The sequence below is a fragment of the Rhamphochromis sp. 'chilingali' genome (assembly GCF_963969265.1).
Source record: "Rhamphochromis sp. 'chilingali' genome assembly, chromosome: 10".
Lineage (NCBI taxonomy): Eukaryota > Metazoa > Chordata > Actinopteri > Cichliformes > Cichlidae > Rhamphochromis > Rhamphochromis sp. 'chilingali'.
In genome coordinates, this window is record NC_137937.1 from 29,574,987 (window position 1) to 29,647,075 (window position 72,089).

Sequence of the window (72,089 nt, forward strand, 5' to 3'; positions counted from 1 at the left end):
TCCTTAAGTACAGTACTTTAATGAATGGGCTATCACAATTAATTTTAACTGCTAATTTTAACCTGATGGGGAGAGGGCTTGGGAGGGTTGAATCTATAGGGTGGGTACATAGGTCACTAGTCTATCACGGGGCTAATTTGTATTTAATAACAAAAGAAATATGCAGTTTTTATTAAATGGAGAATGGAAAAGGCATCTTGAGTTTTGACATCTGAGGCAGTTGCTAGGGACTAACAGAGGGTTCAAGAGGCTTGCTTGATTAAAATGTCTACTGTGTGCCTCAGGACAAGATTAAAGTGTGCATTAAAAGTAACCAATTCTAAGTGGTCTCCATGAGGAAATGGCTAAATTTGAATGGTGGGATTTGATCTTCTTTCACAAATTAGAAACTGAAGTGGGGCACGCGGGGAAAAGATGGAAACAGAACAGAAAACCTGAGAAATGTAAAAAAAAAAAAAAAAAAAAAAAGGAATTATATTAGCATGGCCTGCATTGTGAACTAAATTAGCAAAAGGTTTTTGCCAAAGTACTGCATTTTACTTTCTTTAAAAAAAGAGAAGGAGACAGCTTTGCACTGGTGTTAACATCATCCTTGATTGCTATATTTTGTGGTAAATTCAAAGCATTTAGCAGCTGTTTACATGCATATCATATTTGTTGATATCCAGGGGTTTGTAACTAGAGGAATTCCCTGAGATTGTATTTAACATGGAAGGCTGTAAACAAAGCGATGAATGATATGAATTACAACACCCACTGCTACCTTATTTTATTTTAATGTGCCTGCTCTGTTATGAGCAGGTGTAAAAAGAAAAATGGTAAACTTTTCATTTTCAGTTTGTGAGTGAATTGTTTCAGATTGTAGTGCATTACTTCAAAACATTGTTTTTTGTTTTCATGATGAAATGAAAAACAAACAACTGTCCAGCCGCAGTCTGGAGGTGCAATGATGGAAGGAGCTTTTCACTGCTGACGTGAAGTGTTGGCAGTCATGACAGACAGCTTTTCACATTGATACATCATCTGTGAGCCAGTCAGCTGGAAGATATTTAGTCACATTTGTGATTGACTGCCTGCAGTGGATCAGGGATGGATTGTGCTGCAGGAAACTCGCCAGGAGAGACTCAAGATAGTCTCAAAAACAATTTTATCACATATCTTTAGCACAGAAACTAAAAACATAAGGAGATCTTTTTTTTACTGTTATATTTTAAGGCCACGCGGGAGCAAGTAAATAATCTAAAGCACAGAGAATAAGACTGAACCTTGATGGGCTCCACATTGTAATGTAAGATCAAACAATTTCTATAGTGGGTGAGACTGTGGTAGCATTAACAAATTGTCAACCTCAAACCTTAGGAAAATTCTGCATTCTCAAATGGAATCTGAGATAGATAGATAGATAGATAGATAGATAGATAGATAGATAGATAGATAGATAGATAGATAGATAGATAGATAGATAGATAGATAGATAGATAGATAGATAGATAGATATCTGAGGCAAGCTTTCTTGTAATTTCTTTAAGTAGTTTTCAGGAATAGTTCAGGCTACAGGTTACAAGTAATGTGTTGCTGTAATCCAATTACTTTTTTCAAGTAACGAGTAAAGTAAGGGATTACTATTGCAAAAACGGTAATTAGATCACCGTTACTTTCCCGTAGGAACGCTGCGTTACTGCGTTACTAAAACCGTGATTTTTTTTTGCAAGAATGTCTCATGACAGTGACGTAAGCGAGTGCAATGTTCGTGACAACAGCTGTGTGCAGATCAACAGTGGATAATATATCGAGTGCGGGAGAGAGTATGAGCGTGCAGCATTTAAAGCGTGGAAGTACTGACCTTACTTTAAGTTTGATTCCATAAAAAGTGACAAAAACATTAGTGTCCGTTGTGGGAAGAAAAATTCTTTTTACAGCGAAAAAAAACCCCTAAACTTCCAAGCAAGTACCGAGTGCGCTATGACATGATGGGAAATTCACGGATTCCTCCACTGACCGCTGCGGCACACCTGCACCAGGGTATACCTCTGCCTACCCCACTCCTGCTTTACAGGTGAAAATAGAGCAAAAGGACCGCTGAGTCTTTGATTTTATTGATTTTCTGCTGTGTTTTACTTGCATCTATTTGAAAGAGTGAGTGTAAACACACACACAAAAAAAATGTGCTGGAATGTGCAGAAAATAGGTTTAAAAATATTAAACAAATTTCTTCCAGTCAGAGAATGTTGCATATAATTAAATTTTTGCTTGATGCATAAAGTTAAAAGATTAAAACTGATAAAACAAGTTTTAAAAAGGGACCTTTCCATTTGATTACATTTTGTATGATGGATTATGTAGAAAAAGTAGAATTGGGCTGAAAGATCTATCGCTTTATCACCTATTCAGGTTGTAAATCATGTTTTTAATAAGTAACTAAGTAATTAATTACTTTTAAAAATAAATAATCAGTAAAGTAACGGGATTACTTTTTGGGGAAGTAATCAGTAATTAGTTACTGATTACTTTTTTCAAGTAACTTGACCAACACTGGCTATAATAATAATCATTTGAAAAAGTATCACTCTCCTGACCTCCACTATATATATATATATATATATATATATATATATATATATATATATATATATATATATATATATATATATATATATATATATATATATATATATATATATATATATAATGACAATTATTTGAAGCAAAAATTTAAAAATTATATTTTTTAAATGTCATGTTCTTGTGTAGTTTGACATACGTTAGCCTTTTCTCCCTCCCTCTCTTCCTTAAGAATGGCTTCTTGACTTTCATCTGATGTGGCTTCAGTAAAACCATGAATCAGCTGAAACACCAGGGGCATTGCTTAATTCCTGTTTCAGGGTTTTGCTGATTTTTTTTCCTATGGCTTTGAGATATTTCCTATCTGCTTTTTTTTAAATTTTTTTTTTTTTAGACCTGCCACTTTTCCAGTTTACTCAAATTTTTCAAGGACACACTGTACACCAAGATATGCCACGTTTTCAGCTAATAGCTGTTTGGAAATCATCTTGTTGTTTGATTGTTGGTCAGACTGTAGTTTTGGTATTTTCCATATATAGGTGATGTGCTTTTATAAGTGCCTAAAGATACAGTTTAACATTGGTTCTTTGCTCATTTATCTGTTATTTGTAGAAACAAATCACTTGTTCAGTCCTTGAATTGTGTGTCTTTTTTTTGTTTGAATGAAGCTTGAATAGGTCAGTCACCAATTTCAGAGGAACCGCTCATCTGAAAATGGTCAAGTTCAAGGACTTGAATTTAGGCAATTCAGTGAATTTGTCCAGTGAATTAGAACTAGTGAAAGGAATTTGTAAGAGGAGAAGTCACATTGTCACATTGTTTTTAAAACTGACATTTTATATATTGTTAATATAAAAAGTATCTGTTATAGCCATCTTAAATCGATGGCTTTGAGTTTCAGGTTATATTTTACAGTAATTCCCATTTAGACAGGGTCATTTTAAATCAAAGTTTCCATCGGCAAGGAGAACGATTGCATATTTTTGCTGCACCCATGGGGAAGAAAATAAAATATTCCATTTCATACTCTTTATAAGAATGTATGAGCTTTCTGGATTTTGTTGGGTGCTTTTCAATTTGTTAAATGAAATGAGAACTTGTGTGATTATCACTTCTTACCTGTGTGGATCACTGGGGCTTTCTTATGCACTGCTATCCAAAGACGTGGGAACGAGTCAGAGAAGTCGTGCTGGAGCTTAGGTCGACTAAGTTTTTTTTTCTTGTTTTTATGCTTCTAATGAGCTGTTTCATCTCAAGAGGCTTATCCAGCTATTGGAGTGAATAAACCTAGGGTAATATCTGTTTGGAATTCAAATGAGTTTAAGTTTCTCTCAGTGTTGTGTAATGTACCTCTGGTTAGGGGATCTAGGTCACAAAATCCAGTAGAATAGGAGAGAAGTAATTGTCCCTGCTTCTGTCACTCTACTTTATAGTAAGTGTCGCAACATTAAAACAGCCAGAGACATTGTGTGATAAGCCGTGCATGCCCCGCTTTGCAATGACATTCAGTGAATGTCACAGATTCATTTTAAAGATAACATGCCAAATCAAACACACGAGTTACCCATTGTGGTGACCCCTTGTGAATAAGGGAGCAGCCGAAAGAAGCTTATTATCATTATGATTGTTATTATTAGTACAAAGGAATAATTTCCTGGGTAATGGGTGAATTTTCAGATTCTAAGCTGAATGTTGATAATATTTAACCTGTTTAAACGCCTGCAAAATATCACAATGAGAGCTCTTTGCCTCTGTTGGGGTGTGTGTGTGTGTGTGTGTGTGGGGGGGGGGGGGGGGGGCATCCACATACTAACAAACGGAGAATGTAATTTTTGTTTAAAGGAGCATTGGTCCTTTGAGTACATCAGGATTCGTTTGGCAGTGGCAGAGGACATTAAGTCCTCTAATGCCAGTCAGGCCTGGCTTGGCTCGCATATTACTGTGAGGAGGTAGTAGCTACAGCAGATCCTGTTAGTTTCAATTTGCTTACTGCTGCTGAGCCAGCAGACTGAACTGAATGATAAGGGACCAGATTCAAACCTAATCCTTCTATCATGCTCCTTCCCTGTCTCTCCCCCTCAAACAAACCGCTACCGGTTGATCTGCCATCACCACTGGCTGTGGGAGGAAGCCAATAAATGTTCCCTTTGGGTGTGATGTAATGTACATTTTATAGTCTCTCATATTGACTGATTCTTATTTCCAACTAAAAGCAAGGGGGGGAAAATGAACTTAACACCTTGATTTTTCTGCTTCTGGTTTTCCCTTTGCACAGGATTTAGAAAAGGCAGTCTTCCTTTGGTGTATTTGAAATGATGTTGCAATGCAGAGATGGCAGACTACAAATAGCAAAATTTCAGACGTCTTTGCACCTGTCTGGCTTGTCATGTCATCATCATGGTCTGAAGAAATATTGCACACAAAGATTCAACTATAATTGAATCTAGGCATTGTGCGTGGTTTATTTACAGTAAAGGTTATGGTCATAATGTCACTGGTGATTTTTCATATACACGTATATCCAGAGATGGGCAGTAATGCGTTACTTGTAACGCGTTACTGTAATCCGATTACTTTTTTCAAGTAACAAGTAAAGTAAGGGATTACTATTGCAAAAACGGTAATTAGATTACCGTTACTTTCCCGTAGGAACGCTGCGTTACTGCGTTACTAAAATTTGATTTTTTTTTTTGCGAGAATGTCTCATGACAGTGACATAAGCGAGTGTGATGTTCGTGACAACAGCTGTGTGCAGATCAACAATGGATAATATATCGATTGTGGGAGAGAGTATGAGCGTGCAGCGTTTAAAGCGTGGAAGTACTGACCTTACTTTAAGTTTGATTCCATAAAAAGTGACAAAAACATTAGTGTCTGTTGTGCGTGGGAAGAAAACTTATTTTTACAGCGAAAAAAACCCCCTAAACTTCCAAGCAAGCACCGAGTGCGCAACGACGTAATGGGAAACTCACAGAGAAACTCGCGGATTCCTCCACTGACCGCTGCGGCACACCTGCACCAAGGTAAACCTCCGCCTACCCCACTCCTGCTTTACAGGTGAAAATAGAGCAAAAGGACCGCTGAGTCTTTGATTTTATTTATTTTCTGCTGTGTTTTACTTGCATCTATTTGAAAGAGTGAGTGTAAACACACACAAAAAAAAAATGTGCTGGAATGTGCAGAAAATAGGTTTAAAAATATTAAACAAATTTCTTCCAGTCAGAGAATGTTGCATATAATTAAATTTTTGCTTGATGCATAAAGTTAAAAGATTAAAACTAACAAAACAAGTTTTAAAAAGGGACCTTTCCATTTGATTACATTTTGTATGATGGATTATGTAGAAAAAGTAGAATTGGGCTGAAAGATCTATTGCTTTATCACCTATACAGGTTGTAAATCATGTTTTTAAAAAGTAACTAAGTAATTAATTACTTTAGAAAATAAGTAATCAGTAAAGTAACGGGATTACTTTTTTGGGGAAGTAATCAGTAATTAGTTACTGATTACTTTTTTAAAGTAACTTGACCAACACTGCGTATATCTGTTCAACTGCTTTTCAATCTAATCAGCCATCTAATCACATGGCACAAATTCAGTGCATTTAGGTATGTAGACAGGGTTGTTGGTGTCGGAGGCTGGATTTGCCACCGAGTTGTCTTTAGAGTTTACAGAGAATGATCCAAAAAACAGAAGTGCCACTCAGGTGAGAAAAGTTTGCAGCACCTTGTTGAAACTATGCCATAAACAATTTAGGTAGTTTTGGAGGCACTAAGCAAGTTGTACCTAATTACGTGTCTGGTGAGTATATTTCGATGCATTCACTTGCAATAAACAGACACAAATGATAGGCTGCACTTTAATATAGCAATACATTTCTTACCCTCATACCACATCACTGTTAAGTAAGGGAAACATTTTATAAGAGTGATTCACCTTGAATAAAAACAAGCGGAGCTCAGTGCCGAGACACTTTTGATAACATATTGTTATTCCTTCTCTTCTGAAAAAGTGTTCTTTACCTCTTGTTTAGTGCGCTTCATTTGACTGCTGTCAGAAACGTTTCATGTGCATCAGCATTTGAATTTCAACTGAAAGGAAACACCTCTGTCTGAACCAGAAACTCTGCAGGAAGCTCCACAGAGGAAGACAAATGAACCAGAAACAGACCTGCACATGAGGGTCCCAGTGGATGCATATGTTTGTGTTTTGCAGAGGAGTGTGTAAGAACAAGCTGATGTATATCAGAAGAGCCATTTCTACATATGTGTACATATTCTGTTCATACAATATCGAGAGCGATAACTTTTCCTAATTTTGAAAGAGGGGGAGACAATATGTGTATAATATTTTTGTTATGGTGAGAGAGGGCCGGCAAAAACATGTTTTTTAAGTGCTGGTCGGTTTTGATATTTTAGGCTATTTTCATCCCACTTTTCAGTCAAACAGTGGAATGAATATGTTAAAAAAATATTTTAAGCTGTTGACTTTACCACTTATTCAAATTAGTGCATATTTAGTGAGAGCCCTTATTTCCATAAACATAAAATTTAGGAAACTTTGTTAATATTAAACCATTGTCTTAGCTTAATTAATCAACTTTTATTTGTTTCTCGTTTCTGATTTTTAAAAAGTCCTGGAATTATACAATGCTTACATATTTTAGACAATTTTTAACATCTTCCAGATTTTCTGGTTTTATTCCTGTCTGTATTCTGACAGTTTTTATAGAGGGATTTTCTTATACCTCTCAAAGCCTAGTTTTTATAATATTATTGCCTTCCTAAAAACAAGGGCAAAAAAGATATCTTTCTGTCTGTGTTTGACAGTAAGACTGTGTTTTCTGATACATGAAGAGATAAAAAGAGATTTCCAAACTCTAAAAAGACATGCTGACTTTTTGTTCTGGAAAAGTTCTTGGATCCATAATGCCTCATAAGTGCAAATGGACTTATTTGTGGTCAAAAAAAAAAGATAAAATAAAAATTTCTGAAAACTTTTTTATTAAATGAATGAATCTATCAGCTAAACTGTTTAACCTGTAGTTCCTCCCATTAGAACAACAGATCATTGTTGCTAATGTAAATGTGAGATCAGCTGATGAATCACAACATCAAAACTACCTACATAATCTTTGTGCTTCTCTTGCGTAGGTCATCTCATGTTATCAATGAATGCAAATGTAAAGATGCTTTGCAGTCAGCTGTCAAACTGGAGTCTAACACCATCATCCCAACTTGTTATCTTAGATTTCTGAAGCAAGGCAGAGCAGAAGAACATCACTGCATTTCCATGAAAAGGAAAGGCAATTAATAACCTTTTATATTGCTTATTTGGTAATAGATTACCATGAATTAAACATTTTTAATTGACTTGAAAAATGTTTGCCAAAAATATCAGAAGATTTCTATTTTGCCAGTGACTGATTTTTGTTGGCAAATTATGTTTCTCTGAGCTCCAACTTTGTTTTGTTAATTGACTTTTGAATACAGATACCATGATTTGGAAGAATGATGTGAATTTCATTGTTTCTAACTTGCTAAATACCATATGCAGATTTTTATTAATGTCTATATAAGAAATACAATCACCCGAAGCACAAAATGTACCTTGATATTTCAGTTATGGCACACTACAGACTCTAAAGGATAACTAAATACATGAGTCAGTCCATTTGCACAAAGTTAATTGAGACAGAGGAAGTTAGGAAAAAATCTCCATAATAGGTAATATTTAGAAAGGTCAACATTTACATTATGGTAATACATGCATTATGTGCAACAGCAGCAGATTTCACACTCATCTATATTTGTTTTATGTATTTGAACTGTGGGGAATAACTGTATGTGTTTACTGTGGTGTGCTTTCAAAGGGGGGAAAACAGCTACTGTGCCTTGGGCAAACATAAATACTCAAGAAACTCATTCGACTTGGTATAATATTAGGGGTAGGATTTAGGTTAGGAGTTTATATTAGACAATAAATAAATAAAATAAAACATTTCTAGAAATGTAAAAACCCCTGTAAAAACAATCACGTGTGTATATATGGGATAATGGTGTTAGAAGCCTGAGATAAGGCCTGGGGGAATCAAACCATCCCATAAGGGATTCCGAGGCAGATGGTTGTCTGCCTGGTTGTGGTGGGCAGCGAATCCTCCTGCCCTTGTCTCTGACCTGGTGTCATCCTTTTCCACTATGAAGGGGAGCTGAAGGCCAGTGATTTGTCACACTGGAGTCTGCCCTTGAAGCAGGAACACAGTGGGCTTTTTGAACCAGGCTGTAAGGACACTTACTGAGCTGTAGTGTGAAACCTGGATGTTTCTTTCTTATGACCTTCATTAAGTGGTCTTAAGAGATATTACCTTGTGCAAGTTTGAAAACATCTTCCAACACCCTCAGCTATTCTTATAAGCTATCTCAATTTATTCTTTGAACTCCAGATTTTACCTCTTTATTGCATCACAGATACAAGGCTTTGTTTTGTGGATACTGCCTTAGGTAAGAATTAGTGAGATTGCTTTAACTGGCCTTCTCTAAAATTCATACATTCTTTTATGAAGAGGTATTTCCCATTACTGTCTAAGAGAAATACTTCACTTATGATATGCTACAGCAGCAAATGATGATGTCACAGATTATGTGTGGGGAAAAAAATAAATCAAGATCAAATAAAATATTTATGGAGCATTCAGAACAAATCCCATCATGTATTCACCTCTGCCATTTCCCTTTAATGTGAAGCAGAGTGAAAGGCACAGAAGCGCTAAGCCTCAGTCTCTAGAGAGGCCTGGAGACAAATGCTGGCAATATCAAAACCGCAGGGAGGGAGGTGACAATGTCGTCTGCTTAATTGTAAAGGAGTGCAAACTGCAGGCAGGCAAACAGTGTTAGAGGCTGACTGGAGGTGAATTCTGGCTTAAGGTTGTCCTTTGTGAGGTTTCTATACTGACATCTAATGGCTAGTGATATAAAATATTCAAATAACTGTGGATGTAGAACATAAATTTTATCATAACTGCAGAAGGAACTTCCTGAATAAATCCACTATCTGAAGGTTTTGGCATGGCCGTGTTTTTCCTTTAACTCCTTTACTTTACTCCGTTTCAATTTTTGCACTGCTTTATTTACAGACAATGAGTCTGAATACTAATTCATTTAAAAATAAAATACATATGTATGTATTTTGCATATTTCAATAGGCCTACTTGTAGTGCATGGGCACGTTTCCATTTTGCTTCGGAAACATACATCAACCACACTACTCTCTGAGTCTGAGTTGGAACTAGACCAGTGTTCAAAGCCCAAAACAGAGCCAAGAAATAGAACATGGTGCCTGACTTTTCAAGTGCTTGAAGGTTAATTATTCAAGACTCCCCTCTCCTCACAACAAGCCAAGAACAGCAGGATAGTGCGGTGAGCTGCAGCTTCTTCTTTATTCCCTTGGAGAGTGTCAGAAGTTTAAAACCACTGTTCAACTGTAATTGAAATGCACACGTTGTCTGATGTCTGGTACCTTCAAGCAAGGAGAATAAAATATAGGACAAATATAACCTCAGATACTTGGTAAGCAGAGCAATCAGTGAAATGATACCAATCAGCAACAAGACTAATCTGTTCTTTGTTATTGTGATTATGCATGCATTGTGAGCGTAAATTATGTGCAATTAGTTTGCTCATCTGTTTAAAGATAAAAAAACACATACAGGTACTTCATGATGAATATGTTGGGTATGTGAGCAACAACATAATGAGATTAAGGATTTTGATAATTAGGTTTCCATAGTTTTATAAATCAATTAAAGCCTGAATAAGATTGTTGTATTACAAAAAAAGAGAGAGACAGAATTTAAGTACAAAAAGTGGAAGTAAATTGCGAAAGTTATATTGTGAAATATGCCCCCCCACCCCACCACCCCCAAAAAAGCCTCTTTTCCTCTTCCTTAAATACTTAAATACCTCTTTTCTCAAAACTATCAAAATCTTCAGCAAGAAAAAAGAAAAAAATTTTGCTTAATGCTGATTAAAATGCACATTTAAAAATTAAACAAATTTGAAATGATAACAAAAGGCATAAATCTCTAATATAAATGGTCTGTATTTATATAGCGCTTTACTAGTCCCTAAGGACCCCAAAGCGCTTTACACATCCAGTCATCCACCCATTGGTGATGGCAAGCTACATTGTAGCCACAGCCACCCTGGGGCACGATGACAGAGGCGAGGCTGCCGGACACTGGCGCCACCGGGCCCTCTGACCACCACCAGTAGGCAGCAAGTGAAGTGTCTCGCCCAAGGACGCAACGACTGAGACTGTCGGAGCCAGGGCTTGAACCAGCAACCTTCCGATTACAAGGCGAACTCCCAACTCTTGAGCCACGATCGCCCCAATATATACCCAATATATACCCAAGTCCAATATATACCCTATCCTTTATAAACCACCAAGAGTTTACAAGCAACAATGTGTGTGGGCTCATCATTCACCAGGCTAAATGCACCTCAAATAAAGATGAATAAATGATAGCAGCTGACCTTTTTACTACACACGGTTGTAAACTGTGAAAGAGAACGCTAGTGCTGTTTAAGAAATGTAATGTCTTAAAGGCGCTGCTAGAAGAGTTGTTACTTTGTCCATCAGGAATACACTGTCAAATTAGAAAGGCGTTATCTTCTAACAGCTAGCCAGCTGGATTGCCTGTTTAACTGTGAACTGATTGCTCACAAACAAGCAATCACAAAACTCCTATAATAACACTGGAAAACAATTCTCTGATAAGGTCATTGCAGGAGCGGATAAAATGTGTTTGTCAATATTTCCTTGGCCAAAGAACTGACACAATGCTGAATGTGACTCCATTAGTTAAAATGCAATAGTGGAATAGTAGTGGTTGCTACTGGCAACTGAATGTTCAAATAAAACCAGCTGCTTGTGGCAGAACAGAGAGTATTAAGACCTCCTCTTCCCCTTTCCCTTTTGGTTTTACACTTGATAAATGATTTTATTTTTAAAAGTAGCTCTGTCAGAATATAACTGGGAAACTTGATGAAATTGTAGCTGTGAGCCTCAGGGCAGATGGGTGGGTGCATGAAGAATTCCCGTGATGCTGAACAAAAGGAAAGCACATTTCACATTAAATAGAAGAAAGGATTTCAATCCAAATCAACAGTGGTCTAATGATGCCTATGCGCCATGTTACTCATGTCCCTTCTGGGCAACCATGTTAGCCATAATTTCCCAGTATTTAAAATACACTAACAACTCCTTATGAAAAAGACAGAACTTTTTATTCAGCTCAGAAATGTTTTTATCCAACTTGGTAGTAAGCCTGTGGTGTTCTTTAATTATGCAACTAAACTTGTTTTTATGTGTATTCATTAATTTCATTTTATTTTGCAGGAAAATCTAAAAGCCCACAGTGCAAAGGCATCCTTGTTAAGGGATTGTCCTGATTTTGCCATAATTGTATATTTAAGCGTGATGGGCTGTCTCTCTCTCGTGACTGGTGACCTGTCCAGGATTTGCCCTGACTCTCACCTTACCTGACAGTTAGCTCACTGAATGGCTGGATGGAGGGATGGATGGATGGATTAATAGCTGGATGGACGGATGTAAGGATGGATGAATGCATAGATGGATAATCCAGTTACAAATGTTTTTATAGCACATATGATAGCAAAACAAATTTAGATACCTGTTTGTTCAGATTGTATTGAATACACTAGCTGGCATAACAGCGATGAGGTGTCTATTCCAAGTTTCATTTAAACAGCTTGGAATGTAATTGGTACACATACATTTTCACCATTTCAGATTAAAATAACCACCCTTGTCAATAACTCCAATATGTTGGGTAAGAGCATAACAAAACAACCATGACCCAGAATCAAGATATCACCAAAATTCACCTGTTTATTTCCCTGGTCTCCACGAAAGTCAACATCAAGTCAACAACTTTATTTTCAGAAAAATCTATTCTTTCTGCCCACACAGAAGTCGCCTGGACTGTTTTGCTGGGGTATTGCTTATTCCAGTCATTAATACCAGTGCTATTACCCAGAAAATTGAGCTCATGTCTTGAACCAGTTCTGGACTTTTAGGCTGCTATCACTAGTTTTGGCCCTTATACCTTACTTTATCAATTACATGAACAAAATAAATGAATAAATAAATAAAACATAGTTATAATAATAATTTTATCCCTTATAATCTGAAGGCCTTGTGACACAATTTAGAGAAATAAAAATAACTTGCTTATATCTATAGCAATTAGAAAGGTCACTTTTAAACACTGATCCCTGCGGTCAGAACATAAGAAAACATTTCACAATGTTTATATTGACCTTATTAGAGTATGCCTTTGTGGTAATAAATTCCACTCTATGGACAATCATTTTTGATGCTTTTGTGTGTATGCTCAAATAACAAATGTACAAACTTATTGTAAATGCTTTGAACTGGGTGTTTTCTGCAAAGAAGAATCCACCCTGCTTTATTTTAGAAAAAAAGAAAAGAGTTCAGGAGAAGGACAAATGACATCACTATCCTGTCTTGAAATTTTCTTTTTATTGTATTGAATACAAAAGCTAAAAGTGCAGAAGAGCAGAACCCATTATGTCTCTGCCTACAATGTTGCATCAGAGTAAGTGAGAAAAGTCATCATTTCTCGGATATTCTGATGCAACAATACACATTTATTCCGGTACTCTAAAATCCTTGAAACACAATTAAAGGAAATGGAAATTGCAGTAAATCCATAAGTGGAATGTGTGCGTGTGGTGCATCACACACTTGAAAACCTAAGATGAATTTCAACTACAGAAATATGAAAGATCATGTGAAAAAGTTTACCAATCACTCCTAGAGTCGAAGTGACAATAGTGTCTCATCACAATGTGTTTTTTTTTTTATGTTCAAAAATTCTATTCTTTGGAAAGTACTTCAGATTTATGTATACAATTAGCTTAATGTAAATGCCTTGAGCCAGACATTTTGTTTAAGTACTTTACTTTAGAAAAACAGTTTGGGGAAGTGCAAATGATGTCATCTTATAAAAAACCATCGACTTTATGTTGTTGAATAAATAAGACATACAAGAGCAAAAGAGCAGTCTCAATCATACCCATTATATCTACAAATCGATCTATGTGTTTTTATATTACCTGTTTAGATCTACATACAGACCTAGTGCGCAATGTTGCGTCAGAATCTGCTGATGCAATAGACTATTCTGGTAGCGTGAAGGTTACAGTAAGTCGTTAATAAAATGCGAAAAAGGACAGATCATAGTGGCCTCATCACAACGTGTCTTCGTGTGTGTGTGTGTGTGTGTGTGTGTGTGTGTGTTTGTGTTTGCGATGCTTCTACATCCCGTGCTTCATACAAGGTGCACTGACCAAGTGTTCAGGAGAACAACTGAAATCGAAAATCATTAAATATAAATAAATAAATAAATAAAAATCTAGCTTGATATCGTGATATGTGATTGAATTTCCTTATTGAAATACATAAAATGAGGTTTGGCATTAGACTTTTTAATTAATGGACACAAACTTTGAAAGAAATACGACGTGTTACATCACCCTCCTCTGACAGGAAGCACCGCCCAAGAGCACCGCCTGCAAGCTTGCATCAGAATATCCGGGCAACGTCATCAATCCTTCCCCGGCACCTTGCACCGCTTGCAGTAGATATACCTCAGACTTTATCTCTCGGTTTAAAGTAGGATAGCTTTAAACTCCTTATGGCTGAGAAGACTGTCGTGGATAAAATGAGCGAATTACAAGTGGACGAAGGCAAAAAGGTGAGACTTCAGTCTGTGTTTTAAGTCATGTAAAGCGGTTTGCAGTTAGCCTAGCCTATCGTTAGGACCATGCTGTCATTTAGCCACTCAGTAAGAACTTTTCGGCTAGCTGGCTTTCATGGGGATTTTTGTGTTGGCTTTACTGAAAATTGTTCATCTTAAGGGAACTAGCGAAAGTGTTCATTATTTCATGTTTTTGTTATGAACTTTACCACGGCAACAACAGTTATGTCTATTTGGCTAAGTTGGTTTGGCTAATGTAGCAAATCAGTACACGTACACTAAGGCTCAAGCCGGACTATATTCAGAATTGCGACAGTTTAATATTTCTTTCTATGTTGGTAGGCTCACACACGTCAGACCAGCTTAAGGTATTGAATGACTAGCTTGGGTTCTCCTTCTAAATCGGCACACCCAAGTGCTTTAAGTAGTTGTAACACAGCATTTTGTGCAAGGTTTTGTTATGTTTTGATCTTACTGAATATGCTAAAGTAGCAACAAGAAAGATGTATTTAAAATAACCGATATGTATACATTTTTAATTTGCCCAATATTATCTGCATTCGTTACTATTATTAAATGATCAGTTGGTAGGAGTGTACATTTTACATTTCCATGGAAACTTTGTCCATGAGACCCTTCAAACATGTTTTTCACCTAGTTTCTTTTTTATAAAAGTTAAATAATTACATGGTGTGATATGTGTACAGGAAGGAACTGGAAGTGGTAAAGATGGAGGAAAGAAGAAGGGTAAAAATGCTGCTGAAGACTCTGGAGGCAGGGCTGAGGTGAGTTATTATATTGTCAGGAAATATATTGTCATGTTGTTCTGCTATTATTAGATCTTGTTTTTCAAGAACATGAATCATGTACTTGTGTAGATCTGTGTCATCTCAAAGCAACCACCCATTGGCTTCAAGATAGTGTTTTTGTTTTTGTTGTTGCTGTTTTTTTTGTAATGACATTATTCAAAACACAGATTCCCTAAAAAAAATTTGACCCAATGATTGTTACATAAAAAATAAATACAATTAAAACTGCAATGAGTAGACAGAAGAAATGACAATGAAAGGCTTGCTTATCTACTCTCTTTTATTTTACTTTTTTCAGCTGTCACCACAGCCTCAATACATTGAGGAACGTCTTACTTTGTACACAAAGCTGAAAGCAGAGCATGATGCTCTGATGGCAGAAAGAGCTGCAAAGGATAGCAAACCTATCAAGGTTACTCTGCCTGATGGAAAGGTTGTTGAGGCGGAGTCCTGGAAGACCACACCGTACAAGGTGGCCTGTGGCATCAGGTCAGTGCTACAGAATGTACTTTTTCAAAGATGACCCCCTTTTTGTATTTCCTGTAATCATTTTTAGTTTCTAATTGCTTCACAACTCTAAAGGCAAAATTGGAAGCAGCTGGAAATCACACTTGTCAACTTTTGACTGTCTGCTGAAGACAAGAAAATAATGGGGTAAAAAAGCAAAACTTGGTTTGGTTTTGCTTGGAATGTTATCCCTTAGTACCATCCAATGTAAAGTGATTGTAAAAAGGGGTACACATGAACATAAATTTTGGCAGCTACATAACAATCATTGGGGGGGGAGGCTATCCATGTGTTTGGGTTTTTTTTTTTTTTTTTTTTTTTTTTGTTTTTTCCCATTTCATAATCTTTTTATAGATGACAAATGTCTCAGCCCCAAGACTTAAAAAGTAATTTAAGTATTTGTTTTCTTTAAATTGCACTGGACTGTTAATGGCATTATTAGCACGCAGTGTATATCCCTGTCAGTAAAAACACACATTGTAAGGCCGATATAATTACATTTGGAATGATCAATTCTCAATGTAAAACAAAATATTTAGGTTCTGTGTAGGGTGGGTAAATATCAGGATTTACTGGCAGTACACTTCTCATTACTAGTCATAGTGAAACCACCCAATGAAATCCACATATAATGAAACTTAAGTGTTTTAGTCCTACTTTTCATAATACTACAAACGTGTACATATTAACTAGATCATTAACTACACTCTACAAAAAATATTGAGGCATGCTTCTTAATTGTTGCATTCATGTGTTTTCACTCTGCCTTTACAAAGATTTGTGGGAGGAAACAAATGTTAGAGTTAGCTCATTAAATTTGAGTGTGATACTGTTGCAATAGGAAATTTCTTCCCTCTGAGATATTCGACTATCAACTGTGTCATTAAGTGGCAGAGCACGTAAAGTTACAGACTGGGGTCACAGAGTGCTGAGGTGCATAAAGGTTAACAACACACTGTTGATTCAGTAACTGCAGAGCCCAAAGCTTCCTCTGGAATTAACATCATCACCAGGAGCTTCCTAGCTTGGGTTTTCATGGCAGCTTCTGTAGTTTTGTGTAGGTGGCCCAGTACTTTTTGTGCTATGTGTTACACCCCGGCCTAGGCAACCGGGGTGCAACGTAGAAAAACAAAGATAAGGAAAATAAAACTACGAAGAAAAACACTAAGGCTCTCCACCAAAATCCCAAAAAGTGTCTCAAAACGAATTTATTTACATCAAAACACAAAACGTCAAACTATTTACAACGGGGGGGAAGATCGCGACCATGACATACAGAAACACAGGGCTTAAATACATAGAAGGAGCAATCAGGGAATGGACCACAGGAGGGAAACACAGCCGGGGCAAATTAGAACTGACGAGACAAGGAAACGTAAACTGAACACACTAAGATGACACAGACTTTCAAAGTAAAGTAGGAAACACATAACAGTCACGCAAAAACAACACATTACCAACGCCAAATCGTAACATACCCGGAGGAGCACCTAGACACTCAAATCCCCACACAGTTACGGCCACAGTCGTAACACCCCCTTACCCAAGAATTAACATTAACCCCAAAATGTTTAATTCAAGGAGACAGTGCTCTAGACAGGGTGTCAGCCAATACGTTAACCTTCCCTTTCTTGTAGCTGATCTCCAAGTTAAAATCTTGCAACAACAAGGACCAGCGCATAAGTCTTTGATTGGAGTTGCACATTCGGGAAAGGAACACCAGTGGGTTGTGACCGGTAAACACCTGCACAGGCAGCACACGTGACCCAGCATAGACCTAACATACCCCCCACCCAAAAAAAACAAACATTTAAAACATACAACCCCAACGAAAAAAATGAAAAGTTCCATGTCCAGCCCATACGGCACCGGCCACCGTCCCGCAGGCGACGCTGACGACTGGACGGGTCCTCCAGTGGAAACTGAAAACCGGAGCGGGCCCTCGGACACTCCAGCGAAGACGGATGAAGGCTGGAGCGGTCCCACGGACCCTCCAGCAGACGACGAAGGCTGGGGCGGTCCCTCGGATCCTCCAGCGAAGGTGGATGAAGGCTGGAGCGGTCCCACGGACCCTCCAGCAGACGACGAAGGCTGAGGCGGCCCCTCGGACCCCCCAGCGAAGACGGATGAAGGCTGGAGCGGTCCCACGGACCCTCCAGCGGAGGCAGATGAAACTGATGGAGGCTGGAGCGGTCCCCCTGACCCTCCAGCAGACGACGAAGGCTGAGGCGGTCCCTCGGACCCTCCAGCGAAGACAAACGAAGGCTGGAGCGGTCCCTCGGATCCTCCAGCGAAGACAAACGAAGGCTGGAGCGGTCCCTCGGATCCTCCAGCGAAGACAAACGAGCAGCCCACCAGCTGCAGAAGGCTGGAGCGGTCCCTCGGATCCTCCAGCGAAGACAAACGAAGCTGACGAAGGCTGGAGCGGTCCCTCGGACACTCCAGCGAAGGCGGATGAAGGCTGGAGCGGTCCCACGGACCCTCCAGCGAAGACAGACGAAGGCTGAAGTGGTCCTCGGACCCCACAGTGATTGGACGAGCCCCCATATGTTACACCCCGGCCTAGGCAACCGGGGTGCAACGTAGAAAAACAAAGATAAGGAAAATAAAACTACGAAGAAAAACACTAAGGCTCTCCACCAAAATCCCAAAAAGTGTCTCAAAACGAATTTATTTACATCAAAACACAAAACGTCAAACTATTTACAACGGGGGGGAAGATCGCGACCATGACATACAGAAACACAGGGCTTAAATACATAGAAGGAGCAATCAGGGAATGGACCACAGGAGGGAAACACAGCCGGGGCAAATTAGAACTGACGAGACAAGGAAACGTAAACTGAACACACTAAGATGACACAGACTTTCAAAGTAAAGTAGGAAACACATAACAGTCACGCAAAAACAACACATTACCAACGCCAAATCGTAACATACCCGGAGGAGCACCTAGACACTCAAATCCCCACACAGTTACGGCCACAGTCGTAACATATGTCATTTAATATAAAAGTTTGCATTTCATCATATTTGTCCAGGCATTTACTCATATAATGATAAAATATGTGATGTCTTTGTTCTCTTGTTGGCCATTTCTCAATAAGGTAGAACAGAAATTCTGCTAATCACAAGGATATGGCAGAGCTATTCCCAAACTCCCTCTCCACATGTCTGAGTGTGAGAAAATAAAAGGCAAATTGTGTTGTGCTACATAAATAAGCATTTGCCATTTTATTTCTGTGTCTGTACATTATTGTGATGTAGACTATTTGTGTCTTGTGTTCAGTCAAGGCCTTGCTGACAACACGGTGATTGCCAAAGTAAACGATAGTGTATGGGACCTGGACAGACCTTTAGAAGAAGACTGCAGCCTTCAGTTGCTCAAGTTTGATGACGAGGAAGCTCAAGCTGTAAGTCAGATTTTTCTTTTCTCTCCCTGCTTGTACTACATTGTTTAGAAGCATAGTTTTGGAAATTGATGCTCAACATCTTCTGGATACACAGCGTCATGCTCGCTAAACATCAAAGCTTCAGTTACCTTTTGCTTTGTAAAAGCCATATTTATATACTTGCAAAATCTTCTTTTTTTCTTTTTACACAGGTGTTTTGTTTTCAAAGCATGCAGTTAAAGCCTCAGTTCTCAGTGTATTAATTTATAATGTGCATTTTCTTTTGGGTCTCCTTTGTGCAGTTCCTCAGAATTCAATGACTGGTGTTCCTGGTGTGAATTTGATAAGCAGTGTCACTAGTTCCTTGTTTTTAAACTGGTTTTATAATACTGGCTTCATTCTTTTGTATTGTCAGCTTTTTCTCTGCTCTTTGTCATTAACAAGGAATCTGTTCAGTGTCACAACCTTGATATTTCCCCTTAAAAGTCTTAGTAACACAAAGGGTTTGAATACTCCTGTTTTCTAAATTTGCCAAAACTTCTGTATTTTCATTAGGTTTACTGGCACTCCAGTGCTCATATCATGGGTGAAGCAATGGAAAGGGTGTATGGGGGCTGCCTCTGCTACGGTCCCCCTATCGAGAATGGCTTCTACTATGACATGTTCCTAGAAAACAATGAGTGAGTTTCGTATGCTCTAAGTTCAGAGTTTCTGTCTAATTAGTGGTGTTAGTCTGCATCCAGTGATATTTTTGGTCTGTACCTCAGGGCTTAGCAGCTGTCAATCTGGTTTACTGTCTTCAGACCAGAAGCAAACACAAAACAGACAGATTGTAACTACACTAATGCTGTCTAGCTGGGGCTATGTGTGGGGACTGAAAAACATCTTTCTACATATTTCTGTTGGAATAACAAGTCTATTCAAATTAAACAACGAGAAACAACTTAAGGGAAGCTTTGAAAGGGGGATTGAGACACCTTCAGAAATTTCAACAAGTTTTCCTCATAAACAACTTCTTAACTTGACCTTTTTGGATCCACGTCTCTCTGCTTTAGGCTGCAGGAAAGCTTGAGCAGTGCTGTCTAATTAATTCTACAACCTCCTTAATGAAGCCATTTTATGCTAATGGAATTCTTGGAGACTGTTTTCTTTTTTACAAGGATATTTTGACATTGCGTAAGCCCTAAAGCCGAGGACTTTAAAGTAGTTGCCCATCCTTGGATGAGGTTATCTGTATTACGAAGACTTAAGAATTATTCTGTTGGACAAAAGTCTGTTCTCATGGTTAAATATCTGGTCACATCCATGCTGCCCTTTGGAAAGCATGGCAGACTAAATTTAGCAGTGGAGGCAGTTTGCATATTAATGTGGGGTTTTAAGTGAGAAAGTGTTCAGTGTGCAGTTCTTGGTGTGATTTCTTGATGTTTTGGACAGGGGTGTATCGAGCAATGACTTCCCCTGTCTGGAGAGTTTGTGCAAGAAAATCATCAAGGAGAAGCAGCCGTTTGAGAGGCTCGAGATAAAGAAGGAAACTCTCTTGGAAATGTTCAAGGTATCTTTAAACAACAGCACACGAATATGGAACAAAAATTCAATTGATTTGATGATTTTTTTTTTTTTAAACATAATCTTTTGTTTTTTTCTAGTACAACACGTTTAAGTGCCGCATTCTGAATGAGAAAGTCACCACTCCCACTACCACAGTCTACAGGTGGGTCAGTGAATGTAATAGTATCCTGGTGATATATTCTTTTTTTGTTTGTTTGTTTGTTAATCTCAAGCAAATCAAATAAAAAAACAGATGCACTTTATTTCAGGTGCCTCAGACTTTAACTATCATCCAAAACAATTTTTAAAAAATACCGTAATGTGACTATGATATGTGTGTGTATATATATATTATTTATTTAAATTTGAAAGAGATATTGATTTGCAACTGCACTACTTAATTGGTTAAAGATGCTGTGTTTAGTTCTTTCTGTCACAGACTGGGTCGACATTTCGGCGCTACATTCAAAACACAGCTGGTTCTCCTAGTCAGTATTTATTTTAAATATAGAACAAAACAGGTGACTAAGTGAACTAAAGCTACAATATTTTCCATTTCAGATGTGGTCCCTTAATTGATTTATGCCGGGGACCTCATGTGAGACACACTGGAAAAATCAAGGCACTCAAGATACACAAGGTTAGACTTTTTGCTATCAGCTGTGGAAATTTATTGAACAAACTTGCAGTTAACAATATATGTGGATATAAGAGAGATTTAAAATACTGGAGTCTGTGTCCTGAATGTCTGGCTGTAAGCACATTTGTCCCTATTTTTAGAGCAGAGTTACCCTTTGTTTTATCCCCAAGGGATTTGATGGACCCAAAAGAATGATGAAAAAGCTTACGTACTCCCTTTTGTGTGCTAGAATTCATCCACATACTGGGAGGGAAAGGCGGACATGGAAACCCTCCAGAGGATCTATGGAATCTCCTTTCCTGACCCCAAAATGCTTAAAGACTGGGAAAAGTTTCAGGAGGAGGCCAAGAACAGAGATCACCGCAAACTAGGCCGGGTAAGAATTGAAATGTAAATGAGCTGTGAGTTAGGAAAATGGTCTCTTACAGGTTTCACTGTTCGCAGTCTCTTGGTATTGCAAGAAGAAAATTTGAAATGTACAGAGTAAAGTACTCAAACTAGTTTTTGAACAGTGTGAAAACATGTATGATCTTTAAATCGGTTAATAGCATGTGTAAATAAGTTTTATTTAGTGAATTGTTTGGTAAGCTCATAAACTGATTGTCACATACTGACATTAATATAGCATGATGGAAAAATATCCATGAAGCAGATTTTAGTTTGCTGGTTATTGAAAGAAAACCCATAGTCGTCAGCTCAGAGTGTAGGGTGTTGCAGCCATATTTTCAGTGTGATGAAGGCGTGGAAAAGGGCACATACCTAGACAAACCCTATTTAAAGCTTAAATATGTCACGAGGTGTCTTCAAATTGAAACCACTTGTTTGATGGCTCTTTTTAATTTTCTGTCTCTAACAAACCCTATTTTCTTTTTACATTCAGGAGCAGGACCTGTTCTTCTTCCATGACCTGAGTCCAGGGAGCTGCTTTTTCCTGCCTAAGGGAGCCTTCATCTACAACACCCTGATTGAGTTCATCAGAGTAAGGCTGAGTTGTCAGACCCACTGATAATTACTGTGATCTAACACTGAGCTTGGAGATGTAGAAAAAAGAGAGGTTATTAGGGAGAAAGTTTACATTTGCAGGAGGAAGAAGAAGAAGTTCTGCGATGATGAAAATGGCTTTATAATGCACACAAGAAAAAAACGCTCCAATTTAAGCCATGTGTCATATACTTTAATACAGAGAACTAAAAAGGGATTGGTAATGTTTTGATAATACAGCATTAAATCAGTGTCTTAAGCAAAGGCCAGATGAATAGGAAAATAATTCATGTTTTCTTTCCACAACAGTAATGCTGTAAATGGAAGCTTGACACATCCAATTTATGCTTATTTAATAAAATATTGTTTTGGCCAGGTAATAGAAAAGCATTGCTCAATGTGATGTTTACCTTCTGACACACAAATTCACTTGTGAATCTCAGAAAAGCTTATTATTATTATCCAACAACAAAATATATTGAAACACTGACAGCATTAAAGGAAAGCTTTATTTACACCTGTTCTATTATACAGACACATAAAAGTCAATCTTTTTCAAAGCATTTATTTTCCTGGGTTTCCAGTCAGTGCAGTCATAATAGAAAACACATTCAAGGCAATTTCACTTAAATAGATTTCTGACTGAGCAGATTTGGAGTAATGAGATTTGTTTTGTTCAAAAAACAAAAAATGGTTCTGCATTCTGCTTTCACAAACAACAAAACACCGAAAACATATCAGCAGATATCAGGATTTAAAAGAAATGACAGATTATTTTATAATATCATCTGTCTTTCTGATTCGAACAAACCAATCAGCTCATGGTGAATTAAAGCAATACAAAAGTGAATACCCTTATATTTCAGTTTTTTCCCCAAACTCTTCGTAATATATGAACAAACAGGAGAATGCAAATATGCAGCAGTATAAACATGTTTGCTTGCAGAGTTGTTTACCATTTTATTTATGCATACGTCCCTTATTAGAGAGTCTCCAGGTGTTGACAGAAACCACTTCAGCCAGTTGTTTGTAGAGGTGATGGATACACAGAATTGTGAAGCTGAGCTTTTTGGAAGACTTTGTGAGAAAACATTGTCACATTCATTGCCAGAGTGAGTACAGGAAGAGGGGCTTCCAGGAGGTTGTGACTCCCAATGTCTACAACAGCAAACTCTGGCAGACATCTGGGCATTGGCAGCACTACAGCGAGAACATGTTCTCCTTCGAGGTGGAAAAGGAGATCTTCGCTCTCAAGCCCATGAACTGCCCTGGACACTGGTGAGACTTCTGTTTCCTCACAATCAGAGTTGTTGTCAGGTATAGTTTCAGTTTTAAAGGGCAACTACAAAAGAATGAGGGAAAGAAAAACACTCCTTTTAATGCACAGTGTAGCAAGTGTTGCCTGTAGTGTGAAATATTTATTTTTTTAATACTTGTAATCAGAAGTAACTGCTTGTTGAAGGAAGAGCTGTGTATTACATCAGAATCAGAATCAGAATACTTTATTGATCCCTGGGGGAAATTATTTTTTGTTACAGTGCTCCATTTTAAACCAACATTAAGACAAGACAGACAATACGCTAACTAAGAATAGTACAATATATACATATATATACATACATACATGTCCATTACCATTAAATAAACTCGGACTGCTGTCACAAAAGAAAATGCTTGTCAGCCAGTTCAGCTCAATGTTTGCTGTGTTTTCAGTTGTTGGCCGAGGACACTTGCTGCTGCATTGCAGTGCAAAGAAGCAGACTGCAGTTATTTGTATTCACATCTTTTATCTCTTTCCACTCGTTCAGACTTTTGGTTGTCCACAAAGATGACCTCTCTGAAAATCACACTGTAATCAAAATTGATCTTCAAAGTGTTGAATATCAGTTAAATCAAATATTACACTCAGGTTTTCACAGCAGAGCATTTTTTAGGTATTGTGATTACTCTAGGTATAAGTTGGCAGTTGCATCTTTGTGTATTTTATACATATGTTTGTTTGGCACCAGTTTGATGTTTGATCACCGGCCTCGCTCCTGGAGAGAGCTGCCTTTTCGCATGGCCGACTTTGGTGTCCTGCACAGGAACGAGCTGTCAGGAGCTCTGACTGGCCTCACCCGTGTCCGCCGCTTCCAGCAGGACGATGCTCACATCTTCTGCTCCATGGACCAGGTGAGATGTGCATTGAAATGTGTACAACACACATTTTGGCTTTATATGAGCCCGATGAGACCAGTAAGAATTGTTTTACACTTAAAAATCTGTTTACAGTCTTGGCGTTTCCCACTAGGTATGTGGGGCCAAAAAATTATTTAAAGGATACGTAGGATGCTAATTTCCGATTAGTAGAGCAGCTTTGCATCCTACTTCAATATAATGGATATTTACGCATGGATGATCGGTTCACTTTAAAGGCAATTGTTACTGGTTGAGTGCGAAGCCTTCAGTTGAGACTGAAGAAAAGTAAAATAAATCTGAGTGTCGCATACACCCCTCCTGAACTGTCAGCAGTTGGGTTTCTTTTAACAAAAAAGACAATACCCCTGACTCTGCTATATCAACTTTTGTTTCCTCCTTTAAAGCATGACCATGTTCAGTGTTATTTGACTGAAATACTAAATTCATTACTCTTTAGAAAAGGATACCATTCATACCAGTGTAATATTTTAAGTCACATTTATTACTGAAATACTTTCTAAAAAACGTTTTAATTTTTAATACATTTCCAAAGAACGGCACAGTTGTAACTGGTGCAAACAAACAATATTTGGAAAGACCAAAAAAGTTTCTTAATTTTTCGGTTCATAAGTCTTATTACAGCAGCCGTGATCACACTGATTAATTTTCTCCGTGAAGGCACTGGATTGGATGTTTAATTATTTTGATTGCACTTGTGCACAAATTATTTCATTTTTAATTTTTCTCTTTCATTGCAGCAGCTGGAAAGCACTGCTTGTAGTCGTTTTTGTTTGTTTGTTTTTTGTTGCTGTTTGTGGTGGTGTGGTTTTGTTTTTGTTGTTGTTTTGGGTTGTTTTTTTCCCCCCCAGTATTTAGAATCATGCAAAACAGACTGCAGGAGATATGCTCTTATGTTGCATTAAATTGATAATCAGTGACTTCAGCACATGGTTTACATAGAAAAGAAAGCAATCATTTTCCTTTCAGTTATTCTTATCGTGTATTTTCCTTCACCTTCAAAGCACTCACTCGTTATTTATTTATTTATTTTTTTCAATTATGATGAAATCTTTGTGGTTGTTAGTTTTTGTTTTTTTTGTTGTTGTTGTTGTTGTTGTTGTTGTTGTTGTTGTTTTTAAATAAACCAAAAGTTGAGCATCTTATCAAACAAAATAATTAGGTTTCCTTCTCTAGCTATCCTAACACAAACAAACATGAAATCAGCAGCAGAAATTACATTTGTAGCCATGTCCAGATGGATGATGCAAACACTATTGCTTTTTTGTTTTCTTTCTTTTATCACTGACCTCAGATTGAGTCCGAGATCAAGGGATGCCTGGACTTCCTGCGGACTGTTTATGATGTCTTTGGCTTCACTTTTAAACTCAACCTTTCCACGAGACCAGAGAAGTTCCTGGGAGACCCAGAGGTCTGGGACCAAGCAGAGAAGGTATTCAAAAGGCCTCTAGCTTCACTACATGTAGAAAATAAGAAAACGCTCAGTCAGTGTCTCACTGGAACATTAAGATTCTGATGTGAGACATTGTTAAGATGTAAATTCTAGCGCCACTCCACTGACAGCGAATGGAGAAGTGAGACTTGCAGACCCTAAGTACATTTATATTTTAATGAGTTTTTTTTGTGGACTTGCAATCATGTCTGAAGAAGGGTTTTTTACGCTTTGAAACCGTCCACGTATTGTTGCTTTAACTGTCTGCTTTTGCTGCCAAATCAAGTTCACAAGTTCTGTATTTTACATCTGTAGTTCGGCTCTAATTTGCTCAGCTTGTCTTTTAAACAAGCATAAACAAATAATAGAAGTGAGTTGGACTGAGTCATAATTAGGCTTTATTGCTCGGTGTTGTGGGTAACAGCGTTGCAGCTTTTCATGAATGACATCAAGCATCTCTGCTGGGACAACTTGAATTGTAGGAGATGAATCTGTAGAGCCACTGTTAAATGATGGTTACTAAATGCCACATATATACTGCATTGTTGTTCCCACAGCACTAGTCCATGAAGGACATAAAGTGTTTATTTGTCTGGCAAGCCTGTGCTGGCTGCCTTTGAATGGTTGAAAAAGTTTGACTGATGTAAAGCATGTGTTGAATTAACTTTCACACGGCCTTTACTCTTCTCTTTATCTGATTGCAGAGGTATTTTATTTCAGCAGTCGGATAACTATTTCATCTGCACATTGCCACACTCGATTCATGTCACAAAGATGTTCAATTATGTTTTCCTCTAAGTGGTTTTTTGTTTGTTTTTTTTTTTACTCTGTTGGAAACTTTCATCTGGCAGAATAAGCTGATACATTTTGTACCTTGTTGTCACCACTTCATTGATTTTTTTTTTTTTTTTTTTTTTTTTTTTTAATCATGATTTTGTTTTTTGTGGTGGCGGGTTTGTCATTATAATCTAGTGCAGTCTTCTTGGTGGAGGTTCAAGATACATCCTCTGTTTTTTTTATAACGGAAAATGTTCAAATGTTTTAAACCCATGAGCCACTAGAAAATATGGTTTACATTTTTGTTCTCAGGCACTGATAAATTACCATGAACTGTAGCTACACTCATTCTTGAATAGATAGAACATAATAGCAGGGTAGAAGAAGAGAAAAGCATACTTACTCTTTATTACTGGCTCTGTCTGCCCTTCTGTTTTTCAATTTATGGGTATTGTAGAAACCTGAAAGAGTTCCTTTTCCTTTCTGCTCCCTTTTTACAGTCACTGGTGTCATCATTCAGTTCTCAGTCCTTCCGTTTTTAATTTAATTTTCAAGCATATCTTTTGTCTGCTGGGAGAAAAGCATTACTGATGGAAGTTATTTTTAGGCTATTTCATTATCAATAAATTGATTGGTTACAGTTACTATTAAAGTTTTAAAGACTATGTAGTTTGCTGATAAGTAGCACACTACAAATATAATTCAAATGCTACAGTATAAAAATTAAATGTACTGTATCTTACTGACTGCACATGTTAATTATGGGCTGCTGCTATCTTTTTCTAATTAACAGTTAGTCACAGTTCTTAGAATAGAAATAAAAGCCATAAAAAATATCAGCTTGCAAGTTGAACAGCTGTCTTACTTAACCTGTCACCTGAAGAAAGCACTCTTTAAATGCAGCACTGACTTTTAATGATTAATGTGTCCCACACAAAGGTGGAAAATTATACACACAAAAGTGACTGGGGAACTTGGCATCGTGCTTGGAAGAAACTGCTGCATATTTCCCTCAGCTCGTTACTTCCCACAAGCAACCATAAAATATTATTGAGACGTTAGCATTTCTCAGTTCAGTGATTAGTTCCAGATGAAGAAAAGGTCAGGTCTAAAGGAGGAGCCTTGCTTAACACCTCTGTTTACCTGCACGTTTGTCAGAAACTGACATGGTAATGAAGCAGTTATTGTTTGTATTTACAGCAACTGGAGAATAGCTTGAATGAATTCGGAGAGAAATGGGTTCTAAACCCAGGTGACGGAGCTTTCTACGGACCCAAGGTGAGCTGTGCGCTGCACTAATGATGTAGCTAAACTGTGGAACTGCAGAAGGGTCGCTTTTGATCACAAGTCTTTTGTCTGCAGATTGACATTCAGATCAAGGATGCCATTGGTCGATACCATCAGTGCGCTACTATTCAGCTCGATTTCCAGCTCCCGATCCGCTTCAACCTCACGTTTGTCAGGTAACGACAAGTTTTATATGTTGGGTAATTAAATTTATGGCCCATGGGATAAGCTAAAGTGTCAGTGAGAAAGCAGGAAATCCAGTAACCAAATAGCGATGAGTAATATTCTTAATATGTAAATAAACCCCCTGACTTGGAGACAGTTAACTTGTCTGCCAAAAAAACATTACAAAATTATCTGTCTTCATTACAGCTTTATGACAATACCCAGTAATAAAGCTTATAAGTGCAAGACCAACAAAAAGGAGCACCACCATAGCAATTATCTGTTTCTCTTTATAGTGCTTAAAATGTATAAAGTCTAGAAGCAGAGCTCCCCCCCCCCACCCCCCAGTCTTTTTGTAACAATAATAAATGATATTTCTAGCAATAACAAAATAGTAGTACTTTCACTTTGCCTCAGTCTGAGAACACCTCAAACGGCTTCTGTCATTGTCTGTATAGCAGGAAGGAACAGACAAGAATTACAGCTGTCACAGGTGATGAGATCAGAAGTGACAGAAAATTCAGAGCTTCATGCGACTGGAAAATGTCAGTCTGTGACCTATAAATGTGATTTTCACTTATTACCATAGTTCATGTGTACAATATGATCATACTCACGTATACAGTAATGCATACTCTTTTCCATTAATGGCATTTTAGGGAAATTTTACCAGTTATGCAAGTCTCACCTATTATTATACATCTCACGATTCAGGTCATATTGTTGTCTTTTCAAACTGTCTTTAATTGGTCATTTCTTCACTGTTGTTGCATCACTTCATAAACTGTTTAAATTACATTAGGTGATGTTTGTCAGTAGCTAATTAAATGATCTGTTGCCTTGAAAATTCACCTTGGTAAATAATTAACCTGTAAAGCATAATTGAAAGTATTAGTAGAAGCTGGCAGTTGGAGTTTGAGTTTTACACATCATGTCGTGCACTGAGTGCCATCTTTCACAAAAGGACAGTGGCTGCATGAAAATTAATTTAGATGTTTTATTTCTGTCTGGGGGGAGGTGAATAAGGTGACATCACAATATAAAATTGAGAATTAGATAAAAGACACTCTAGTCATTAAATAGCATATGCTGTCCTCACCTGTTTGTTAATTGGCCCTCCATCATTTTCTATTGATTGCTTTTTGTAAGTCCCTCACTTAAAACAGACATAAGTCTGAGTTTTGTCCTGTATAAATGGTTGTGTTTGCTGAGGGGAAATTTTCACTCTGTTATTTTTTTTTTTTTTTCCTTTCCAACAACCTTTGTAGCCACGATGGTGACGACAAGAAGAGACCTGTGATCATCCACAGAGCAATCCTGGGATCAGTAGAGAGGATGATCGCTATTCTCACTGAAAACTACGGGGGCAAATGGTTTGTAAACAATCAGTTTAAAAAGGTTGATTTGTGAAGTAGCACCATTCTTGATTTTTGACATTTTTGGTTTATTGCTGTTCTTTCAGACTGTTCCCATGATTTCTTGATTAATGGGCTAGAAATGGAAGCATGACAGCTCAGTGGGGGGTGGGCGGGTGACATTTTTTTTACATGGGTTTCTGGCAGACGGGCAGGTTTCTGGCCTGTTTTTTAATAATCAGCTAAATGCAAATATGTCCTCCTCTGTTTCAGGCCTCTGTGGCTCTCTCCTCGTCAAGTGATGGTTGTACCCGTGGGACCAACCTGTGAAGAGTATGCTGAGAAAGTAAGAACTGACCTTGGCTGCTTCCGTATTTACATTTAAAGGACATTACAAACAGCACCCTCAGGCTGTTGAGCACTTTAATTTAACTTTATACATATTTTGTTATGTTATCACAGACTGGAGTCATTCAGTACTGCAGTATTTAAGGATCATTAGTTTCGTCTCTATTAAACTACTGCATGCTTTGCCGAAATTCAGCCTGCTTTGTTGCCTCAGCTTTTAAGTGTATAATTTTTTAATATTTCTGAACCAAGTCATGCAGGTTTTCGTGAAGCTGTCACACAATGTTTTATTTAAAATTAAAGCAATGCTCTGCTACTTAATTAGGATGTTAGTTCATAAATACTAATGGATTTTTCTTCTGAACGTTTTTTGTTTTGATTACAATTTAATTATTTGACATTGGCCTAATCATGGCGAGCACAATGTTATCACACCTAATAAAACTGACTGTCAGAGCTATGAAAATAAAACTCGGTTTGTATTAATGTTTGCTTAGCTTTTAACATGTGTTGGGGACATTCTGGTTGGATATCGTTGGTGCTGAACATATTTGTAAAGGTGGTCTATATTCCCAATATTGTAATGGGAAAAGAGAACAGCCCCACAGTCCACTGTGATTGTAATGGTTTCTGTAATATGATCTTTATTCTGTTCAGACTAAAATGTGTAACATCTACAGACTTTTTCTTGTAAGCAAATGAATTAATTTCCAAAACGTTCCTGGACTGTTTTAAGTGTTGGTTGTTTCTCTCATTAATGTGGCAGATCAAGCAGGAATTCCACAGGAGCGGCCTCATGACTGACGTGGATCTCGACCCCAGCTGCACCCTGAACAAAAAGATCAGAAATGCACAGTTGGCGCAGTATAACTTCATCCTGGGTCAGTGGCAACACACATTTGTTTCAGTCTTGTCTGTTATTCCTGTCCTTATCGCTTTCTCACTGACCATCTAGATATTGATTTTCCTTCTCTCCCTTTTTGTCTTTGCATGTTTCCCTGTTTGGAAAGTGGTGGGAGAGAAGGAGAAGACGAGCAACACAGTGAACGTACGCACCCGAGACAACAAAGTCCACGGCGAGCACAGTGTGGAGGAGTGCATCAAGCGCCTCAAACAGCTCAAGACCTCCAGGTGTCGGAACGCCGAAGAGGAATTCTAAGAAATCAAAAAACAGTTCCTTGAGTAACATGGGGGTAAAAGGTTGAAATATGTTTTTGATAGGGAATAAAACTGCCTTCAATGTTTTGTCTTTGCTCTTCTTAAATGATTTTTCTGGTATCTTCCTTTTGCTATTTTATATCACTGTTTTTAGTTGTCAAATCACATCGTTAGTATAATTTTCCCTATTCATTGTTCTTAGACAAAATCCAGCTGGTGGGAATGTAATGTGGGGATGTCTTTGAAAGGTTTTCAGACCACTGCTATGAATAAACCAGAGAACATTTTCCAAATGTAATGAAAAGAAGAGTATGAAATGAGGATGATCTGATATCCTCGTGTTGGTGTTGTTCCCAGATCATCATGAAAATGTTGTTCCAGGTTCAACATTGCAAGTGACCAATCACATTGTTGTGACGTTATTTTTTTTGCTCGCCAAGCCATTCGTGCATTTATGAAATTCCAATGTTGCAAGGACAATATCAATTCTGCTTACTGTTTATTAAAGGGTTACGGTTAGGGTTAGGGTCAGGGTCCGTTGATCGGCGGACAGAGGCGGTTTCACGCAGCTTTAGAACAGTTTTTTGTTTTACGTCGCTTTTTCCCGAAGTCGCAAAAGTATGACGTCACAACATTCTGATTGGTCACTTGCAATGTTGATCCTGGAACAACATTTAGTATGATGATCTGGGAACAACACCAACACGAGGATATCAGATCAACCATGAAATGACTTGTACCTCAACTGTCAGTGTGTATCACTCGTTATTTCTTCAGGGAATTGTACTTTAGTTACAATTTTGATAATTAAATCATCTATCCTCGACAGTTGTACCCTGTGGGTTTGTTTTTTTTTTTGTATTGTAGAAGCAGATTGTTGTTTGCCCAACAGTCACCCAGAAAATGTACAAATTAGACAAGTTTGAGTTCAGAAAAGTAAAAAAAAAAAAAAAAAATAATCCAGCACCAAGTTACAAGTCAACAAGAATCTAAATTTCAAAGCTGAAATGAGATGGCTGATGATGATGCTGGTGGGGTGGAAGTGCGGAGATTGTAAAGGGAATATATCCATGTGTAAAAACCGGATCCTTATCACCATCCTCCACTCGTGCATCATACTTTAAGACGGGAATCAGCAGTGTGCGGGCAGGTACACACCTGATGCTATTTATTACACGCTTACTGAGCTTTGGGACCATTTACTGTGCCTGTCTGTGCTGTTAGACTAACGGATGAGTGAGGAAGTTTTATTTAAACACTGGGAAACGCTTCCAGTTACCTATAACCAGTGTGATAATACATGCAGAGAGGATTAAACAAATAAATGTCGCTTCTGCACTTTCACTGCATGTTGATTGTGTTTACTGCACAATCTGTATTGCACCCAACTTGAGTTTGGGGATCATTATTATTCCGGCCACTAGTGGGTGCCATATCTGTGTGTTTTACTTACACAGCTGGAACAGACAAATGAAGACAGGTCTAAAAAGTATGTGCTTTGTATCAATCCCAAAGGATTGAAATTGTAGAAAAAATGGCAACAAACATTATGTACAATAATCTAAAAATACTTTCATTAACCGTTGCATTTATTTGTTCACTTAGATTTAGTGTTTATGAAGTACTTAACAGGTTTAGCATTTGCCCTTCTTCCGGTAATGACTGTAACTGTTCCTTTGCTTTATTTGGGGGGGGAAATTGCTTAAGTCATACAAAAATTTTTAATTTAAGTTGGAAATAAAGCATGCACTAAGTTAGAGTGAAGGATGGTCTCATACTTGCAGAAGAGGTGGGCAAATTCTGAATACAGGCCAAAGAAAACATTTCATTTGGCTGCTCCACAAGTTGAAGGTAATTAAATGTGAGAGAAGCCATAAGTTATTTTGGCCGATTTAGGCTTTCGGCACCAAATAAAATATGTTCACTGGCTATATTTCTTGTGTAGAGTTTAATTTCACACTTCATGCACACTGATTGTTTAAATGTATGTTTTTTGTATATCCATTTTCTAAGTGTAAATGCATGAAAAGGGTCCTGTGTGTTCTGTGCAAACACTGTCTTGGCCATGGCATGGCAGTTATGAATTTTTAGTATTTGTTTTCATCTCTCCAAGGTGAGATAGGAGACAAAAATACAACAAAGAAATCAGAAGATAAGAAAAAAAAGTGTGTGTAAAGGCACCCTCCTATCAAATCTGACCACAAGGGGGAACAGCTGAACCAGGATCTCGTGGGGGGTGAAAGGGAAGGGGCCTAATGCCGGTGGAGTGTGGGAGAGAAAAACATTTTGATAAGGGGTTAATGAAAAAGTCAATGGAGTAGAAGAGTGTCAACAGACAGAGCGAGACAGCCAGAAATCTCTGGGGATGCAGCTCGGCTGTTGACTCTCAGCTTGCCTGTGAATCCTCGCTCCCTCTTGGATCCTTCCTGTATGCTTCACTGACGACCTGGCCATGAAGGGTCACAATGCTTCACTGAACTGAGCAAACTTTTCTTTCTCATGCCATGCATGCATTTTAAGGTATTGATTCACATACTTAAAGGTCCCACTGCTGCTCTTTCCCTAGGTAATAAAGTGATTCTATGAAAACCTTACAAATAGTCTTGTTATACAGTATATTATACAGTACTGTTTTAATACTTATTTTTTATGTTAAGGGTCCTGAAGTATTTTTTGATTATCATGTTTCAAAAATGATAAAATTCTCAAATTAATTATTGGAGAAAAAAAAAAATCACATTTAGCCAACAATGTGATGCTCAGACTTGGCACTGCTTAACAAACTGTGATGTATTCATAGCTGAGCTGGCTGCAGCTGCTTTCACTGCTGCAAAGACATGGCAAAATCAAACTTCATAGGCTCCTATGTTCACACACATACACACTCAAGTCTGTCCACAAGACTAGAGCAACACTTCAACACCGAGTCTGTGACAAAGTAGGGAGCTCACACTGTATATAAAAGATGGGCATCTGCTTCTTGAACCCAAATGTCACAAGTGCAGAGTAGATGTGACACAGAGGGATGCTGCATGCTCATACATGAAGAATTGTTAATCACAAGCTCTAAAGTCATACTTTATTACATGGAAACTAATGAGAGCCATAATTTGCAAAATGACCATAACTCGTCAGAAAAGTGTTTACTGATGACATGGATCAAGGTAGCTGAGGGTCCCCATAGAAATAGTGTCCTGAAAAACCCGAGGTGGCTATGTACATCTTTTATATACAGTCTATATGGTAAACGAAACAAGTTTTGAAAATGCTGCTCTTTGAAAGAGAGACGAGTTCATACAGTGCTACTAGGCACATTTTGCTGTCTTTGGACAATATGTTTCCAACCTGTGTGCTAAGCAGAAGCTAGGCTAATGTAATATTTCTATAATTGTGGTATCAATGTTCTTATCGAAAAGCTAGAAAGAAAATGTATTTCCCAAAATGCTAAACCACAATTTATGCTGAGACTTCTCATCCCATCTGGCTTTTTTTTTTTCAACAGTAACAAGTTGTCATACTTGCTTTTATGTTTATTTTTCCTTGTCGCTATGACAACTGAGAGCAGTTGTAAAGTTAGTCTGTATGATGCATGTCAAAGGTTTTTTTTTTTTTCCTGTACTCCAGCCCCTCCCACCCTTAAAAGTGACAATCAAAAACCAGAAAGCCTCCCCCGCACTCATGTTCCTACCTACTCTCTGCCCTTTCATCCTCAAGACATGTTGTTTCTGGGCCAAACGAATGCATATTTGAATGCTTACCAACCGTTTTCTTCTCCAGAATACTTCTCTGTCTCTGGAGCAACTCCTATCAACCCTGCCACACACACACACACACACACACACACACACACACACACACACACACACACACACACACACACACACACACACACACACACACAATCTCCTACTGCACCATAACCCCTCTGCATAAATGCAACAGAACCCAAAATTATGGTCAGCCGCTCATGAAGTTAGTTTTGCTTGGGAAAACCAAGCTGCCAGCTTTAATATCATAATGTTACCAAATTATATGGTTCTAATTGGGAACTGTTTGATCACACTTTCTGGCAGCTGAAAAGCTAGCGTGTGACCATAGAAGGCTTTTTTTTCTCATCTCAAAAGTATGACCTCTGTTTCTGACCCAGCATAAATTAAGGAAACCGCTTTACACCAAGGAGAGGCCTTTGGCACCAGGCACACCCTGCATGCAGCCAACAGCAACAGATCTCTGTGAATATCTGTGATGTAGGTCTGGAAGATGTGCAAACACAAGACAGCTGCATGTCAAGAAAAACTAAGCAGCAGTAGTTGGTTCAGCTTTAAACAGTACAATAGTATATCAAAGAGCAAAGATGAAAAAGAAAATTCAATAATCAGATTTGATTTAGTAACTTTGTAACAGATTGCTGTTTTAGAGAAAAACCTGTTTACTAATATCTATTAATTGATATTTCAGTATATATTAATAGTTTTCAGGTAATAATTGAACTTCTTATCCATAACTTTTAACTTGAAGATTAAATAAATTCACACTTTTGTTATTTAAGTAAAGTAGATTTAATGCAGTCTGATAGTACGACTCATGGGTTGGATGAGCTAGAATTACCTCAGGTGTGTGTGCGGGATGTTGTGCAATCTACTCTTGTGATAATAAAATTAAATAAAGATCACACAAGTATGTTCTTGTCATTGTGAGTCATTTCATGGAACTGCTGTGCCGTTTGCCAATATATTGTATATCTATATGATTATGTTTTTGGGAATCACTGAGCTAGACCACTATTCCTTTCAGGTCTATTTGATCTTTCTATCAAACTCAGCCCAGCAATTATTTCTTAACAGGTGATTAATAAAGTTTGACATTCTTGAGCTGCAATTGCGGTAGAAGCAATTAGCCCCCGACACTTAAAAAAGCCCTGACGTCTTTACCACAAATCAGAATTTTAATCTTAAAGGCAGCACCTTCAGCATCACATTAGCAGATGGAGTGGAGTTTTTTTTTTCTCCTAATATACTCCTTATGGTAAAGACTACTGTAAATCAACCCCATCCATAGTCCACCTTTCTTTCATTCCTGTGTTTGTTGAAATTGGCTCAGAGCACTGGTCCAACATGAATTTAGCAACCTCATTACAACCAACCAAAACCCATTACTCTGCTCTGCCCACGGGGAATAACACCTTTTTCTTCATCAAGCAGCAAATAAGAGGTTTTACCCGCAGTTTCCATTACTTTACACTGCACAACCTGATGCAAAATACCTCCAGACTTACTCTACTGACTAATTTTCAACACATTTTCCCCTTATGCACCTTATATTTACTCATGCAAATTAGCCTAGCAGTGAGATTTAATAGAATTTCCTGATGTGTCTTTTCACACAGCTTTTTCCTGGTAACATTCGACCTTAAAAAAATCTCATGCAGTCTCTGACGGTTTCCCAAGTAGCTGACCTGTTAGTTTGCTATTTCACTATGAATTCCCCTTTTCTCTCCTTGCTTTAACCCAAACACAGTCTCTTCCTTATATGTAGCCAGCCAGATGTTTAGGCTGGACGTTCTCCACGGAGGAGGCCTCAGTGTTCTGCATGGTTGTTATTTATCTACATACTATTTTTCTCTTAAACAGTGTTTTTTTCTTCCTTTCAGCTCTCGGGGGTGGTTTACTTTAGCCCCATAGCAGGAGGTGCAGCGGGACTTTGGCAGCATACCCACAATTCACCAGTGGCAGACGGTGCTGATGAAGCTACATAAATCACTAGCTCATGGTGCTAATAGGTGGCAGTATAAAATCAAACAGAGACCACCCATGCTGCAGTGCAGGAACAGGAGCATCAAGTCATGTCTACCGTACCATACTGCACTGTACAGCCATCCGAAACACTTAACCCCCCCTTGTTTCAGTCCAAGGGGCTCTCTTAGCAACACAGGAAAGGCGCGCCTGGCATCCACAGTGCAGTGATTCATATTTGGCACTTTCATAAAGGTTCCAAGCTGCTGGAGTTTTTTTCAGGCCTATTGTCAAATGTTTAACTCCTCAATCGTCTTTTCGGAAAAACCTATAAACTTTCCAAGACCAATCACCGATTAGGAGCCTGTGCTTTTTCCTCATTCAGATGAAGATTTCAGTACATCACGCAGTCCCCCCCCCACAATTTTTCACAGTGAGGAGAAAGGCCTGCACACTTACCATCCGGGTGATGGTAAGTGTGCAGGCCTTGTGTGTAGTATATTTTCATGTATAAATGGAAAAGGGCTTGAGCTCATTCAGCAGAGCTGCTAAGAGGGGTGTGAAGGTGGCTGTTTGCAGGGCCTCTTTCTTTGTGAGAGGGGAGATAAAACACAAGCAGCGCATGAGGGGTGGGCCCTCATTGAAAAAAGCAGAGCATATTGCTCAATAACAACGCTGGGATCCCCAGGTCAAGCACAACAAAACTTTATCTTGGCTGAAAGGGCCCCATGACCATGTATAAAGCACACCCCCTCTATTCTCACATGTTTGAACTTTTGTTGTGTTGAATGATTATCACATATGAAGGGTGTGCTTTGAGAGTCAAGAGTATGCTTCATGGAGTGCAAATAGCATAACAATATACATAAATCAAGTGGATCACCCTATTCGTGTTTTTTGTCCATTATAACTCTACGAGGCACAATTATTACGTACTCAAGGCAGACTGTCTTAGAGTCAAAGTTTAATTGGAAATATCTTCCAGGCCTGAATCGGTGAATGAAGAAAAAACAAACACATATTGCTACACACTTTTAAAATCAGTAAAGCACAGTCCTGCATCACTAAATCTGGAATATTAAACTAATATTTATTGTTCACTAACAAACTTGTTGTATCTTGTGCAGATTGTTTTATTTTTATGAAGCTGCAGACCAGATTTAGAAGGTCTGGACCAGTCCTCAGACCTCTAGCCATATTTTTTGCCCGGTTATGCTCTTACACAAACCTTGGGCCACATCGAAGCCATTAAGTTCCATTTGACACGTCTTTTTTCTTTACTACCCTTTCACTTCAGCCTCATCCTGAAATCGCTCACTCTGATGGACTTTAGCTGTTACAGGATGTCCTTTACAGCCTATAAATAGCTTGAGGTCATCTGTCATTAAACTAGAGTGTGCCACAAAATAAATCCTGGCTGTGCTCGCCCCAGACGATAAAGTCCGAGTGTTTATGGCAACTACCTGTACTCCACTCTCACTCTCTGTCCAGGTGGGCTGATGAAGGGAAAATAAAATAAATGATGTCAGTATTTGCAAGTTCGAAGGCTGGCTCTGTGGTTTATTTTAATGGTTAATGTCCAGGTTTTGCAAATATGTGCCCTGCTTAAACGATCAGTGCGTTCAGTTTTTTTAATTTGCAGTTTTGATTTTATGAATAATGATCTGCGATGGTTTTACTTGTGAATGAGAATTTAAAAGTTGCACTCATTATGATCAAATTTAAATTACTTTTTTTTTTTTTTTTTAATGGAGCATTACCAGGAAATAATGTTTTACTGTGAACTAGCCAAGCTATGGCTGTTAGACTGACCAGTGACCACAGCTTAGCTGAAACGATAAAGGTTATTCTAATGTAGTGGTTATTGCAGACTACCTATGATTATTTGTTTCTATAAAATAATATAGATATAATGCATGTCAGCACAGTCAACTTAATTCTGGAGTTAAACGGCTTTTGTTTTTCATCATTTTTGTTCTCAGGATTTTCAGTGGACAGGAAATCATAACTTAAATCTCTGTTTTAGCATTTTTAAAACAGATTTTTCCACTTAGGCAGGAGTTGTTATTGCAATATACAGCTTCCTTGAGTATGTTTTTATCTCACAAACACAGCTTATACAACAAATACTGACTAATATTGATGGACTGACGACCTATCCAGGGTGCATACCTTGACTCATATGGGATAAGTTCACGCCTTGCGGTGAGCCTGAATAGGATAAGCAAAAGAAAACCAATGGATGGATGGAAGTTCCTCGTTGATGAAGAGCTCAGATCATGGTCAATAGCCGCCTTCAAGGGTAATCAGCTGTTACTGGTGAATGAGAACCTGCTAACATCTGGTAACACTGTTGGCAGTACAACAGCTGATTACAGGACAACGCCTAGAATCTGGGGTAGCAGCATACAATCAACACTATGATTACAGTGCATAGTTTAGTAGCTATACAAAGTACCTATACAAAAAAAAAAAAAATGTTGGCAGTGAAACCCTCGGACATGATTTTAAATCATGTAGCCTATAGTATCCATCTTCTATGAATTTGGCATCAGGACCTTCAGTGGACACGTTGCTAGCGCGTTGGAGCAGAAAACACAGCTTAATCAACCGATTCATTGTTTTGAAAACAAATCAGACCGTTTGAGTTGCTAATTTGCTCTCGGTGGCGCATTTATAGTAATCATCGCCATGTCTGCTTTGGAGTAATTTTAGCCTAAATTTTTAAAAGGTGCAACTGTTTCCAGACCTATCTATGTAAACGCTCGTTTCCAAAGTTGGCAAAATCTTGAGCAAATATTTCAGTTTAGTTAAGTAATCTTCAGGATTTCAACAAATCAACTGCTACTCATTACTTTGCCGTCAACGAGACGCCCCAATCTAATGGAGTCTGATGTGACATCCCACCCGAGTGACATCATCCCATGAGGAAATCTTACTTCATCCAGTACACTGAGAAGAGAACCTATCAGGCTGCCAATGACTTTGGGCATATTTTTTTAAATGTTGTCATGGGAGAGGTGACTGCATTTGCAAGAGCCAAACAAAAGGGGCCTTTGTCCCTCCACATACATTTGTCCAAAACCACCTCCCCTAATTACCAAGGTTAGTCTTTGGAATTGACAGCATAAATATTAAACTGTCAAATTCTGTCTGTTGGCTGCACGTTCCAGCATGAGTCACTGACTGCCGAGGCCGAAGGAAAACAACCTTCTCTTTCTCTCTGCTAAGCACGGCCGGTCAGTGGAGAAGAAGCGAGCGCTTCTCTTTTACCTGTTAGAGTACTCAGCTATAACATTTTTTCAGTGGTTTTCAAACCACTCTACAGTATCTTCATAATCAACCTTTGTAGGTGCAACATAAACAAGCTTTAGATGTTGCAGTAGGTGGATTTTGTTAAAGTGGACATTGCCAGGGCAATGATACTTCCTCGGTTCAGCTACTGAGGTGGTGTCCCACATTCTCAAATTAATAGGTATGTTTTTGAAATGTGTTGCATCAACTATTACATTTATACAGATTAGCATAAAATATGCATATAACTAAGAAATAATTATATGACTTAAAATATTTTTTTCTGTAGTACCTATACAAAAGACTAAACACAGACTCAGTCACTTGGATTCTTGCAGGAGTTTTGGGCTTTTTCTTTCCTGTCGTTTACGGTGAAATAGACCATTAACCTTAATCATTTTCCAGTCAAAGCCTGGATATAACATCTGCGGAAATGTTCTGTCTACAAATCTATCACCAATGATCTTTTCAGATGTGAGTGATACCCTGAGACAGAGGAATACAGCTCTATTGATGGCATAAAACCTAAACAAACTATGCTGTCAAGAAAGAGAGCTGCGCAAACAGAAGATTAGAGAGGAGATGAAAGAAAGAGGAAGCTGGTTCATTCAGTTGTTGCCAGCAGTCTGTGGCTTTCTACTACTGTATCCAGTGGAGGGTTTGAAACCTGAACTCACTGGAATCTGGAATCTTAAAAAAAGCTCCTTTTTGTCAACATTAATAAATATACAGCCATGTGTTTTGTTGATAGTGAAGCGCAGACGTACTACTTATTCTAATTACATTTTTATGTTTTATTTATTTTTAGAGCTGCATAAGAACAAAACTCTAATCAGAACATTTTGTTATAAAGAAAAGAAGTAGCAGAGTAAGGGATTCCTAAGAATGAAAACAAATCAAAAGTCTAAGTCAATAAATCCCTCTAAATTCAACAACAAAACATGTTTTTCCATGCCCTCCGCAGTGGCACATAGAGTGTTTCTGATCTCATGCCCGTATCAGCAGGGCAACTTAAATGGTGTAATCGTGTTAGAGATCAATGTGCGTTACCATGTAAAGATGTGATAAAAGGTTTGTTTGTATGTAGGAAAAGGTGTTTTGTGCAAACAAATACTTGGGCTCATTTGAATCCCTTTTCTATATATACATTGCCACAAAAATGTCAAATAGCCTATTATTTCTGAATTTCTACTTCAAATCTGAGGTTCTGGCTGGACTCTCTGGGATATAAGTAGTAATATTAGACAAACAAATCTTCGGTTAACGTGTCCATGAAAGCCTCCTTAGGCAACAAATTTGCCAGAGTGACAAATTAAAAAAAAATTATGGATATCTCCTCTTTGTTTTTATTTCATTTCATTCCGTTTTGCAAGGTCACAAAATCACTTCAGTTAGAATTATTTTTTAATTGATGTTCTTTTGTTTTTGCAAAAGTCTAATTTTCCTTTTTATTTTAATTAACCAAAATATTTGTTCCCATCTGATTTTAGTTTACTTTTAATCAACTATAATAATCTTGCAACAGTAAGTAACAATTTTGTGATTTTTGCCAATTTGTCATAGTTAATTGCCTTATGATCACAAACAGATTGGATATAATTGCTAATGTGACCTCATTTGACCACAAACTGATAACAGACTGACTCACTTTTATTGCAGTTTTATCACAGTCACTTTGAAGATGGCAAGTAATTGCGAGTGGCCACAGACCTGGTCCCCATCTTCAAAGCAACCATTTCAAAGATAGCGAGATTACAAGTTTACTCCACGCGGCCACAATAGTTTTGGTCATGCCACGGTCTCCAACCACTGTTTTCCCTAGTGTTACTGTGGCATAAGCTAAATTTCTTCTTAGTGGATGTCCCTCCCAAACTGGAAGTTTAAACAGCAGATGACCAGGACTTCCATCTTTAAGATAACAAAATTAAGAATTTCTCCCTCTTCATAAAGACCCTAAAACAATCTGCCTGAGACTGAATATTTAGAGTAGTCTGAAGCCTGAGCTTTTGAATCAGAGGGATTACTTGTTCATAAGGTGAGGTCACTTCAAACTCTGGCCAAGTTTAATATGATGAGACAATTGATGTACAGACAGAAAGTAATAAAAGCATAATTGACCAACTTAAATCTTACTGAATAACAGCCCACGCATGATCCTACCAGCACTGGATCTAGGGCAGTGTCATGTCAACGCATGACAGGACATGCAAGCTACAGCTACACTTGTAAGTCTATCATAAATTTTGGAGGATGTCAGAACTGTATTTTTTAGGCTCTGGTAGAAACCTTCAGCTGGCAAGAATAGGCTTGAATAGTCACATCAGAAAATGTATTCACAGTTACTTTGATAAATAACAAATTACTGTAAGCATTTTTGTGTTTGCTTACTTTTTCTTAGTATTTTACTTATTCATATGACATTATTACCAATTCTGCTTTAATGTCTTTGCATAGCATTTCCCATCATGATTCTCTGCAGTGTTCTCAAAACAATACACAATACACTGACTGTACCCAAACATTACACCATTATCTGATCAAATCTGAAGTAACCAATTCAATTTTATTTTGAAATGTCTTCTAAATGCTTACGTTTTTTGACATGTGTACAGCTCTACATTGTATATTGTGCTTGTGTGTATATGTGTACACTTGGTTTACTCATGACATGGAGGCACGAAAGGGCACATTGTGGGATCTCCTGATAGCTCCTCCTCTTTAGCGCGCCAACAAAAGCACCCATCGTGTTGTTTGGTTAGTTTCGCTGTAACCCCCACATCCACTGTTCCATCACACAGCACCAAAACACAAATGAACAAACACTGTCACCCACAAGCGGTTGCTAAACAACCAAGGTAGGCATCCTTGGAGAAGAGCAGCACTACCCTCAGTCTTAAGGACCCCTAGCTGCGCTGTGGGCTGGCCATGCATTGCCTGCAGAGAAGTGTGACAGTGAGACCTGACAGTTCTGCTGCCTTGCCCAAGGACACGCTGTCACCGTGGCATAATAGGAGCGGACTGAGTGGCCCCCGGCCGTCAACAACAGCACATCCCCCGCTGGACGATTAGAAAGAACTTTTCAACAATGAGAAGGCCAACAAAAGGCCCATGTTAAATTAGGCATTTAATTCAAGAGTCGGTCACAAGGGCAAAGTAATCAAAAGACATATTAAGGGGACAAGAACAGGCATAGTGTCAGATAAGCCTACAGAAATGACTTAGGAAGAAATCTTGAACACTATACCTGGTTGACTAAGTTCAAAAACAAGAGCTTTACAAAAGAATGCGACAGTAAAACACAACACAGGCTTAAGACTCATCAAATAAGAGAGTGAGGCTGGATTTCACATTTAAGGATTTCTGTTCTTGTTGATCTTAGTGACAGGGCCAAAGCCAATTGTGAAATTAAAATCCCAGCAGTACAAAATGAAACACACAAGCTCGTGTCAGAGTGTCAGGGTGTAATGCTAACTTTTATATGCTGATCGCTGTTGTAACATTAAAAAATGTGAAAGCCTGAGCTAGCAGAAAACAAAATTGTGAGACTGTTAACCTGTTGAAACCTGCATTGTCCTAAAGTGTGTCACTTTACACAGTGACAGTCAGGATGCTTGTACTGGTTTGTGTCTCGCTGGTTAGTCTTAGAACTAAAGGTTCAGTGCCTGCACAATAAAAGAATGATATATGACATAAGTTTAAAAACTGACATCAATAAAGTGATCTGGCATGCACCCGTTTCCTCAAATCACAGTGTTATAGCTCTCGTTTTGAAAATTCTGAATTTGCAGTTGTTGTTATTTTATGATTTAATTACAAGTGTAAAGCTTTTGAGGTTAAAGGAGAGCTGCTCTCTCAGCCCTTGTTGAGCAGAGGATAATTATATGGAGGGCAAACCTCGTCAGAGTCAGAGGAATCCACTCGGATTTGCAAGAGAGAATGGATTTCTTGTAAGCCTTAAATAAAATTTAATTGCAGTAAGCTGTCTAACACAAGAGACCCCACATCCCCCCTCTGGGAACTTTGATTACATTACAAAGAGAGAAAAAAAAAGGAGTATTAAGGAGCCCCGGTGGCCCCTATACTCACATAAATCACTTCATTTATATTTAAGGAGTTTTGCTTAAGTCCAAAACATGTACCACTTTCAGCTCAACACGGTGGCATGGCAGCTTACTAATTTAACATGGAAATTGATGTGATATATCAGCAAATGTTTTATAGGTCTAACAGAAATTAGAAGCTTGATTTTACATGCCATATATGCTGAGTTTAAACACAAAAGTAAATTAAAAGGAAGATGAAACCTAATTGTCCTACTTTGGAATGCATGTTTCTGATATCCTTTGGCCTCCTGCCCTCATGTCTCACTTGTCAAGTCATGTTGTGGTATTTATAGATTTGATTATCCAGCTTTGCTCCTGCATTCTATCCTCTTTGAACCTTTAACGCCTTTGCCTACATCCTGCTTTAATGCATGAGTGTGTGTTTGTTGTGGCTTTTAACTGTCTGTGATTACTGTTTAAATGACTTCACTTCATAGGTACAGGAGGATGCTGTATAAATATCAGTAATAATTTCTAATGTTTCTGGCAAAATTCCTTCCAAAAAAAAGTTTCCTTTTTTGGTAACAACTGTGCAAATGATGTTTACTGTGAATCTTTATCTCAGGTCTGAGATACTCTTGATCTCTCACTGAACCTCAGATGTGAAATGCATTATTACCCACATTATTAGCAAAATGAAAACACACAGCCTATTTTATATATACTGTTGTAACAACACAAACAAGCAATGATAGAGTCAAAGTTTCCTTTCAAATCAAAACTGTAGCAACCAACTGCTCACAGAGACAGGGATGTACAGAGGGTTAGAAATTACCCTGACTGTCTGTGATGGAGAACGTGGCCAGTAAAAGTGTTAAATGAGCATTAGACAGGTGTCACTGGTCCTTAAAAAAGACAAATTCTGGTATTAAATCTACACAGTATAGAGGAAAATATTTGGGAAGACAAGAAGAGAAACATAAAGATGAAATAGATGAAAATACTAATCTATACATACTGCTTTCCATTACAACTAAAAGAATGAGTGTTTTATTGCTATAACCTGTTTGTAGTTAAATGACTTCTAATATTGTGTATCTGAGCTCACTGAATAGTTTAGTTTGAAGCTTTATGACTTAGAGAGTAACCACTTTTTTTTCCACGACCCCTGCACAAGTTGAAGCTTGCTGCATGGTTTCCAAGCCCAGAGGAGGGAAAAGAGACGCTAACTGAGCTGGAAGGCAAGGAGGGTAGGAGTGACATTCCTGCTGTGAGTCCAAAGCAAAAGTGTGTTCCTTATTTTCTAACTGGATCTTTGAGGATTCTGTCTGAGAGACTTTGGGGGGGATATCATCTAACTTTAAAGATCATGTTCACCTTTTTCATAAATAAAAAAAAGAAAGGATATAGCAAGCAGCATAACATATTGGGTTAGGATGATCACCATTCAGATCCAGATATTCCTCCTTCATACTAGCCGACAGCAGTCAGTCTATTATTGAAAGTAAACAGCTAAACTATTTTTTTTTTACTTTTTTGTTGGTAACAAGGTAGACCTGCATGAACAGAACAACTTTAAAAACTGCTGTCATTTTACCAAAACTAGTTAAAATGTGTCAAGCAGTCCCAGAAGTCTGAACATTTCCAATAAAGTCTTCTCAGCAAGCAAATTATTTAATACAGTACAGAAATCTAAAATTTAAACTGTGACATTTGCTCATCAAGATGAGATAATCTCAGTTGAAATTGCCCTTGAGCCTGTCAAAAGGTCTCTAGACTGCTTCTTCCTGTCTTCAGCAGCTCTGATGACTCAGCGGCTTCTCTCAACAGAAAGATCATTCTTCAGTTTCTCTATCCTGCAGGGTCACAACCTGCTCCGGACAGAAAAGACCCTGCAGGCTGTTAGTCACTTAGTGGAAATTCCTGCATCTAACTGAAAGTTACCTCTCTCTGCAACTCTTTTTCCATATACTCCATATCCATTTACTTATTTTGTGTGGCTCTTTTGTGTGTTGCATGGCAAATACATTCCTGCTTTTTAAATGACGACAAACAAACTCTTGCATTAGGCAACTTAACTTTGCTACATGTATGTAGTGTAAAGCGCTTTGGGGTCCTATGGACTAGAAAAGCGCTATACAAATGCAGGCCATTTACCATTTACATATTCCTGGTCTCATGCAAAGAAAAGTTTTATTTACAGAGAGATTTAGATTGGACTTTGCAGCCCTCATGATGAGACGCGCATGTAGGTAACAGTGCAAGAAAAGATGAAACCAGGAGAAAGAGCAAACCACAGGCATCTCTGTGGAAAACCTTAGATTTCCTCTTTCTTGATCCCCTCCACAAAAGAGAGCTTTGATGGGCTGATGTGCTGGCTTATAATGAATATCACTGACAACATCTTCACACCTCCTTCTATATAACACTGAATGACTCAGGCAATACATGCTCTCTAGTACAAAGTCAGTTCTGAAACAACTATATATACGATACAGATATATAAATTTAGCTAACCGACTACCAAAATAATAGAATCTCAAAACATTAGCCACCTTTTTTTCTTTTACAAATGTGGCTAAACCAGTGTATAAAGGGACAGAAACAAAGATTTATAGCTGGAGAATATTTTTTCTTCACAGCTATAATTGTGAATGTTGATGTTAATTAATAAAATCTTTCACTCTCTTCCTGCACTGCTCATGAGAGGCTTCTAATGGCTTTGCTAATTTTCTACTCATTCACGATGGAAAGACTGTTGATACACTTCTACAGCAATAACCCAGCATGTCACTCACCTGTCAGTAAAGGCAGTACATTAATGATCACCCTCCTCTTTGTTTTTGTCCTTTTTGTTTACAGTGTTTCTAGCTGTGTGAACTTTTGATGATCGATTTCACAATTAGAATTTCCACCAATAACTGCCAATTTTATAACCTCTTAAAACTACTAACACAGCACCCTTAACCACTTACTAAAAAGCTACTAGCCACTGGCCAGTGTGTGTCGTGTGGTAATTTTCACAATACCTTTCTGCTGTGAGAGTAACATAAAGCATTATTTTTGCAAATTAAGTATTCAGTTAGTAAGTTAACTTGTAAAAATATCTACTAATAACTTGTGTTATCACCTGGTTTCATTTATTGTCATAAAAAAAATTGAATTTTTTTTTTTTATCGTTCCTTATAGGTAGCTTTTTGCTGAAATGTGTCCATTCTCACTGTTGTGTCAGTGAACATGTGCAAGTCAGCTAGGGAGATGACAGAAAGGACAGCCTGAACATTGTGGAGGACTAAGCCTTATTTTTTGCGACAGTGATCGTTGGTGTCTGTGTCTATCAGCTGCAAAGAGCTGAAGAAACAACTGCAAACCCAGCTGTGTCACAACACTGGCACAGAGGCTGTTTGAAGAGGAGAATGAAGCTTTGAAACAGAGCCACCATGCAAAGGTTAATTAACAGGCTGAGGAGAGAGAAAAATTAACAGACTACAGCGTTTTATACTTTTTTGGACCATAGGACTTTATGGTGGGTTTTAATTGTATTTATTTTGTATGGGACTCCTCTTGCATGTCAACAGTGCACATTACCATTCTTTGTCACTATATCATTTAAAGCAAAAACACACAAATAAGTAGATCAGCAGGACCTCAGGCAATCGCATCTTTTAACAAAAGCAACTTGTTCCGTGAGAGGCACAATTAAAGAGTGGGAGGCAGGAAGATTACACACAGACTTTATAGGCACCTCCAAATGACTCAAGAGCAGACTATTCACCAGCTGGTAAAATTATCCACCATTGTCACGAAACATTCAAAGTCAATCATCGCCGGTAATGCACCCATCTCTTGCTTTTCCCATAAGAATAGGCCAGCTCTGTGGGGGTTGCAAAAGTGGAAGGAAGACTAAAAAAAGTTCTGACATTTTTGCAAAGTGAGAAAAAAAAAAGAGGTCAGTCTCACTGCTGTCAGAATAGATAAAGTCACAACAGTCTTAAAAACTCAGGCACATCAAGCACAGTAGAATAGCGCTAAGGAATTAGGTAATAACTTCAACACATGACATCTACTACTTTCCAACACATATGATACTTCAAAGGGGGGAATATGGTATTTATTGATGGGCCCATAATTCAGTTCTCTTCTAAAGTGGCTCCAGTTTCATTGGATAGGGCAGAGAGAATAGAAACCAGATGATAAGCACTCTGGGCCTCAGCTTTCACTTTAGGCCACAAGATTGCCAGGTCAAATCTCAATAGGGGAGAGTCCCATCTTCTGAGAATCAGGGGTAAAAAAATATGTAACAAACCAAATGTCCTCACTTTTTTTAGTCTGATCCACCATATCCCATTCACATGGGATTAAGCAACACAAACAATGTGTTGATTTCTAATTTGTTTTAAAGTGGGTGTCAAGTTCCACTAAAACCAGTAAAAGTGGGTATTGAAACAATATTGGTTTTCATATACCAGTCATGTTTTGGTCAAGTTTGGTCAAGTTTCAGTAGAAGCCTATAAACCTACATATACTAAACTCTGTATCTATTGCTTTTTACTAAGTGTTTTATTTACTTTAATCACTGGCTTGTAGTGTAGCACCACACTTAATATACAGTTTTTCCTTGAAAATGGTATCACACACCAAGACTTTCATTTTATCTAAATACACCATCACTGCTCTGGTTAATATTGTCTGATATAAAACCTTCCTTCTTAATGAACACCTTGAAATTAATAATAATAATAATAATAATAAATAATGGATTGCATTTATATAGCGCTTTTCGAGACCCTCAAAGCGCTTTACAATTCTGCTATTCATTCACTCTCACATTCACACACTGGTGGAGGCAAGCTACAGTTGTAGCCACAGCTGCCCTGGGGCAGACTGACAGAAGCGAGCCTGCCATATCGCGCCATCGGCCCCTCTGGCCATCACCAGTAGGCGGTAGGTGAAGTGTCTTGCCCAAGGACACAACAACCAAGACAGACAGAGCTGGGTATCGAAAAGGCAACCTTCCAGTTACAAGATGAGCTTCCCAACCCCCTGAACCCAAAATAACCCAAACATGGATCTAAATCTATTTCACTTACACCACAAAAACCATCACCTCTTTTATTTTGTGTACTGTTTAGCTCTTTAATGCTAAATGAGAATGCTGATTTATTGTGTAAAGCTTAATGTTTACTTTTCAGCATCATCCCAGTAGCTACATATTTTGCTGAATACACACAGCCTCTAATGTATGACATGCAACACATCACTTAGAGGAGGGCAACTGGCTTGTGTGAGCCATCTGTCCCATCTCACTCAGCAAACGCCAAAGGGATTTCCACAAAGCAAACACTGGTTAGCCTCGCTATTTAGTGTGGAGAGCCACCGTAGCCAACAACTTCACTTTCAGAAAATAGCTCAGTCTACCCCTGAAACATCACCAGTGTGAGTGGAGGAGTGTGTAATCCATATGATTCTGCACTGGCCCAGATACTGAAGCAGTGAATAATTCTCTGGCACAGATCCAAACTGGATGTGGTTTCACTATTTGCTGTAGATCTTCTTCCAAAGGGGGGGGGGGGGCTTGCAATCCAAGATCCTCTGTGGTTCAACCATGCCATGCCTGCATATTTAACTGATATGCAGGTTTCCTTGCAGTAATCACCCTACAGATTAAAACAACAGCAAGAGAAAAACAAATTTTGTTGTCATTTTACTTCCTGCTGTTACCTTTTTTTATTTTCAATCACAGCCATTGACAAAATCTAAGAACATATAAAGAATGAAGCATTTAAAATGAAACCAGTTTCTCAAGTACTTTAAAAGTTTCTTTTGGCCTGCAATTGGTTAAATACAGCTGCTTGTAATGTACTCTGCTTTTATACAGTGTTGTACTTTCCCACAGATAAGTTAGATGATGTAATGCTATTTGAACATACCGTATTGCCCAGCGCAGTTTTAATAGAGTTTGATCGTAGAGCGAGCTAAAACATCTGCATTAAATCCTAATTGAATTCTTCACAACCGAGAAAAAAAGGACTTTTGCAGAGACTCTGTAGTTTATAGTCATCAAGAAACGCACAATAAGAGTCAGAGAAGAGACAATTTGGCTTTTGTGACAGAAATGTCCCCAGAAAAGGCCCCTGTAGTAACAAACCCAACGTTGGATCCTTGCTCTGGTTGAAAGTGAAAAATGTAAATATACTTTTTTGAAAGTGATGGAAGAAACAATGGACCCGACGGACTCCAAAACAGATTTAAATAACACCTACACTCTATATTGTCTGTCATTTTGCATTGATCAGTTTTACACATGGATCCAATAATTCAAAATCAGTGCTCTGCTGGTAAACCTGCCATCCTGGCATTCACAGCTCTGTCACTTTAACAAGCAAAAAAATTGCTGCAGATTAAGCATGCCCTGTACTCTCTTAACATTCGCCACTGGCAGCAGCTTGAGAATATAACTCGCCGCACCGCAAACACTACTCAGGAACAGGACAAAGACCCTAAGGTGCCATTAAGTTCCACAAATCCCAATCCTACAGAGCATGGCCTGGAACAAGTCCCATCCTTAGACACTCAGAAAGCTAAAGGATGAGTGCCAGAGACCAGAGGATACCCCCAGAGGTCTCATGTCCATCCCTTTACAGGTCAAAACTGTTTTGGTGGCATGAGAGGCCCTGGCTGGTTGATATAATTTACAATATTTAAGTCAAAGTGGGTTTTCATTGCTCCTTTAAAAAAATGTCATTCTTTATTGTGAAGCCGGGGAAATCCTGAAGCTATAGTGATGTGCAAGCAGCTTCATTTACATCACTCATTAGAGACCAGGGAGTGAGTAACCCGCAAAGACATGTCAGTAGATGGTCTGTGAAACAGTCATTCAGGGAACATTCTTTGATTGCTCATTGGACAAATCGACATACAGCAAATAAAAGAGGGTCTTACGTGCAGACGTTAATGCGCGCACACACAGAGAGCTTCCCGTTAGTGTGCGGGCCTCTTATTGTGCAGCTCAGCCATCTGTCTCTCAGCAGTAGGTCCTTGTTACCTGTTGTACTCTTTCTTACCATGCTCATTCACCAATCCACGCTCAGTGCCAGCAGTCCCTTTCACCATCTCATTTAGTAAAGAGATCTCAACCAAAATTCCTCCCAGAAAGACGGATCCAAGTGTCTTACAGTTTGACAAAGACCAGAAAAAGAAGCTTATCTGTGCTGCTTGTTCAAACTAAGTAAGTATTAGTTATTAAAGCTTCTGACCTTTTCAGTAATTAAGGATTATTTTGACCTGTATGGACCTAAATAAACGGGCAAACAAAATTCTTCAAGCTGTGTAACATTTCAGATGTATGTCACCTCACTGTCAGAGCCTTTAGCAACTGGTGTAGTTGATATTGGGAGCAATGGGATACAGATGCTTCTCCTGAGAGCATGTGAGGGGATTTGCCTTTGGCCCCCGCTCAGATGAGATGCAAAGTTTATGCTGAACTAGTCTGCAGTAGTCTTAGAAGTCAGTTGGATGTCCAGACCTGTACCATATGGACCTAGTTAGAAGCAAGCCTTAGGCCCTTTTTGTCTCTGTACGGGACCAATCATTGCAGGCAGCGTGAGGCTTCAAAGATTATAGTCAAAGTTTATGTTTGTTGGACGCAAGAACAAAAAACCTGGCATCTAATAATGATTCCTGAGAAGTGTAATGAAACTTGGATGGAATGTAATTAATATTCAAGTTAACTGGATTGCTGTTTACCTTAAACATGCATGGTCTTCATGCAATTTTTGTGCACTTTGTCAAGTTCTGGCCACATCAAAATGTCAAATGGGAGTGAATCAGTATACTTTAGTTCAAAATTAGAGATGCATTCCAAACAGCCAGAGAGGTTTTTTAATTAGCAAAAAAACCATTTACATATAAATGCTTAAATAAATAAATACATTTATGTATTTTTTCTAAAAAGTCCCAGCAGCTGTTTGCGTGCCATTCCTTCTAATGACCTTTGGTTAACTTTGCACCTAACGTCCTAATGTGGTCATTATCATTGATAACAGGAAGTTAATTTTCCTGTTCCTAAACTACCCAACCTTTTCTTACCAATGACCTCTCAGAATAAGGGGCCAAGGCCAATTATAAGCAAGCTACTTATTGTGCTTTAGTGAGTCCAGATGTTGTTGCCCAGCTTAGTTAAAGTCACAGCAGAGAGTAAATGACCGCAATGAGTCAGATCCAAACTCAAAATAACCTGAAAATAAAGACAATGTAAAAAATAAACAACAACAAAAAAATTTGATTTATCTACTGTTTTTAAATGAGCCCCTTACACACTATGATATGCAGTCTTCATTAAGTTACTTTAAGTCAATATTTTTAACAGTTGACTCCAAGCTTTTGACATTTCACATTTTAACTACCATTTACAAGTCCATCTTAACACAAAACTCGCACACACCATGTCAACTTAAAAACCACGGTTTCTATAGCAGAAAAAGCACAGCATTCTTAGAGGATATCCAAATTCCATAGGAATGCAGTGTCTTTCATTTGCTTATCTGTTCTTCAGCACTGTCCAAACTTACACTATTCCAGAAACAAAATAACTAAATAAATTATTTTTGTGAAGCTATTAAACACATGTGCTTGCTTCACCATTTGAGGCAAAAGCACACCCTTGAGTACAACCAGGCTTGGAGGCACATGAGGGAGATACTAGCAGCTGGTGATGTGCGAACTGAAAATTTATAGATTATTTTTACGCACTTTCTCCATATGACCAGAAGAGCTAACAATGAATGGAAATTGCTAGAGGACTCACATGGCCTTAAAGGGGAGGTTTAAACAACTGGTTAAAAAGCTTTACCTAAAGTACAACACTCAAGATGTGCCAATATTATGTGAAAATAATAAATGATTAAATGAATATTAAATAACTGAGGAGTTACAAGGTTAACTGACTTTAGTTATTGTTAAACATAAGTGGAAAGCAGTTATCTCATACCTAACATTTCCAGGGAGAAACACCACTGAAGCTACCTTTGTGTTTGCATGACTTACACATTCTCACTCTATATAATGCTGTGTCACTTCTATTGCGCTAAAATCTTGCTGCTGCTGGCACCTTGTTTCAGAATCAGAATCAGAATCAGAAACTTTATTGTCATTGTCATGAGAACAACGAAATTAAGAATGGTCCCCGATCATTGCATCATCCCTAGCAATATCAAAATATAAATAAAACAATAAAATTCAATAAATAAAATAGATAGAATACTTAAAATACTAATAAGATATAACAGTAAAACATTCACATACATTCCCACATTTCAGTAGATAAACACTGTGAACTGGGCTGTCGTTGGAAAGCTCATTGGAAAAGAAGGATGGATAATGCTCTTCATTTTGTTAGCATTAACGCTGCACGCTGCAATAAATAATCGATAAAACACTGCTCGGTATTTCTTTTTATCATCATAAATATCATTATTGCAAAATTGGTTGGAAATCGTGATGCAATCTTACGGCTATATTGTCCACCCCTACTGTGGCTAAAAACAGAGACAGCTCATTATTAATATTGCAGTCTTGATAAGTGCACCGTTTTGTGGGCTGATGCTGTGCTAGCCTTTATTACACACGTTCAAGCTTAACAGGAAGGGAATTTTCAAAAATCAACAGCCTGTTTCAGTGGTGTCTAAACACACATCACATTTTCAAGCTTGTGTATTTTAACATTTGAGAATTGTGACACCGCTGCAGACACATTCAGAATGTAAAGTTGACATTTTATTCATCTTTTAGAGACACACTTCACAGTAAGTAACACTGCAGAAAGTTGTGGAATGACTCCTGCTGAGTGTCTGGCTCTCGTCAATCCACAAACCAGACATGCAATCTGGATTATGTGTTGCTCATTTTTTTTCTTTTAATTTCAATATACACAACCTACAAAGATGCTGTGGTTTAATAAAATAAATAAATAAATAAAAGCCAACTAAAATCAATCACTGTATGCATGTCATGTAAGAGGCTTGCTTCTTGCTACAGAGCTGCTTCTAGGGTTTGGGGTTTCCGAGGGTAGTCCATGAACAATTTATGTGCTTTTTTGTTTGTTTACTGTGGTTTGCCGGCCATAAAAATAAAGTCAGCTGAAGGAATCTCTCTTGCTTGCGTTCCTTCTCTCTCTGTGTTTTTCTCTCACTCAGTCACTCTCTTTCACTCTTGGCTGACTGTCAAACCCTCCGAGCTATTTGGAACGCCACACCCACCGTTGGCCAGGACTGAAATTAATTGCTGACTAAAAAAGCGCCTAGCAACTCCATCGCCGTGCAGCAAAACACATCAACAGGTTGTCACTTGTGATATCAGGCATGTTGGCTCCTCTGAATTATAAGAGCTGACACCAGTAAATGATACACCAGCAAAAGAATTTACATGACATCATGGAGCCCAACATCTTATAGGAAAGAACATAAAGTACAATGGCTCTTACACTCACCATTTTTTCTTTTTCAATCGTTGTTCACCAGTTTACACATAAACCTTAAGCTACATGCTACCAATATTCTAACACAAATATAACCAAAGAGTTGAAAACAAGTACAAAGAGCATGTCACAGTAAAATGTTGTGTCCACAGTGATTGTGCTTTATAAATAGGCACAGTTAGAAATGGAGGCTACACACCTGACTGCTCATCGCTGCTTTTGTTACCAGATGAAAACCAAGCTTTAGTGCTTGCTTTACTTTACTTTGTTTAAAATGATGAAACTTTTTTGTTCACAGTAATTCTTTTGTTCTTTTCCATGATATCATTTTAGTTTGTATAAACCATTCATCACTAACAACTTCAACAACATGCCATGTCCCCTACAGTTTGCTGAGTGTAGAGAAATGTTCACCGTAGGAAATTGAAAAATAGGAATACAAGCTGGGGCAGCGGAAATGAAAATAATGAAGTCAGGCATTTGGAGGCCTGCATTCAAAACCTGAAGGAGTTCGGTCTGAGACCTTTTTATTAACCTGTGTCTTTGGTTAGAGGAATGCTTATGAAGTGCAGCTGGCAAACAGTCCCCAAGGCAAAACATGTTTATAATAGACCATGATACCCCTTCCCTTCTCCGTTTTGTTTTTTCTTTCTGAACACTGTGCATCACAACAAAATTCAGATCTTTGAATATAATACCTGTGATAGTTTTGATTAATGATAATGATGGAAATGCACAATAAATACATTTAACAAAGGCAGCTCACTTAATTCAAAACTCACTACAGAGTTTACAGCTTATTCTAACTCGATAAATGCTTAACACAGTAAATTCCTTCAGTGATTTTCTGCCTCTAATTTTCACTTAAAAGACAACATGCATGTCATGACAGTTTTTCCTTATCGTTCCATCTCTTGCTGGTACCGTCTTCCACTTATGGCAAAGAATGTCTGCTGCGTTGTCAGAGTGTGCAGGTGGAGGTTGTACAAGCAAGAAGACACACAGAAAAATACACTGACTTAAAAGAGAGCTGACTTTGGACAGTCTGAAGTCTCAGTCTGAAAAGCTCAGATAAGAGTTTGCAAGTGGGTATATTTTTGGATCCACTGTTTCGACTGATCAAAACATTAATAATAATGGCATGTTTTATTTTTAAATTGTCTTTTAGACCATCTCTAAGAGTTAGCACATAATTGCACCACCAACTGCAGACTACTGCTACATCAAACTGCAAACAGATACATTTATGATCATCCAAGCTTCACTCCTTGTAAACAGGGTAATGTAGATAAACAGTTGTTACTATGCATTATGCTGGATGTCAGATGTATGTCTGAGCATATTCCAAAATGTCCTGTCCTTATAAGAGGAACACATCCCATAGATGATAATAAATTATCATAAATTTGTGTCTATTGCCAAATACAGTAGTTTCTCGAGCAGGTAGCAGCCTTGTTTTTGTACTGGACTCTCAAAATGGCTAACAGTTATCATACACCCTCTGGACACTGTAGTGTTCTTACCTGACAGAACCTGTCAGGTAAGAACAGGAAACTGAGGCTACAATTTGCACAAGCTCATGAAAAATGGACAACAGAAGGGAGAAAAAATAGAAAAACATTGCTTGGTCTTATAAGTCTTGATTTGTGCTGTAAATGGTACAGTCAGATTTGGCATAAACAACATAAAAGCATGGATTCATCCTAACTTGTATCAACAATTCAGGCTGCTGGTGGTGGTGGTGGTGGTGTAAGGGTGTGGGAGACATTTTCTTGGCACATTTTGGACCCTTTAGTACAAACTGGGCATTTTTAAAAGCCACAGCCTATCTGAGAATTGTTGCCATTCACCATGTCCATCCCTTTACGACCACGGTGTAATAATACATGTCACAAAGCTCCAACTGGTTTCAAATAATCTCCATAGTCGCCAGATCGCAATCTAGTAGATGTTGGAATTGAGATTGTAAACAGGAGATTTGCATCACTGATTTGCGGACAACAAATTTGCATCAACCATGTGATGCTCTCATCCACCTTGATGCAAGTATGCCATGATGAATAAAAGTAGTCATGAAGGCAAAAGGGGATCTAATCCAGCATTAGTAAGGTGTACCAAAGTGGTTAGTGAATGAGTTGGACCCAACAGTATAAAGCCAGATTCAGATTTATCAAAACAGGTCTGAGACAAGGCTTGAGAATGCAGGATAAGGCCTAGTGACGTAAGTGTTTTCTAAATTACATCCATTTGTCATTTTCACACATGCACTCAGGCAGACTGTCCTGCACTGGTGTCTCTTTTCGTAGCTCTTCATCTACACAGAGAAAAGGATTATGAAAACTCAACTGATATGGATGCTGGAGAGACTCACTTGTATGCACTCTAGTATGTCAGCCCTGGTTGATGACACTGAATCCGCTGTCATACGTAACAAACAAAATAAAATACAATCTTTAAAAAGATGGTACAAGCAAAAATGACTTGTTTAACAAAATTATAAGAATGCTTTTTTTCATTTCTAAATTAATCATACAGCTCGAACATATTTTAAGAGGATAATCCATGCAGGACAGTGAGGTTTGCTACTGAATACCACATAGAATGACTTTACTTGTGAATTAACTTGTCTAGCTCACGCTCACCATAATTCTTCCCCATTTGTTACACATCCAGACATAATTTCCTGCAAAGCTAATTGTCATAAAAGTACAAAGACTGAATTGATGTCAAACTTCTAGACAAGTGAACGTCTCAGCCCTCAGTTGACCCACGGCTTCTCCGTGTGTTCATTAAAATACTTTAGTAGCTGCAAGGCCTGAATGTAATTCTGATAGTTCAGGGTAGCACCCAGGGAGAGGGACTATGCTCTAGGGTATCATGGGGGAGAGATTTTATCTATGGCTCCATTCATGGGGAAATATTTCTGTCCATTTGGCAGAGGATTGCTCTCTCAGTGGGCTGAGCCAGAAGATAAGAGAGATGACTAAGGGCAGGAGACAAGCTAATGGGAGGGAATTTTCCCATGGATGACCAAACCACTAGCAGCTGGCCATCTGCAAAAACACTAGAAAGCATGAAGACATAATGTCCCCCACAAGTTAAGGTTATCATCAGGATCAGATTCACTATTTTAATGTTTTAAAAAAAAAAAAAAACAACTTCAGAAATTATTGTTTCTGTGTGACACAAAACACAATTATTTGTCACAAATTTCCTGTTGTGGATTGAGCCAAAACTTCAAGACACTTTGGACAAGACCCCTCTTTGTCTTTAGTTCTAAGAACTTGAGTCAGATTTTCCACATACCTCAGCAGTCACCGTTTTCAATATTAGCTGATTATGAGAAAATAGGCATGTTTTTACTTATTTATTATGAATTCCATACCAGTGTATAAAGATGAGAAAATGCTTCCAGTACAAATATGCTCAAAAAGATGCAAAAAAAAGATGCAGATGATCTACCGATTTACCTTTAAAAGTTAAATGCACAACTCGCAAAAGAATCCCTGCTTAAAAGGAATCAAAATTACTCACATTAACAATGAAATACACTGTTCAAAATAAAAAAATAAAAATAAAATGCCTTGCCAGTGAGCAAAAGTACATTTGATCAGCGTACCATGGTGTGTTACTGCAGGTGACTTTCTAACTCATGAGAGTGGACCACAAGAAAAGATACGCCCTGATTACTAGCTAATCGTAAATTTGTAATTAGCTTGTCCCCCCAAAGCGTGCTATACTTAAACATCAAAGCCCTCCAAAACATCTAAACATACAATTAGAATTAAAATACTGATTGCAGTAAGATTTAGGGTGGAAAAACTCTTGTTGGGAATCGCAGACAGACACACACGCACTCTCTCATGGACACATCCAAAGCCACTACCGGAAAGCCTGTGGTCTATGAAAGAAAAAATGTCCATAAACACGAGTGTGGGTTTGCCTTGGCTAGAGCATGTTACTGTCTCCCTCTTCACTGGGTGTGTAAATCTTTTCTGCCTGGTGTGCTGTGAATCTGTGTATAGCCTTAAGCAGTGCTGTATGCCAGCATGTTCCCCCCCCGACAACTTTGCGGTGCACAATCGCTTCAGTGTTTCACATTTCTGTCCAAGGCCTCTGGCCAACACAAGGATGGAATATAGAACCATACGCCAGCCAGACTAACGGCCATGGCCATTTCCTGTGGCGCTGCACCATGCACTGGAATTGATCATCAAGGGACTCTCCACTCTGCACTCTGAGAATCTTTCTGTGCTACATCAGGATTCATATTAGCAAACCGCTGCAGACCTGTGCTCAGTTTTCACTTACATCTGCTCCTTTCTCTGTGCTCTTTCACCTCTCCCCTGCCCCAACTTCCTGTCTTACTCTGGCTTGCTGAATGACTTGAATATTTCTGCTTCAGAGCATGAATTTTAAGTGGATTTGAAGCTGCGGTTAATCAGTGGTTTATCATTTCTGTGACCAGTGATAATTTTGTGGGAAAACGGACCACAGCAAAGTCCACTTTTAAAAACAAATATTGAGGTAGGCACAGCTCTGAGTCTTTGTGTCCAAAGAAACCAGACAAAAAATGAACTCCCAGGCTGATGAAAACTTATTTTTGTGCTGGTTATATGGGAACACCAGCAGGAGGAAAAAAGATTGTAAGCCATCTGGTTTTCTGAGCAGCAGCTATAAGGCTGAAGTTTTAAGAAGATTATAATAGACCGGCCTTCCAAGAAGAATTGCAGGATAAGACTGAAAAAAACATGTTTACATTCAAGTAATATTTTTAGCAGCAGTATTGATTACGACAGGAGGAAAAGAGGAAGACACATGATACAATAAAGCAGCAGAAAAGTGTACGTTCTTCTACTGTAGCATTAATAGTGCTTGGATAAATAGCAACAACAGTTGTGTTTACAGTGATTGTAAATCCAGTGATGTTCAAAATAAATGAATGCAGGTGGAATTATTGTCTCTTCATTCTGAAGACATTATCCATGTGGACTGAGTTATGATGTGTTTGGGTTTTTTAATACAGAGACCTCGTTACTTCTGGCCACACGTCATTAACATCAAAGTCAAAATTCTAAAATGTGTCTGCAATTGGTGTGACTCACATTCATTTTCTGACATTTTAATTCATGGTATAGCCCCATAGGATAAGGTGTATGATCCAATAAAGCACACATATTTGCAGTGAGTGGAGGGCGTGTTAGTGGGTCATTGTTCCTGGCCAACACTTGGCTCCGTAGAGTGCAACCGGTGGGCTGACACCACTTCATCCACACTATGTTCAACCGGGGCTGTGCAGAAGGTATTACACTAATCAGTAATATACTATTATATACTCTACTAAATAGTTATTATTTGCTTAAGCAGTAAATATGACTGAAATCATGATGCTCACTTCACCATTCTGCACAATTTCAAGAAGGTTTTGTTACTTGTGCATAGTGCCAAACATGGATTTTTTCTAACCATTCTAGGTTTTCAACCATCTGGCCAAAAATACTGTAACTATGATATTTAATAGAATTTACCTTGACACTATTATCTTTCGTGTTTTTTGATAGTTGACACATGAGTTTAGCAAGTGGCAAAGACTTCTGTAGGTGTTCTTTGGAACAGCTCTGCAAAGTACACAATTTGTACACAATTCAATTTGTTGCATTGACAAATAAGCAGGATATTCTTGTACTTTTTTCAGCTTCATGCTTCCATCATGCCTCTTCTAAAAATCTTCTAAAACTTGTTGTAATAGTATTGCAAGGCATGGGTCACACCAACCCACGAGAAGACTCACACCCACTTCCAATCTGATCCTTTCAAGCTGACCCATGTTAGCCTTTAGAGAAATCCGCATCATCAACAGTTACATATTTTTTCTTTTTACTGCCGGGAATTCATTTGATTACTATAGACACAACTTAGATGAATGTAAATGAAAAAAAAAGTACTGTACTGCACCCTAAGCTGAAAAAAAAAAGACAATTAATACTGGATTTTTTGTGCATGAGAGAGGAAAACAGAGCATTCATCCACACATCTTTTAACGAACAAAATGAGTAAGTGTTGAAGTGCTGTGTTACAAAAGACGCCTAAAAGCACCTGGTTGCAAAATGTCTGCACACTTTCTTGCACAAACAAACCTTCAGGGTCACCTGCAGCAAAACGTGTTCTCTCTTTATGAGCCAGCTTTGGATAATTGCATATCTTTTACAGTACAGTTTCCATTTAAAAGTGCTTCACAAACAAAGAGATTTACTGGGATCTGGAGGGTGCTGCTACCATTAAAGGTGCATGAGGAGAATAGTTTATTTTGGCCAGTGCATAGCAGAGCACAGTAAAGCAGGGATTTGAAAGGAGATCAGAAGGTTTTCCCATCGTGGTCACTTTGTTTGATTGGACTTAATTCCTCTGAGTGAGACTAACATGTTTCCCTTTGTTGATAAACTGAGTGACAAAAAGCACACAAAAGCTGCTTATTAGTTGATAGTTACTGCTGATTGAAGGCATTGAAATCATTTTAATCCATGTCATGCTGCATGTACTAACCTGAGGCATCAACAAATAGAAGTTATCGCTAGTTTTTGAATGGCTGTGAAACCCAAACACAAGACAATTACATCGAGAATTAAAGGATAAACACAGCAAGTAAAGGTCTTTTTTAAGAGGGGCTAAGATTACACAAGCAGAGGGTTAGAACGGTAAATGTGGCTCTGTGCCCTTTGCTCTTCTTCTTGAGGTTTTGTTTGTTTAACAGTGTTAGATCCTGGAAGCTCTTGAGGTGCTAAAGAGGGAGGGCAAGCTGAGTGTCAAGGATGACGTTGTGTTTCCAGAAAAGAAAAGAAAAAGCAGCATTTGTGTTGTAGGTTTGCAGAGGAAGTTGAAGCCGGTTCTTAATTTAACTTAGTGCTGGAAAAACGGACTTCATACATTCACTAGTTCTGTCTTCCCTGACATGAGGATGTGTTGCTTTTCTTCAACAAATCTCACCGGAATGTGACAAAATGTGTACATTTCTTTCTGATATATGCCAAACAATTCTCTGAAGAAGACATAAACATAAGAGATTTAACCATTTATGCAAGCAACCATGTGATCCTTTAATGGTGACAGTCTTCACTCCTGAGCTAAGTTGAAACACAGCTGAAGCTCATGGGTGTTTCATTGATTTTGTCATAAACTGAAACATTCTGACCTAAAAACTGAGCTAAATGAAACAAAAAATAATGTTCACATTTATCTGAGATGCCCATTAATGTGTGGACAAAAATTAATCCGCCAAACACTGAAACTGCTAATGCCAAACTAAAACTAAAAATTTTACACACTTGGTAAGAATATTTACACTTACTGGCCACTTCATTAGTTATACCTGTTTGAGAAATAGATAAGATAATCCATAAGCCAATCACACTGCAAAATCCCAGTGCATGTAGGTAAAACAACCTGCTGAAGTTCAAACTGAGCATCAGAATAGGAAAGAAAGGTAATTTAAGGAACTCTGAATGTCACATGGTTGTTATTGCCAGGTGGGATTTCAGAAAGTGCTGATCTGCTGGGATTCTCCCACAAAATCATCTCTAGAGTTGACAGAGGATGGAAAAAGAAAGAGAGGAAATATCCAGTGAGTAGCAGTTCAGAAAATGCATTGCTGATGTCAAGGGTCGAAGGATAATGACCAGACTGTTTCTAGCTGATAAGAAGGCAACAGTACTTGTTACAACTAAGATATGCAGAAGAGCATCATTGAATGCACAGCACACTGAACCTTGAAGCAGATGAGCCACAGCAGCAGAAAGCCACACTGGGTGCCATTCCTGTCAGCTAAAGACAAGAACGTAATGATCAACAGTTCAGGCTCGTGGTATAATGTGTGGGGGGTGTTCTCTTTACACACTTTTGGTCCCTTAGTACCAACTGAGCAAGGTTTAAATGGCACAGCGTCCATGAGTATTGTCACTGACAATGTCCATCTCTTTGTGACCACAGTGTCCCATCTTCTCATTGCTGCTTCCGGCAGAAAAACACATCATGTGAAAAAACTCAAATAATCTCAAAATGACTTCTTGAAAACAACAGTGAGTTCATTCATGCAACAATGTGATTCATGCAACAACCCTGAGGTCTGTTTGCAGCACCTTGCTGAATATATATGACAAAAAATAAGGAAATGAGGTTTACCAAATAAAGAATACCATGAGTGTGTATATGCAGTAAAGTAACATATTTTCATTTTCTGAGTCACATTAAAATAATCAATCAATCAATCAATCAATCAATCAATCAATCAATCAATCAATCAATCAATCAATCAATCAATCAATCAATCAATCTTTATTTATAAAGCACTTTTCATACAGAAAAAATGTAGCACAAAGTGCTTTACATAGTTAAATGCAGATCAGACACCTTGTCAGTTGAAAATACAACACAGGAAAACAATTTCTGGTCACATGTTTAGCATCTGGTTCTGAATCATTTAAATTATTAACTAATTTGAACTAATTGAGTGACTAGCTCCAGTTTATAAATCATCTATGTCTGATTGAAACTACAAAGGCACATGACAACATATTGAGAAGATCAAGATAACTTTGTATAACTTCTAAATTTCAACACGGAGTAAAAGGTAACCAGAAATTTTTTTTCTAGAACTCAGCAATCTGCACTGTCAAGCACAAACACCATTGGATATTAGCTTTTAATTAGCTTAGCTTTTAGGTGGTTTCAGGAAAGCTTTGATGACAAATCATGCATACGAGCTTGATCATTTGACTTTTAGCAAACAACTGGAAATCAGCAATGTTTTTACAATTATTTCTGAGAAGTTGTTGATCTGTAGTGTTTCACTTGTCACATAATGCAAACTGAGCCATGTCAGACAAAAGATAAATTGAGAAGGATTTTTCTATGGCCAAATTATGGCTTCAATTTCAGCTCTCAGCAAACGTAGCATGTCTGCACCTTACAACCAACAGAGCGAAGAAACATGCAGAACAGCCGATAGCAGCCAGCTGGCATATTCACACATAATCAGAATAAGTTAGAATTTTAAGATGCCCTCATAGGAGCATCTCAGCTCTATTAAGTGAAGACACACTAAATTAGAGAGAATTACTGTCATCATTAGGTTTAGATTAGCATCCTGTTAAATAAACTGGATCCAGTCATGATGGTGGCTTCCAAGATATACGAGCACCTGCACTTTAATCCTTGACAGGCATTTAACTAATTTTCACATTGATTCTCAAAAATAATGGATTGTATTATATATTTTATATATTATAAGATTCATAAATATTATTTATTTTAACACAGGTCCAAAAATGAAAAGATTTTTACTTTAATTAATGAAATACATAAAAAGTTGCAAGTTCCCACATTATAGAATCTAACGTTTTTATTTCCTATTAATTTTCTGTTGACCAAAGTCTGAGTTATTGGGCAAACTGCTACAGCCTTGGTGTTTAAACATTACCAAGAAAAATAAAGTTGTGACATTACAGAGCTACAAAAATGGAAAAGAAATAGAAAAAAGCAGAGACAGAAATGGAAATTCAATTTGCAGAGCTTTTATGAGGCAAGCTATCTAGCCAGTTCAACTTGAAAATCGCTCAACTAAAACACACATGGCATCAATGAAAATGGGCTTTATTTCAGGAAAATTGCCCCTTATATTTTAAGACAGACTTTTTTGCAAAAGCATTATTACTGAACGCACCAGTGAGTGTATTTTTACAATATCATTAACTTACAGTATGTTTTTTTTCCCCCTCAGGCTAAACAAATGCTGAACAAATGTTTTGGCTAAGCTCAGCCAGTGAGTATACACAGGTATCTCATTAGGATCTTTTCTTTGGCTGGTTAACCACCACCAAACATACACAGCTTGGCTTCATGCCTGCTAAAGAGGTACTAATGTTAAGATTAAACATTGTGGTTTACCCCTAAAATGAGGAGAGAGCAAGTGCGTGTACTCACGTGCACACACACACACACACACACACACACACACACACACACACACACACACACACACACACACACACACACACACACACACACACACACACTTCAAACAGCTCTGCTACTCAACCTGCCCTATAATGCTCTGCAATTAGCTTGTGTTTTGTTTGATGATGATCGCGTCTGCCCTGAGGCTGTTTCAGATACATGATGACAATGTCCAACTAACCTCATCCTACAATTCAATCATCCAGCTGCAGCCCTCGTTGTGACATGCCACATGTCTTATTAGCTGGCACAAAAAAAAAAATTGTAAATGTTGCATTTCATCACAATTTTATTATAGTCTACCGCAACACAAACAAGTTACAGGTTCCCAGGTTGTATAAAAGAACATCAGCTCTTCACACTTCTTCTGATAGCCAAACCACAAACAAATGAATCAGAGGATGTTTCTCTACAGTGTTACACACTACAGTTAATGAAACTACATATTACATTAGAGTTAATAATAGTAAATAGAATTTGAAAGTGAAGGTTTTCTGTTAATTTATTAATTATCTTTTGTTTTGCTCGATTTTAATGATTTATGGTGAAAAGAAAAAACAGTCCCAGCCTTCCAGGGAGTGAATGAAGCACAGTCTTTTATTCTCCTCAAGCCGGAGACACAATTGCAAAGTACATTACTCTTTTTTTAAATTAACTTCGACATTTTTGTTTATTTTATTTCTACATTTAGGTATTCTATTACAGATGTTTTTAATTGGTCTTCAGGGCTATTTTTGGGAATCTGAACCCCGGATTAAAAAAAGGGATGTTACATATTTATAAGTTTATTTATAATGAATTGTAAATCAATATGTGTTGGACTTTGTTGCCGTCTTTATCAATGATTGTCGCACATTTCATTGGGAGTATGAGCCACAAAATTAAGATTTCAAATGAAGTTGTCAGAAGTTTTGCTCCTGTGTGACAGAGCCACCTGTCTGAGAGGCCCACTGAGAGGCTGAAGGCCAAATCTTCAGCAGCTTGTCAGATTCTATGATTAACATTCCTGGCCGGGACTCATTTAACAGCTCTGTCAACAGGTGGACACAGAGAAAGAGGCAGCACACAGACAGAATAATTGGAGGGAATTCTGACTCTGTCCTTCATCACCGCTAATAATGAGACAGGTGAAAGAAGGAGCTCAACCTGTGAGTTTTCCTGCCTCTCCACCCCCTCCTCTCTGCACAGAGAGAACACAATAATTTCCATGTGAGCGTCCCCATATGGAAAACAAATAGAAAAAAAGTGTAATTTTTATCTACAAATCTAAGATAATAATCATTTTTCAGAGATTGTCTTTTTGATTCATGCTCAATGTTTATTATTATGTTGCAAGAAAAAAACAAAATGTTAAAGTGGGCTATTTTCTTCGTTAAATATCCTGTGTGACATTCAAAACATGTTACTGTATATTCTTTTTGTATTTCTTTTCCATAAAATAAAGTTTGTAGGTGTCAGAAAAGGAGACAAAGGTCTAACTGGTGGGGTCAGTTTGGAGCCGTTTCCTTGGCAAGGGGATTTTTTGCTTTTTGTTCCAATTTTTAAAAAAGGGAGGTTTTTTTTCTTTCCAAGGACTTGGGGTTACAAAATGCTGTGAAAGCAACAGCTGTTGTTTCCTTTTCTCCGAACAAAGGCCAAGTACCCAGTGGAAGCTGATACGCCATTCAGGGGCAGTTGTAAACTGAAACGGGCACAGAGAAATGAGTCAGTTCTTCTCAAAGCCATGATAATTTGCTGCTTCAGGCAAAGATGGTTCAGTGTGAAGAGGATATGAAACGGCACTCTTTTTCATTTCAAGTGTTAATCGGGGGGGGGGGAACAAAAAAAGTTACGAAACTTGCGTGCAGAATCAGACGGAATGCTTAATTTATTCAGCTAGGCTGCCAACAAGGAGGCACCAAACAAATGAGTGAAGAAAAGCACAGAAAGTGAGGCGCACAAATGAGAATTTCCCAAATTGTGTTGTGGTCGTACTTCACAGCTAATAATTTGGGGGGTGAGGGGTCAGGGGGAGGGGGCTGTATGTCTCCAAATCAAAAGGGTGCCATTTTCATTTTGCAAATAAACAAACTTTTTTTTTTTTTTCCCCAGAGGTTGGCATTGCAAATCTGGAACTGATTATCTGGTTCATAAATTCCACTGGAATGCTTGTAATAAAGCATTGAGAAAGATATTTTACTGCTGCAGCAACACTGCCTTAACTTTATCCTGATTGTTCAAGTCAAACTGTGAAAAAATAGCTTTACAGCATAAATGATGCAATCTCTCAGACTTCTGCCTGAGGTGCAGCCGTAGGTCAGACACTAATCTAAATATTTATATCCTTCTCTCTACAAATCCAGTTTGGGGGAGGGGGTTGTTTGACTGTCTCAGTAAATACTTATGTGGCTCAAAGTCAAACAGAAGTCTATAATTCTCTACTGTGTTGCCACGTCGGACCACGCCAGCTAAATTAATTTTTGAACCCGACCACAAGCTTGACACAAGTGTTGTAATAGTTGTTTTTAGTAGAGGAGTCCACGGGCTTTCAGAACAATAGACAAATGTGGCGGGTATTTGAAGCTGCACTGTGGAATTGAAGGGAAACAATATCTATTCCTACTTGAGAGAGAGAGGGAAGAAATATTTGTGCTTCTCTGGAGCGCTTCGGGGACGTCTTATCACCTGTTTCAAACAACTTGGGCATTCTCGAAAACATGAGGGCCTAGGATAGATGCCACTGACTTAATTCAGCTGACAGTCGCTTGATAATGTACTGGGTTCTCTGATTGTCTTATAGAAGCGTATATGTCTATATTGCTTTCCTATTTCCATATATTTTCTGGAAATATTATGACATTTTGAGAAATGACTAGCATTCTTGCCTGGAGTTAGACGGGGATATTTTTTTCCACTGTCATGCAAATACTGCATCATGTTTTCTCATAGCACATCATATTGACACTGACTCCTAAAAATGCTGCCATTATGTAATTCTGTCATATTTTGATCACATTGTAAGTAAAGAAATGAGATTCTATTTATGGAGCACTTTTCTCAGACATGTTGTCACAAAGCACTGTACAATCAACATGATAAAGACTATATTGATATACTTCAATCAGAACTAATATAAAGAGTTGAGTATGGATTTACGCAGGCCTGAAGAAGAAAGAGAAAGCACATAAACTGTGCAGTCAATTCTCATGTAAAGCAGATGGATGATTTTTTAAATTAAAAAAAAAAAGCCACAGTCACTGTCAGTAAAAAGCAAATGCAAAATAAATAAAGCTGAGTGCTTGCTGGACCATAATCAAATGCATCAGGGGAAGTTGCTGCAGAGGAAGTGCATTGGAAGGCTGGACCCCGAGCACTGGGATTACCATCATCATTTCAGTCAAAGTTTCTATAGTTTGAAAGACATTTGTTTCCTTGGAACAAATTACCAGATGTTAACAAAGTGTTGGACTCCTCAGTGCTGCGAGCATTCACATTAACAAGAGGAAACCCTACAATAAGCCTGTGGTGGTCATAAACATGCTTCTAGAGCTCGATGGAGGATTCCACGCTGTATGTTTAATGTTATTGTTACGGCCCTGGGCCGGCTGCATAGTTTTGTTATTGAAAAGATAGACCACCGACTCTGTCAGCACTGTGCTTTACCGTATAGAATGTAAATTATTTGTTACTGTAGACCCACCATGAAGTCAGCTGGTGTTCGACAAGACTGTATGCTCTCATCTACATTGTTCAACATCTTCCTGGAAAGGATAATGGCAGAAACCCTGGAAGATCACACAGCCCTATTAGTAAGGGGAGGGCAAATCACCAACTTGTGGTCTCCTGATGATGTTGCTAGAATGGCCAAAATTGAACAAGAGTGGGAACTGATGTCAGACTCGACCTCAAACATCTGTAAAGTTTGGGATGAAAATAAGGAAAGGGAAAACCGAGCCGATGACAAACACCAAGTACGATAGTGAACATCTAGTTCCAACTTAGAAATTGTATCCTGTGAACCATTTTAAATATTTACTCTCTGTCAGAAATCTTAATTTGTCTTTGACAAAAGACAAATTAGTGCAAGACTACAAAACTGCACAAACAACATGATCCTGGGCATATCATACACGGATCACATCATAAACTATGATGATAATAATACTGAGGAGTTGCCATGGGAGACCTTCACAGAGACTTTTGTTGCAAGTCAAAATCCATTATTTACATATACTAAAATCCAACTCTTTCTCACTCCCAGGTTTTCACAATTAATTATGTCTGAAATCCTCCTAAAGTTTGTTCAGTGTTCTAATAGCAGCTACCTTAGCTGTTAATGAAAGCACTGCAAAAACTCAAAATCTTACCTCAAAATCTTGAAACTAGAGAAAAACTAGATAATTTTCACTTGTTTCATTGGCAGATTTTTTTTACTTATTTCAAGGTAAACTGTCTCGTATTAAGTGAAAAAAGTCTACCAATGAAACAAGTGAAAATTATCTAGTTTTTCTCTAGTTTCAAGATTCACTGTCTTGAAACAAGTTCATATATCATGGAATGTTGCTTTGTAGCTGATTTTGTCTTATTTTAAGTGTAACGAGATATTTTGACTAGAAATAAGACAAATATAATTGGTAAGATTTTGAGGTTTTGCAGGAGCACGTGGCTGGTGCTGTGCGAAATTATTTTTGCAAATGAACATTAAATCTGAGAACATTTTTTAGTCTCAATTAGTGTCTGGGAATCTGTTTTATTTTAAAACCCTACAAGATTTAGCAATATATTTATGGGCAAATATGAAAGCATGTAATACATTTAATTTGAAAAGCAGCTTTAAAATGAACATTTTTCTCCTGCTAGAGTGGAGCCACAAGCTACTTTTATTTTTGTTTTAATCTTGTGACATGTGTGTTCAGGTAATGTGTTTTTTTAAGTAGAGGGTTGGAGGGCTACAGTGGATTTTGCCCTCTCGGAGGTTTAACGGAGTGTCTACCTTGAGTGCTGCCAGCTCTGAACTGTTTCCTGCTGTTTGTTTAATCCACACCAGGGGCCTCAGTCCTGAAATAACATTATCATCTCATTACACATAAAAAAACACATTTGAAAAAACCCCAGTAGTTAGCGGTTTCATGATTTTTGGCATTACGGGAAGGCCACGTAATCAAAGACTTATTTTACCTGTTAAATTGGGACAATTTTCATGTAGTACTTTGTCTTAGAAGATATAGTAAGTTTAACATCGTTTCACATTTTGAGAAATGCGCTTATATTCCATACTGAATGAACACACAGATGCAGCTCAGGTTACCACAGTGTTTAAGAAAAAAATGTGGAAAAAAGGGAAACAGCTTCCTCACGAATAACAAAATCATCCTAGAAGTAACAATTCACAATTCATGTGAAATGTAAAAACTAATTGTGGTTTCACACAAAACAAGAGCCTTTCTTGTTTTATGTAATGCTTCTGTCTCACTAACAAAAACTCACACTTCCATGCCTTTTCACTTTCGCTCTCAATCTGGCTTTCCCAGCAATACCCTCCCCCAAAGCATGCACACACATACCCACACACACAAATGCACACGTGCACACACGTCTTTGTTTCTTGCTTTACTCTCCATTGGATGTCCCGCCTCCTCCTGCCGTTTCTGCTGTGTCCTTAACATGACATATGAGCAGCTCAGGAAAAGACTCAGTCAGCTTTCTGTCTTCACTAGGGAGCTGCTAATCTGGATTTCCATGTGATGAGAAAAAGCCTTCAAATGAGCCAAGAAAAGAACCGTGGTAGAACAGTTCTAGCTTTTTGTTATGTTACTTTTACATGCATGACCAGTTTACTTTCAAAGTTCATAACCGTTTATGCATTTATGCATTCACCATATGTTTCTGCATATTTCCAATGCTTGGACTGCCTTGCTGCATGTGAGGATTATCTTGTCTGTAACCCTTCATGCTTTAGCGTTGCTTTGTCGTGAGTGCTTCTATTATGTTGAAGCAGGTTAACAAGCTTCACAAGTGCACTATCCTAAACACATGGAGAACAACTCAAATGAACGCCAAAACAATGAAGACACATCTGAAAACCTTCCTGTTACATCATGAACTGAAGAACAAAGAGTGCTCTATTAATGACCCTGAATAACCAGTCGTGCCCTCAGTTGGTTTGGTAAAGCAGACCATTGTGTTTACAGCAATTGCACATCATTATGTGTTTAACTCATGTGAACCCAGTTTATTGCAGACTCATCATCTTTTCTCTCTTTTTATACCTTCAGGACACAATTTGAGTTTGAACTACGGGAAGAGATATCAGTGCCGTAGGACTCATTTTTTTAAAATGAGATGATAGTGGTGTGGACGTTAATAAGAAGTTTAAGAACAAAACAAAAACCAAAAAAAAAAAAATCCTCGTTTGTTTACTTTGTACATTTCCCTTTAAATCAAATAATTGCTTCCTGTTCCAAGTTATAGACGGCACTTCTTTTGCTCCCACTTGTTGGACTTCAAACAGAGACGTCCTCTGCTCTGAACCTCTTTTAGCTGGGGTGAAGTGCAGCCTGCTGAAGGCTTTTGGGTGTGTTTGCTCTTGGGATTTCACTTGAAGATGTTTACAAATGCCTCTGCAGGAAGCACAACAGGAAGAAAAGAGATCAAACCCTGTGTTTTCAGTGACACACTGAGCTTATATGGATCATTTCACTAATCTGTTGGATAAATAAGAATTTATTTTCACTGAGAATTGTTTGTATACAGACAAAATAAATATATCAAGAAGCTAAAATGCATCGTGATACTTCTGAGATATTGTATGTTATATAAAAGAAAAACATTTTCAAGCTTATATACTATCACTACCTTTCATGGCTCCCTCTGTCCTATGCCTGGTTTTGCATTAATTACTCTGAAGCCTCCTGTTTTTGTTCTAGTTAACAAAACCACATCAACTCACTCTGAACAATATATTTATGACCTACAGTCTGTACCGAGGTTGTTCTGCATGCGCTCACACCGCCGCCTTCACCCCTCTGTGAAAAGAGGGGGAGTATAAAAGAGGAAATGAATGTGTGAGGGATGAATACGTGGCCCTAGGGGTCAGCTTAATGGAGTGAGACCCCAGCCCCTATTGACTTCCACTGCCAAACTATTAACTCCTCACAACTCCCAAGCAACAGCCTCATTATTCATTTCAGTGTGAAAGCAGATGTCCTGTTTATATATTCTGTGATGTATATTTGTGTTTTGTTAGCAGAGGCATCATTTTCCAGAGTAGGACCATATATTGGCTTTGAAACCATAAGAATTGGTATAAAAATCAGTTTTTTGGCACATCACTGTGGGTTTGAACAACTATGGTCACACAAACTGTCCCACTGAAGTCAAATCACTGAAAACAACTGCTTCACAGTCAAGATGATGGTATTTCTCACTAAAATTGATTATGTCTGATATAGTAAATTTTCTTAAATAAAGTCCATATCTGTCTATTTTAATTGCATTAAAAAAATACTTCCAAAGTCTACTGTCACTGATGGGTGTCTTACGGGTGTAACTGATACTTACTGTATTATTAGAATGTCCTGATTAATTGCTTGGCCT

The 72,089-nt window shown here is 38.1% G+C and overlaps 1 protein-coding gene across 1 annotated transcript; it reads left to right on the plus strand.

Annotated features, from left to right (window-relative positions):
• The first annotated feature begins 14,199 nt into the window (after positions 1 to 14,199).
• Positions 14,200 to 31,789, plus strand: tars1 (threonyl-tRNA synthetase 1). Its single transcript, XM_080894870.1, has 19 exons — positions 14,200 to 14,365; positions 15,076 to 15,153; positions 15,476 to 15,666; positions 18,974 to 19,097; positions 19,632 to 19,756; positions 20,511 to 20,628; positions 20,723 to 20,787; positions 21,186 to 21,264; positions 21,494 to 21,640; positions 22,145 to 22,243; positions 23,357 to 23,523; positions 24,255 to 24,417; positions 25,736 to 25,873; positions 27,851 to 27,928; positions 28,013 to 28,113; positions 29,371 to 29,475; positions 29,731 to 29,803; positions 30,572 to 30,686; positions 30,816 to 31,789. The coding sequence occupies exons 1-19, from the start codon at positions 14,306 to 14,308 to the stop codon at positions 30,962 to 30,964; spliced, it is 2,175 nt and encodes a 724-aa protein (XP_080750996.1). The 5' UTR covers positions 14,200 to 14,305; the 3' UTR covers positions 30,965 to 31,789.
• The last annotated feature ends 40,300 nt before the right edge of the window (positions 31,790 to 72,089 follow it).

Bases quoted from the DNA above. Each gene is read 5' to 3' on its own strand.
- tars1 (XM_080894870.1), top strand. From the start codon at position 14,306: ATGGCTGAGAAGACTGTCGTGGATAAAATGAGCGAATTACAAGTGGAC. The intron at 20,788-21,185 runs GTGGGTCAGTGA...TTTCCATTTCAG, and splicing joins CCCACTACCACAGTCTACAG to ATGTGGTCCCTTAATTGATT. The intron at 30,687-30,815 runs GTCAGTGGCAAC...CTGTTTGGAAAG, and splicing joins GCAGTATAACTTCATCCTGG to TGGTGGGAGAGAAGGAGAAG.